Consider the following 72089-nt stretch of genomic DNA (forward strand, 5'->3'; position numbering starts at 1 on the left):
CAAACTGTGTTACAAATTACTCTATATACAAGAAATATACTATAGAAATCTTTAAAATATTTTAATAAGTTACTAGTCTTTTTAACAAGAATGTATAACAAAAAAAAACTAATAGAAATTAGTTTTGAAAGTTTTCTAACTAGTTTAAACTAAAGTTAGCTTAAAAAAAGCTAAAGAGAATTAAAGAAATCTAACTCATGAAATTAAAACTAACAAAGTTTTGTTGAATACACTGGTGAACAATCTTGAAACTCTAAAGTTGATAAGCCTCTTTCATTATCACAAAGTTCTAAAAAATATATTTTCAATAATTATTGGATACAGATAATTTGTTTCAAAAAGATATTCTCATAACATTTAATTAGTCTATGTTATACCATTTTAGAGTTTTGGAACTAAAATGAAATTTTAAAAGTTTCAAAATTTTTTTGCAATGTATAAAATTTTAAAAATTGTTGCAACAAAGTTGTTATAGTGTTAAACAGTATTACAAAGTTTATGGTTCAACTCACATTTTTAGGTACTACATTACATAGTTATTTAAAAAAATTATCAGCTTAAAAATTACTAGGTGTTTTTGTACTTAGTTTTAAGTTAAGGATAGAATCATTGATACAAAAAAAAATTGAATATTTTTAAAAGTTTTATATCGTTTAAACTCTGTTGCCAAAAAATATTAATATAAAAAAATGTAACAAATATGAAATGTAAATCAAACAGAAAGTAAGAAAAATAATATAAAGCCACATTTGTGCAAGCTTTGTTTGAAGGAAACAAAGTAAACTTGAAAGCTATTTACACAGTTATGTGAAACACCTCCTATTATTGTTTAAGCTATTAAATTAAATGCCGAACCCGGATCTGGATCCGAATCCGATTATTTTAATAATTTAAATCATAAAGATTAAGTTGCTTTTAATGTAAATACAATACAAGTTATTAGATAATAAATAATTACTATATTATAACTTATTCACTAAAATAAGTTTAAGCAACATTTATAAAATGTAAATAAATATATACATTTTTATTTTAAAAGCGAATAAAAAAAAACAAATGTCTTGCTGAAAAAAAAATCAAGCTACATACACAAAAAGTTAGTTTCAATATTTTGATATCCATGCTAGCAACACTCATAATTAATTTGTATTTTTCTATGCAAAATAAATAAAACATCGACTTCGATAAATACTTAAAGCAGAAAAGAAATCACAAACAAAGTAAAAACATTTTACTTTAAACTTAAGAGTTAGTTTTTATTGTGACCATAAACGAGTTAAAACATAAACTTTTGCAAGTGTTCATATTTATAAAACAAAGTGCAATCGAAAATTACATGGAGCCGTAATAAATTGAAATACATTACTTATTATAGTAAAGGCCTAAGAAAAAATAGGAATTACAATGTTAAAAAAAAATAATTCCACCTACGATTACACTTTTATTATTACAAAAAAAAAACATAAATTAACCTTAGCAACTGTTAAAAAATATAAAACGAACTAATATTGCAAAAGATGTCTTTTTTATACTACAAAAGACTATTCTTGTTTTTCAAGTTGCGGTGGAGAAATAAAGTTTTTTGCCAGTCTTTGGATGAAATCAATTACGCTTCACTTTGTACAAACTACCACCTTCAGAAAATAATCTTTCAGATTACACAGAAGACGATAATGCAGCAAAATATTTCCTTGCAAAACTGGCAAGATTTGGACATTTTGTCTTGTTCAAGTTTCACTGGTTTAAGACTTTATCCTCTTCAGTTTCTGCATTAAAATTCTCTGTAGAAACAAAGCCATTTACTTCTGCTTCAACTTTTTTATCAACAGAATCCTTTTGCTCGTCCTCTTGTTTAGCTGTGTTTGATTCTACTTTAAACAAAGAACAGTAAGTTGAAAACTTCTTCGGATCAAAACTTACGGAGGGTTGCGGTTTTAGTTTCTTTAGTGGCAATAAATGAGAATCATCACCTTGATTAGCCTCGAAACAGATATGCATTTTAATATTAATTTTTTGTACTCTTTAACATTTCTTTAAGGTAAGAAGGGAAAGCGAAAGCTCGGATTCGTGGATCTACAGCTGTTGTGACTAGTATTAATTTGTTTTCATTCATGTTTAAGTTGTTGTTGTTGGTATAGAATAGGATTTACCAATGTACGGCCCGCGGAGTTAAAATGACCGGCCCCCGATCGTTTTTGAATTACAATGCAATACGACCTGCAGATTAAAATGACCGGCCCGCAATATAAGTATTTGGCCCGCAAAGTTCAATACTACAAAATTTTATAAAATTTTGTATCGTATTTTTACAAAAGAAAACTGTAAAATTGATATAAAAATTTGTTTAAAAATAGCTTTTCAAAATGAGATCTACTGATAAAAAACTATTTTGTCTTAATATTTTGTGTTGTTCTAACTTAGTTGGAATATATTGTTGTCAAATTACCCAAAGTAAATTGTTTGTTTAAATCTGATGTTTTACATACCAACTTTTGTCAATTACCATGTCAATTCTATTTGTAGACATTACATAAACATCTGACATGTCTCAACCTACATCTTAATTTCTCACATTTAAAAACTTTTTGTGAATTAGAAGGATTCAGAAAAGTGATCAACCGTATCTATAAAATTAGATTCAGGCAAACCCAAAACTTTTATTAAGTTAGAATCCGACCGGATCCTGATATCGATTTAAAACTAGTATCCAACCAGATTGGATAATATTTTCAAACTACGATCCTGCCGGATCCGAATTAAAAAAGATATTATTCAGATACTGGATCTGGTAAATCACTAATTCGAAATGCTTCTGCCTGTCAAAGACAAAAATTTTCCAGATCCGGCCCTAATAAAAACGTTGCCTACCCCTAGTATAGAAACTTCTTTCGCAAGCCTCTAATATATTTTAGCTAACGTTTTACAAACATTTGAAAGTTCTTCTGAATTATTATTAGTTTTAACAAACTTCGTCATTAATTATGCATGCGGCATCACGCTTGAGAGCAATATGTTGTTTTTACACACTCCTTTCTTAAAAAAAGGTTCGAGCAGTAGAATAATGTGATTAACTAGATGCATTTCTTTAGCTGCATGATCGAATCTTGATTGTTTTTATACTTAGCCACATAGTACCGGACACTTAATTTAAGCTATTTCAGTCTCTCTAGCATAAGATATGTTGAGCTCCACCTTGTATCCACATCTTGAACAAGAATGAAGGCTCTTTGTTTTCTTTGTGCCTTTTAATGTTTCTCGCATTGTATCAAAAAAAAAACGTGAATAAGATCCAAGGTAATATTCCAACTACTAAGCATTTTCTAAATTTAATTCCAAATGTTTTGGCTAGTGTGCTAACCATCCATTTCCCGGCAGTGCAAAATACGATGTTTGCACTGAAATTAAAACAATGTACAGTTAAAGAAATAAATGATTTAAAGAAAAATAATAATTAAAGGTCTCCACTTATTGCTTAAGAGAATAATATAATTTAAATTGTTTTTAATATTTTATTTTCATAACAATTTCTAACTCCAAAACATATATCAACAAATAAAAAATAATTATTTAAAACTAATTAAGATTACATTATTAACAGATTATTCATATTAAGAACATTGTTTTAAAAACAAAATATCAAAATGTTCGAAGTTATAACATATATGTCATGAGTGAAAATTATCAATTAATATATAAAATGTTAACATAAAAGTACATAGCTAAAAGTATGCAAGCATCTGCTTAAATGTTACATATGAAGTTAGATTTTTTTTTGTATAAATAATTGACCTTTATATGTAAATTTCACAAAAAACAATCTTGTTTTAACTGAGACTTTTATTTTAATTAAAAAGCTCTTCAAAAAAGACAAATTAACATGATTTTTTTAAATACTAGGAATAAAGTAAAATAAAATATATAAGTCTAACAATCCTTGTCACAAGTCATTTATGTCACACTTATATAGATAATTAATATTCTAAATGGAGACTGAAAACCATATTAACCAATCAAAAGACACTTTAAATAATTACATGGTCTTTGTAAATTAGACCTTCCTACTAAAAACTCCATAAATTTATCCATAAAGTATATGTCAAAAGTTTTTAAGAAAATCTTAATAGAAATATCAGGCCTTACCAGATAAAAATCTCTGGTAAGGCCTGATCTATGCAGATAAGATTTCACTGAGCTGAGGTGATCTGAGGAAAACCTTACTAAACCGAAATACATTTATTTAATTACTTACAAGTATATTTATTTTTCATACTTGTGTAAGAGAAAAGTAAAATTTTATTTGAACCGAAATAGGTTCACGAGCAAACATTAAAAATTAAAGACATGATAAAAAAGTAAGAGCGGTTATTAAACGCTTTAACTATGTACTTATTTAATTTGACAGTCTAACAGAAATAACTTTTACTTATAGAAATAACTCATAGTTTTATACTGAGTGCAAAACTCTAAATAAAATTTCAGAAGGTTTTTTTTATAAGCGTGAAAAAGCACTGTTTTATCAACTCAAGCATGAAATTATTACTAGTTTTACTACTAATTTAACTTTTGACAAACAGTTTAGGAAATTCAAAAAGTTTAAAGTGGTCTAACAAATCAGAAATTTCGAATAGGCCGGATCCAAGTCCAAATCTTATTTTGAAGTATAGGATTCGGGAAATCTAGTCTAAATCTTGGATTTGGTAGATCACTAGTTTAAACCAATAAATTTTAAGAATTAAAAAAAAAGACCACTATAAATTAAATAAGCAATTTTATCATAGTAATATACATTTAAAAGAACATCAATTGTTAAACAACGATGTATCAAATTAAAAAGGTTAGATAAATTGACATATAACAAAAATAAGTCTTTATTTGCTAATTATAAGTATTTATTAATATTGCTTAAAATACAAATACTACATTGCAAACGATTTCAAGTCAGGAAAATGTAACCACAAGGTTTGTTTATTATTATTTTTTTTAAATGTTGATGATTGAAAAACAGTCAAAATAATTAGGAATTCTTATACTGAAAAAGCTTAAAGTTTTTATTATATACTTTAAAAGTGTAAAAAATTATCAGAAATAAGTTAAATGTACTAGATAAACAAAGAATTAAGTTAATTTATATATATTTTTTTAATTTCTAAATTTTCTATCGAAAATAAAAACAAGTATATACAAACCCTTCATTATTTAAAAAATTACTTAGTAATAGTTTTGATGTTAATTGTATAACTAATAACATCTATCAATTCTAGGAAGTTCATCAAAAAAAATTTGATAGTCATTTGTCTTAACTAAAAAATCTTACTCAATTTACTTGCATGCAAAGAGCTTATTTAAGTAATAATCTAAGTAAAAATTAGGTAATTTTTTCATTACCAGATGTCGGTAGCAAAAAAATATTACGAAGTTTTCAAGTATAATAAAACAGTAAACTGTTTTATAACAATGAGAAAACTTGTTTTCAAACAATTTTTATAAATTATGTTACTGAGAGAACTTACTGAAAACAATTATGACAATACCTAAAATTAAAAATCGGCTTTAGTGGAAGAATATATTATTAAAGGAAATTTCTACACTTATGATATTAACATACCATCTTAAGAAGTACAAATAACTTTGTGCCCTTAGAAATTATAGTAAAAGTTGAAAAGGATATTTAAAGGTCAGTCTGAGCTAAAAAAAAACTAAGTCAGTAAATTTTTTAAAGGTTTTACTTTTTTATTATTTTTTAACCTTATCCCTAGCCCACTTTACCCAGACATATTAAAAATTTATTATTAATTAAAAAGAGAAGCCTTGATGGTTCAATTTAAAAATCCTGAAAAAAGACTTTTTTTTCAGCTCAGACTGACATTCACGTATAGAAGCCAAAAGTATTAAAGTTTTATAAAAGCTATGTATATTCTTTTTTGAGAGAACATTTACTAACTAAATTGGCAAGTTTCCCCAGCAAACCCGATTCCACAAACACATCTTCCTTGAGAACTGTTGCTTGGTATTTTACAAGCTCCTTCAACTTTGGAACACTGATCATCAGTTGTACAACTTACTTCTGTAAAAATTATCATTCAAAAATGGATCTTTAAAACGATATTTAATGAAGAAAATAATGTATAAATGCTATTTTAGTTTTCTGATAGTTTTTGAATTACATCAAAAGAAATAATTGTTAAGCAAACAAAATAGTAGTTACCCCGATAGGATTATTATTCGATGACCTAAAATATATTGTTGTGATAGTTAGTAAATTACCATGACTTTATTATACTTATAAAAACTTGAATTAGCTTTTAGTTTTTTTTGAAAATATAGCACACAGTTTCTGAGAGTTATGTAAAAAGGTTTTTATTAATCAATTTATTGTTAAGAATTAAATGGTTACTATATGTAACAGTCATATTATGCAGATATTTTTTTTTATTAAGTTTACACACTCACTCAAACTGTACAACTAAAAGTCAATATATATGTACTTACCTCCATAAAGTGCTTCAAGTGTTTTAGTAGTAAGGAATGCTGAGAAGACTAGAAATAAAATGTGTTTCATTGCTCCTTTTAATAAAAAAAAATATAAAAGACTCTGTTAAATTAAAACTTTGCATTATAGAATTTAAAACTATCATTTATACTTTTAAAAAGCTATTTTAGTTTATAACTAATAACAGTTGTATAAAAGAATACATATGGCACACTACTTTTGAATTTTTTTTAATGAAACTTAAAAGTAGATAAAAGTGTTGATATTCAGTACTTAATTAACTAAACGTACAACTAAAAAAGTTGCATAATCTGTTTTAATAACAACTCCTATAGTGTTGTAATATATTAAAACAAAATGTTAACTAGTTTTAAATAAAGCTAAGGTTAAAAGAAGTATAAAGAGGAAAAGAAAACAGTACTGTGACATGATTAAAATGCAAACAAATTAAAATGAAAAATTATAAACATTTTACCTTGAAAGAAAGTTTAAACACATAAAAAAGGTCAAAAAAAACAAGACATTTTTGTATCTAGCTGACAACTAATTTAAAACAAATATTAGATATAAAACAAATAAATTTACTTATAAGTGTTACTTGTTCATAAGTTGTGTTTAATTGTCTTTAGAACTAAAAGCAAAGTGTGTTGATTTCAATATATTTTTTATAAACTAAACGCCCTACAGAGTACGTAGCTAATATTAAATTTAAGAAAAGTTGCTATATTATATTGTATATATTTGTTGATAAACAAATCTTGATTATATCAAACTTAACTAAAATGAAAATATATGACTTTAAAGCAAAAAAAAAACAAAAATAGAAAATAATATAATGAACATAATGCATGTTCAAATTATAAAAAATTAGTTGGTAATTTATTTTTCAAAAATATTGCTTAAATCAATTTTAGTAGCTTTTTTATTTCTTAGAATACTTATACTTTCAAATGATGTTTTAAAAATAGATATTATTACAGTAATATAGTTTTCAAAAAAATGTTTGTTAATAAAACTATAAAACAAGTATTTTTAATACCACATTAAACAACTTGAAACAAAACATTTTATTATCATTCAAGCTTTCATTCCTTTATGTTTTTTGAATATTTTATTAGTTTTTCTGTAAATAAGTAAGTGCTTTAAGAAATAATACATTAAATTAATATATAGTAAATTAGTAGTTTATATAAATGAGTAAATAATATTTTATATGCTTTATCAAGTCTCATTAGAAGAAAGGTGAGTATATATGTTTTGTTACTAACAACTTTTTTTCAATTGAAAAATGTGAATCTTATCAAGTTAAATAAAAGTAGTCATATTACCACCTAATGTCATATTACATGAAGCACAAAACTCATTCAAGCATTAAAAAAGTAAAACCATTATTAAATGAATTCTCACTTATTAAATTTAAGTTTAATGATTAATGATTTACTTGATCTTTTATTTATTTATACTAAATGTCATTACAAAACAAAATTAAACTAAAACAACTTAGGTATACTTTTAAAGATGATTAAATACAAGTAAAAAATGAATACTAGACCAAAAATATTTTAATTGATAAATAAAATACCTAGGCATAAAAAAATTAAAATATTTTAAATAACCTCTAAAAACTTAGTTTATACAAAATTTACTAAATAAAATGCCTGTTTGATTTTCTTAGCTTATTTTTATTTCCAATTCAAATCTTATACATATTTATTTAAAGCTAGTTGATAGAATAGTTATAAAAGATAATTAAGACTTCAAATTCAATTTAAAAATTGAAAAATACAGAGCTTTAAATAACCTAAAATTTAAATAACTTTAAACTATCTTTTCAAGTTTTAAAATTTGTTTAATGTGGTTTTGTAACAACAGTGTACTCATTTTGCTTATTATTTTAAAATTTAACTATAAAGTTTCTTCAGCTTAAATATTTCGATAAAAAGTTCACAACAAATAATTTACAACAAACTAAATTCTTTTTAAGCTGAATTTTTTAAGCATTACAAAAAATCTGCGATTTTAAAATAAATACAGACTTTATAAACCTAAATCATTTCCAAACAAAGAGTCCTAGTTGGCTTTACTAATTTTATTGTTTACTAATAAAGTTATTCAACTAGTCATTAGTTAATTAGAGTAGTACTAGATAATTAATATGTTAATCATTTATATAATAATAAGTTAAACACTTAATTTTATAGTAAATGTTAAGACTTAAGATACATGTGTTGTGCATTACCAAAATTAATTAGAGTGGTACTTAGATAATTAATAAATAATTATATATCATTTTTATAACATTAAAATACTTGTTGTTGTAGAAAGTATGGTGGTGAATGCTTATGCAAGTAGTTTTGAGAGCTCCATTTAGCACATAAAAGTTTGTTTGAGAACAATAGTTTTATGTTCAACTAATGCTCAACCTTCGTCATGAACAATTGACAATCGTTTTTAAAAGATAGTCTCTGAATCGGAAGTTATTTTAGGATCGTAATTTAAGAAAAAATAGTTAGTTAACAAAATTGTAAGTCTTATGTGTAAATTGTTATGTTTTATTTTGAGTTGGTATATGCTTGTATATATTGTATAAAGACCTGGTGTACGACTTGATAACCGAAAGGTTTCTTTGTACACCAGGTCCTTAGACCAAACTTTTTGAGTGCTTTTAAATCGTTAAATAAACAATAATAATATGCATTATTATCGCTTGCGTACATACATCAATTTTAGTATTAATTTTTGAAAAAATAACATTTTCTATTAAAGTTCAATCATGCACTTCCTGTTTTAATTTATAGAAAACCTTAACAAGAGAGTAGCATCAAGTAGCTTTTTATTTCTTTTATTAATTAAAGTCATATATTATAAACAATGAACTTTACCGAAAGATGAACAACAACAACAGCATCCGAGACAATCCTACGACTGGTTTTGTCCTAATTAGGACTCATCATGCAGGAAAAGTTGCGAAAAACCGCTATTATGAATATGATCTTAAACAAGCGGGCTTAAGTACAAAGTACTGAAGCTACCGTTTGTGGGTAAAGTTGAAAAAAATGGCCGAAATAAATACTGGCTAAAACTGATCAAACGAGCGCATACTATAATCTTACAATAAGCTGACAATGTCTGAGACGTTGGGCTATGAGTGATTTAGCTGTGTCATTTTTTCAACTTTACCCACAAACGGTCGCTTCAGTACTATACTATGTACTTAAGCCCGCTTGTTTAAGATCACAATAGTGGTTTCTCGCGACTATTCCTGCCTGATGAGACCTAATTAGGACGAAACCGGTCGTAGGATTGTCTCGGATGCTAATGTTGTTCATCTTGCGGCAAAGTTCATTGTTTATTATCGATGCCATAAAACATCTCAACTTTGTGGATGACGGCCGAAATAAACACTGATTAAATAAAGTCGAAAGAACTAAGATCGTTAAACCAATACAGAGAGTAGCGTATAGGAGTATTAGCAGACATATTTAAAAACTTTTTTAAAATTTTTTATACTTATATATAAATTGTAGGACAGACAGGTAGTAAGAAGAAAAAATTACAAAATATATTTCTACGTTTATTTTATTAAACAAAGTTTAGTTTCATTAAACTGACAAATATTTATCACTTTTATAAAAGTATATATTTAAAGTTTAAGAGATAAATTTACAATAAAAACGTCTTTTACTAAAAAAATAAATATGTAAGTTAAGTTGTAAGAGCATTCAAACATACATAAACGGAAAAAATATGTAAGTTGTCCAGAGTTATCCCTGCATGCATATGCCTAGCAGCCGCTTAAAACGCCAAAGAGCTTATTTACACAATTGTGTAACAATGCACGCTGTTAGCTTGCACAAAAGATGAAATATTTCAAGTTTCTTACTTGTTAGATGATAAGTGAAACATTTCTTTTTGTTTGAAATAGTTTATACTTTCAAGGTTTTTATTTTTTTTTGTTGCTTGAAGTTCAGTTTTTTCGTCGTTATGTTTTTGTTTTTTCATTTATTATCTTCAACTAATTAACTACTGAGTAATTTACTCAAAAATACAATTACATTAATTAAAGATAAAATAGTTACACTTTATAAACAAAAAATATTTAATGAATATTAAAAATATACTTTATTCGATTTAACTTTAATGTTTTAAAATGTATAAAAATATCAAAGATTACTGAAATCACTGTAGTTTTGTTTCTTAAGTGTTTATTTTGAAATATTACATTTAACTTATTAGAATATGGTAATAAATGTTTTAATAAAACTATTTTAAGGAATTTAAGAGTCTGACTATTAATATTTTAATAACTATCATGTATAACAAATACAGAATAGTTGTTTAAAAAATAGGACATAGTTTAAATATAAATAAAATAACAATATAAACAACATTTTAACTGATAAATGAACTTATTGAAAAAAAACAAGTTTTATTTAAAATGTTTATTTAACTAACCATAAGGCTTTATATTTCATTTGAAACTTGGAAAGATTAAGAACTGATAAATACAATTGAAATTAAAAATATATGTTTAAAAAAATAAAATAGCCAGTTAAAATAATAAATTAAACTTTATTATTTAAAAATTCTAGTTTTAAAACAAAGATTATTTCTAGATAAAATTAAAATATGACAAACCCTTTTAGCTTTTTAAGTTTAAACTTAATTACAAAACTTTTTGAATTGTAGCAAAAAAAAATATTAGGTAGTTTGTAGAATTGTATAAATACTTAGCTTTGTACTTTTGAAACTACTTATTAGATAACAACTACACTTGATTTATGGAAAAGTGAAAAAAAATCATACTAAATAAAACTTCAGGCCATTAAGGGTAAAAAGAAAATTATTGACCCTTTTCATAAGCTCGAATTTCATACTTAAAAATTTTTAAGATTAAGCAAGTTAAGTAAAAAATTTTTGGTACAAACGGTAAACTTCATTGCCAATATTTTCAGAATTTTTAAAATACATTTATAATCTATTTATAAAAAAGAAAATAAACAATTTTATTGCTTAAATTTATTCTATCATATAACATACAAACTAAAAAAGTCATAAGATGAAAAGTACGAGTGAAAACTGAAGCGGATGAAGCCAGCAGCATAAAAAATGTTGAATAAGACTTGAAGCCTAAAAAGGTCTAACGTTAAAAATAACTAAAAATGGCCTTTTTTATAAGCTCAAATTGTGTATTTTAAACAAGTGTTTTGTAGAAAAAAAAATTAGAGAGTATAAGTAAATAATAAAAAAAAACAACTTTACAGCTCAAACAAAAGTTATAAAAGGTATAGACCAAAAATGTAAAAATATGGAAGACACGAGCGAAGTACTGAAGCGAGCGGACGAGGCCAGCTTGAGGTCGGATCACGAGGACGCGGTCAGCTTGTACTCAGTGGTGATCCACAACGACCCGACCAACTACAAGCTGTACCTGAAGCGGTCCATGGCGAACATATACCTGGGCAGGTACGAGCAGGCCCTGTTCGACTGCCAGACGTCGGTGAAAATATTCGATAAAAACCACGAGGTGGCTAATTATTTTTAATTAAAAGTACCGTTTTTGTAATTTTTTTCTCATTGACTTTATAGTTACTTTGAAATATTTAGTTATAACGGACCTTATTTTTAAATTTTGTAGCAACTTTGTATTTTCTGTAAAAATAGTTTTTTAAAATGTTTTTTCGTAAATTTTTTTGACCTAAGAAAAGAAATATATAATCTGATTATTATTTTTTTACACAAGGGCCATTATCAGAGCGGAATTGCGTTGAGGCAGCTTGGAAGGTTTTACTCAGCAACTGTTTGTTTCAGCAAGGCTCTGTCAATCGTTCCCGATGATAGCTTGTACCTGACCGGATTGATTGACGCTGCCATAAAGTCACCACTTAAAAGTTTGTTGTTTGTTTGAAGGTAATGTTAAAGCATTTATGCTTCTAAGATATCTCAAAATATTTAACACTATAACTAACAAGTAATTGTTATAATAACACATTCGTGAAAACAATGCTTTACAAAAACAAAAAATAAAAATCTAAAATTTTTAAAGTTTGTAATACAGTTCAAAATGTTTAACATAAGATTAAACAATTTAGTATATATTTTTTTCTTTCGAAGTATCTTAAAATTATGTTACCAGTAAAAATAATTCTAAACAATAATATATTCATTAAGTATAGAAGACAGAAGATGTTAAGAAATATTATTAAAAGTCAAACAACCCAACACTGGCTTTATATTTCCAATTTTTTTTAAGATGAACAAATTTAAAAAGAAAACAACTTATAGCTACCATACAAAAACTACATGTTTTAGTTGTTGTAATTATATAAACAATAATGAACTTACCATTGTTTAAAACTTTTAATTAGACTAGCCAGTGGTTTTGAAAATTTTTTAAAACATGAAATGTAAAGTAAAAGTATGAATAAAATTCTAAGCCCACCTAAAACATATGGTATACTTTTTTTTTTTTGAATATTCTTATTAGACTTAAAATTTATTTTTTTTATTATCGTACTAATATAACATTTCGAATAACTCCTAGAAACTACACTTTTATTAAAAAAACTAAAATATATGTTACAAATGATTGCTTAATATCATGTAAAATGGATTATGTGTTTTTCAGGTAACTGATATTAAGACCTGTTTCCGAAAATTTTATTTACAGACACGTTAGTGCCGGTGATTGACCAACTGGAGCAGATGAACCTGGAAAAAGATGCTTTTGTCGTTCTGTCAATAATCGGGCAAGATCTGCTCGCGCATGACCAGTGCTCCATGGCTGTTGAGGTTTGCAAAACTAGTTAGCCCTTTCAGTACGATATTAACTTAAAATTTTCATTTATGTAGAACAATAGTCGTTAAGTTAGTTATATTCTAATTCAATCATTTTACCATTTGAGTTTAGGTTATCAAAATTAGCTTGCAACACTTTTAATTCAATAAACGCTTAATTTAAAAAAATATGTATATAAACTTAAACTGTTAAATACTTACTTTATTTTATCATAAGTAATGTCCTGGGGATGACGTTAAACTGAACTGGTGTATGACTCGATAACCGAAAGGTTGTTTTTACACCAGGTCGTTGGACCAAACCTTTTGAGCGTATTTTTAGTCGTTCAATAAACAATATATATATTATCCAAGGTTCTTGAGGGTGCATTAGAGGTTGACACTAGCAGTGCCAAACTGAAAGGTTCCGTTTTTTCTGCGTTGGGAAAAGCTTTGTGGTCACTTGAGAACCATGAAAAGTTGGTTAAGTATAAATTAATACATATATATAAATTGAAAATAATAGAAAAGAATTAGATTGAGGTTCACTTTAGAAATAAATGTGTCGTTAATTTTTTTTTAAAGTACTGATTCATTTGAGTTAAATAATTTTTTGTTGTAAAATTTTTAGAAATGGTATTATTTTTTTTAAAGCACAATTAAAGTAGTTGAAAATTTTGGCTGTAAAGTTTCACCTCAGTAATACACTAGCATAAAAGTTGATAAAAAACTAGTGCATTTTCTTAAAACGCAGCAAATTTTGCAGGGCAATATTCTACATAAAAGAAGACTTGAAAGTATCTGAGATGTACAACGACATTGAAAGTCAATGTAGAGCCCACGGTAACTTGGGAGTGGCATTCAACATTCAACAAAATTTCCAACAGGCTTTCAATGCGTACAAGAAACAACTTGAGTTGGCGAAGCAAACAAATGTAGTTTTTTATAATGTTACTCAATATTTAAAAATTAATTGTAAGACACAAACAAAAGACAAACATTTTCTACTAGAACTTTAAATTATATAAAAACTACTAAAAGTATTGCTTCAGTATAGATACATAGAAGCTAAGCTTTTCAAAAAAAAAAAATAAACATATAAATTTGCTTACAGTTATTTTTAGATCTAAAGATAGTTAAAACTATAGTTATAAAAAAGTTGTTAATTAAAGTTTAAACATAAACAATCTTACATAAAGCTAATTTTCCGAGACAATTTTTCTTCCGGTACGAAGTTTCCAGACTCAAATAAAATTCAACCAACCAAATCGCAGAACAGCAAATCGACAATCTCCGCACTGAGCGGATTGGGCGCGAGTTCCGGCGGCTTGCAGAACTTTCAGCAGTCCGCCAACTTCCACCTGCAGGCCGCCAACCATATGACGGGAAATCCCCTGTTTCGATCGAGGGAGCTGGGAAGAGCGGGGATGGCGGCGATGAGGGTCCCGGATCACGAGCAGGCGTTGAGCTTTCACCTGAAGAGGAGCAGGCTGTGTGAGGAGTGCGAGGGTTCCGATGAGGCGAAGTCGGAAAAAGTTGACGTTTTTCAGAGTCTCGCGGCGGTCTACAAGGAGATCAGACAGTTTGTTTGAACTTGCTTAGCGTTTTGACTTTGTATTAAGTTGTTTGCTATGAAGGTTTGTGTTTTTCCATCTGGTGTTGTCTTTGTAATTTAAGGCGACTTTTATTTTTAATTTTCCCCTAACATAAGAGAGTACCACTAACTGATATGTTTGTAACAATCTGTTTCATTTGGTTGTTTTATTAAAACTTTATAGTTCTGCCAACATCATTCAACTTCAACTAAACCAGTCTAAAAAAATACTGCTAATCAGAACTTTTAGTACAAATTAGACTAGCTTGGTTTCAAAATAAAATTAATTAATTGATGTAATATTTTCTATATAAAACTTTTACTTTTCAAATATATTTAAAACGATCAAAAATCGACGCTCAAAATTAAGTTCGAAATACTTTATACTACTTTTTTATTAAAACTAAACCTACTTATTGCATACATAAGTTTATTGGTCTTTGTTTATTAATTAGAAGAAAATAAAAACTTTTTATTAATATTTTTTTCTTTTAATGTTAACATCATTTTAGAGAATGTAATGCAGAAAAAAACATTTACTCGTTAGCAATATCTTGTTCGACTTTTATCAAAGAAAAATTTGTAAATTATTTTAAAATTATTTTTGTTTTTATGCATTGATCAGTTGTCGTAAAAGTAAAAATATTAAATTTATTTTAAGAAATATATTTAATCTAAAAAATAATAATTTTTGCATGTAGAATATATTCCGGTAGCACTTTCGTTATACATACTCAAGCACAAAAAAAAAATTAGGTATCACTACATACTTATGTAGGTTGTTATGTCTTTTTTGCTTTTTTGAGTTTTCTGCATGAAAAAATTTATGTTGTGCTTTAAATCATTTATAACTTTGTCATATACAACAAAACATTTAGTAAAAACAAATTATATACTCATTTGGACAAAAAAGTTTAACTTAATTATATTCTCAATATATAAAAATATGTCACTTACAAAATTAATAACAAAGGATTACAAAACTTGACAATTTTAAATTGTTTATTCGCTTTACTTGTCAGCATACTTACATTGTGTACTTGAGCTTAAGTACATTGTCATATTTTGAAAGCTGTTCAAACTTTCCCTTTGTTATATAAGCATTTAAATCTTTTATTAAATACTTGTCCTTCTACGTAATACGATGTGAGTTTTGAACTAAATGAAAAATGCTTCTGTTTTTAGTGATGTCAGTAAAACAGCTTCTGTTTAAAAGTCATAAATCTAATTCGGCTTTTAGAATATTTTATTATTTTACTTATATAAAGTGTATTACGAAAAGTTTCAGACCTTAGCTGTTGGCTTTAAAAATGAACACATTGCTTTTACTCTTAGGTTTTCGGAAGAACTTGATTGTTTAAAGAAAGCATCAAAACTTGCAAAAGAAGTGGGAGACGTAGAAAATGAAACGAAAGTTTTGTCGTCTATCGCGTTTGCAACTAAACAAGCAGGTTAGTGTGTAAAAAGTATTAAATATTATTAGAGTTTTGGAATCCTTAATTCATGTCATTATATCTTACACGTATTTTTTAGAAATTTTACAATGCTGCATAATCTTAAATTTTATACAACCAGTATTTTTGACTACTATTGTAGTTAAATAGCAGCATCTTCGTCTGTAGTTCCTTAAAACTATGGTATTTTTCAATTAGTAACTTTTCTTGGAAGATTGTTTTTTAGATATTGACCACTTCTTTAATAAAAAAAAGATGTGTATTATTTTGACTAGACCTACGTCTTAATTCCCTAATTGTTATCGAAGACTAGATATAATACTTTTAGTTTGGTATCAAGTCGTCTGTTTAATTAGCTCCAAAGAAAATTAATAAAAAGAATGTTTAAAAAACATATATAACAAAAAAGTTTTCTTAAAAGTATCATACACACACAAAAACATCGCAGAGTTTATGAGGTGTTGATTATAAAGCAAGCTGTTACCAAATAATTATGTCTTAGAAAATAAGGATAAACACAGAAATGTTTAATTTTGAACTAGGAGCTTAAAACATTTTTGACAAACTATTTGTTTTTATCAAATAACTCTACACTAGCTAAATTTAAAATACTAGCTAATCGTTTATCCAAACACTTGTATAAAAATAAGGATTAAACATTTATTTTTTAAAGTTTTGTAAAAGACTAAAAAGTGTAAATTTTTCATAATAAAAGCTAAAAAAAGTTATTCGATAAAACAAGATATAAGTACTTTGTTATACATAAGTAAATAGCTATATAACTTCAAAATTAACTAATAATAAAGTTTCCAAATATCCTCTATGCTTAAACAAACTTACGATGAGGTGTGTAAAAATGTTTTTTTAAGTTATTTCTTAATTTTTTCTTTTCTTTTTTACAACTATTCATAGTATAAGTTAAAAAGCGTAATCACTCACACGCTTAACACTTGCAGGAAATTTATCAGAAACAATTTTCTGCTACCGACGGCTCGTATCAATATCCGTTGAAACAAAGAACAAGTTGGCAGAAAAGCAACATTCATCTTTCCTCAGCGCTGCTTACCAACAGGTAAGTTGGTGAAAATAAAATAACATTTTAATTGATATCGGAAACTTATTTTTAAAACTTTGTTTAAAGGCGGAAGACATTGAGAACTCCTTGTCGTTTCAAAAGAGAGCTCTTGAACTGTCAGTGGAGTGCAAAGATGTTCCTTCCCAGCTCAAATGTCATGGAACGATGGCTGCTTTGTATTTTTCAATCAATTTGTTTGATAATGTAAGCGAAGTTGTTTGCATATAAATATTTTATTTTCAGCTATTTTATAACTAGTACAGATTAAAAACTGATTTAGCGGTTTAAATTTTACATGTTACGCATTGGTTTCACTGTGGTATAAATACTTTAGCAAAGTTTAAGAAATGTATAGTTCATTCCAGGTAGTTTAGTTGCTAGTAAGTTTAACTGATAATCACTAACCCAATACAACATTAGTAAGCATTTCAAGTTGAAGACTATGTGTTCAAGTTTGTGAAAAAAAAGAAATATTGTTACTACAGGCAATTTACCACTACAATATGGAGCAACAATTGTGTCAGACTGTGGGTGACGCTGAATCTGAGTGTGCTTCTTACGGAAACCTTGCAAGTGTTTACCAGGCTCAGAAAAAATATGATTTAGCCGAAAAGTATTTCAGGTAACTTTCACATCAAATTATTATGTTCTAAATGAAAAACAATAGCTTCAGTAGAACATTTTTTATTTTGACAAGAAGTAACAAACTTTAACGCTCTAAAACAAAGTTAAATAATATTATGTTTAAAAAAAAAGTATTATGCACTTTGGGGTATCGGACCAAACGTAATGCATAACTAACGTTCAATAAAACATAAATGTACTAAATAACAACTTTTAGCTAAATCGGTTTAAAGCAGTTTAGTATTTGAAAAAAAAACTTATTAACGTGACATGCTTTTCAATTTTAATTCCCAACAGCAAGCAACTTGGACTGGCGGTGCAAGTATCTAGTTTTGAGAAGCAGTGCAAGTCTTTGATGGGAATTGCCAACGTTCACAACAACCGCGGAAGTTTCAAGCAGGCTGTTGCCACATACATGAAGTACTTGGACAAAGTAAACCAATCACAACAGTCCAAAGTAGAAAGCAGCGACTCACATCCTAGTATCGGCAGGGCCTTCTACAACCTCGCCTTCGCCCACTACCAGTTAGGGGAGTACCCGAAAGCAGTCCATTTTTACAAAAAGAGCGCGAAATTGGCCGAGCGGAACGGGGACAAAGTGGCTCTTGCCAGGAGCAGCTGCAACCTGGGACTTTCCCACAAGCAAATGGGGAACACCCTCGAAGCGCTCGAGTGCCAGCAAAATTTTCTGCGGATCAGCAGGGAAGTGGGAAGTAGGAGGGGAGAGCTGAAGGCGCAGGGTAACATCGGGGACCTGTACAAAGAGGGAGGGAGGAACGAGGAAGCTTGTGAAGTTTACAAGGAGCAGCTGAGGTTGGCCAGGAAGATGGAAGAACCTTCGATGGTGGCTCAGAGCCTTTCGAGCGTCGGCAACACTTTGAGGTGCTTGAAGAGGAACAAAGAGGCTTTGGAGTACCACGTTGAAGAAGTTGATATTTACAGGGGCGTTCTGAAAGATAACAAGAACGAGTTCAAGGCACAGGGAAGGCTGGGCGCCAACTTGACGGTGCTTGAGAGGTACGAAGAAGCTAAGTGTTGTTACGAGAGGCAGGTTGAAATTTCCAACCGGGACAGCGTTTCCGAAGCTCGCAAGATGCAGGCTCTGAGCAACTTGGCGATCGCGAACACCAACCTGAACGAATTTGAATCAGCAGTTGGGTGTTTGCAAGAACAATTAGCACTGTTGACACAGAAGAACTTGAAAGACGCTGAAACGCTTTTGAAAATTTACAACGTTCACTACAGAATAGCTGATTGTTGGTTCGCCGCTGAAAACTACTCCGAGTCAAACAAACACTTTTTGAAAGCTTTCGAAATCGCAACGAGCATTCAGCGTCACGATCTGACCGAAATGTGCCTTGAATCGATTGTGACGTCATACAACGTCTTGAACGAGCTGGACCGGGCAGTCCACTTCGCCAGACTGCGTCTCACAAACGCAAGAACCCATTTAGGGGATTACCCGGTCGCCGCCGCACTTGGGGACCTTGGTGTGTTGCTGACGCAAGCGGGAAAATTCGACGAGGCCGTGGAGCATCTGAAGGAGCAAATGAGAATTGGTGTCGAAATGGGGGAAGTCCAGATCAAGTCGGACGCCGCCAGCGCGTTGGGCAGCGCTTACGAGTTGAAAGGGGATTTCCACAGGGCTTTGGACTTTCACAAGCTGGATTTAGAAATCTCTGAAGGAAGTAATGCGGAACGGGCGGTTTCGAATTTGGCGGGAGCTTTCGAGAAAATGGGAGATTACGAAAACGCGCTGGTTAATTATAATCGGTTGTTATGCTTAAGTAAAGATGAAGCTGCAAGCTACGTTGAATGTTTGTTATCGGTGATAAGGTTAGTTATTAGATACACTTAATATCGTTCGTAAAGACCGTAAATCTAAGTTTAATGGTGTTTATTTCTTATGTGAAATAAAATTCTACTGAAACTAAATTACCAAAAATACATTGTTCTTAAACTACTTTGTTTTTATAAAACTTATGACTCGACAAAGAGATAAGTTGTTTGAACAAAAGTTATAAATCTCGTTTTCCTTGTTATCTCAATTTTTGCAAAAATAATTTTAATTGACATATTTGTACAATGTACATGTTATTGCAGTTGGCGATGGCTGGTTTTCTAAAACTTAAACAAACATTACGAACATTTTGAAAAAAGCTGAACATCCGAAACGATTTGCTAACAAAATAGGGAGTAAATATTAAAACACTTGAAAAATTACAAGCACTCATAAAAACAACTTTCTTTTGTTTTGCGCGTATCAAAACATAAATGAAAAAAATTTCTCATGTTACTTGTTGAAAAATAAAGTTGAGCAAAACTTAAAGCTATATATACATATATTTTTATTTTGAGCTAAGGCTAAACAATACTCATACCTAATATTTTTCAACAAACAAGTTTTAAGTTAGATGTTGCAAATGCTGCAATATTTATACACATTTTGAACATTTTTTAAGCTTAATATTCGTGTACAGTATCAAACTTTTTAACGCTTTTAACTTTTTACAGGTGCAAAATAATGATTTGTGACGAAAACATTTCAGATCTCATAGATAATTTGCAAGAAGCCAACGACTTTGCGTTAAAATCGAACTGCGCCAAGCTCATAATTCACTCGCTCGTTTTGACCGCTAGACTTCGTTGGATCGACGGAAACATCACGGAAGCTCTGAAACTTCTCAGCGGCGCCGTCGAGCGGATGAAAAATTGCGACACGGAGTTGTTGTCGTTGGAAGATAAAAAGTCAATCAACGACTTTTACACTTCTTGCTTGTTCGAGTCGGGCGATGCGATCGAAGCTTTATCGGTCAGCGAAAGCTTTCATTCGAACGAAAGTATGACTTACGAAAACATTTTGAACTGTGCTACTAATGAAAACAAGTTTATGATGTTTGTAAGAATAATTTCCGAACGGTTTATTTACGTTTGGTTTGTGACTCCTCACACCGGCTTGCTTTTTCACACGTGCTGCTTTCATTATTCGTGTTTAAAGAAATTTTTCAGCGAGCAAGTTGAAAAAATCAAGTCAATTATTGGTGTTGAGCTTGTTGATAGTGCAAAAATTGACTTAAATAAATATTCTTCGAAAGAAAGTTCCGAAATGAATAATGTTTCTTTGCAGTACAAAAATCTCCTTTCGTATAACAAAGGCTCTTTATTAAAAACCTGTATAAACACTAACAGTTTGTTTACAAATTCCCAACCCATTCAGGATTTAAATGAGCTTTTTTTCGGCGAAAAGGTCTGTAAAATTATCAATGAAGCGAGAATTATAAACAAAAGTATCAAAAAGTTAGTAATTATAACAGACGAGGAGCTGCAGACAATTCCCTTTTCTTTGTTCAAGTGTAAGCCGAGTGAGTTCATAAGTTCAAACCTTGATATCCAATGCACATTAACTTTAAAAGGTTCTGGAAAACAATCAAGCCAAAAGTCACCGGACCACTCCGCGATTGTTTTCGGAAGCTCGTGCGTTCCGCTCCGCCTCTCTTCGCAGTTTCCGTTTTCAAAGGGCAGTTTGGACGAAACGGTTTCCACGGCGTCTCTGCTGAACGTTCCCGCCAAAACCGGTTCGTCAGCAAACAAAAAGCACGTTACAGAAGCGATGCAGTCGAGCAAAATCGTTCACTTTGCTTTCAACCTGTTTTCTTCGGGGGGCCAGGCCGGCGTCGTTCTTTGCGACGGGGACCACCCGCCCTTGGAAGTGCCCCCGACCCCTTTCCTGGAAAGTCCCGACGTCGAAACCAAAGACGACCGGGGACCGTCGGCTCGAAATGCTGAAACGGAAGGTGAGGACTTGTTTTTGTCTTGTGACGAAATCAGGAGTTTGGATCTGAGCGGGTGCGATCTCGTGGTGCTGGGATCTCCTTACCTAATTCCGACCTGCAAGGAAGACTTGCTGTCGAAACTGTATTCTTCTTTTGTCGGTTCCGGGGCGAGTTCGGTGCTGATGTGCCTTTGGCCCGTTCCAGAGTCGGTTCACAGGCTCTTTCTGGAAACCTTTTACGGGGGCCTGCTGAAGGGGAAAAGCAACGTTGAGGCTTTCGGGGAGGCGAAAAGGCGGGTTTTTCAAACAGCCAACTTCGCTCATCCCTCGTACTGGGCCAGCTACGTTTTGATCGGAGAAGAAGTTCACACGGACGTGAGTTTGGAAAGTTGCGCCGTCCATCTATTGATGAAAATTTTCGACGAACGGAACTCCCACCAAGTAGTTAAGTGTCTGTCGAGTTTTGTAGACGAAGCGTTGAATTTGCTGTTGAACGGAAACGAAGACCTAACTAGTTTTCTTCTAAATTTACAAGTAAGGTGTTGTTTAGATAAGCCAAGGTACAATACTCTGACATGCTTGACTTGTAATATTTTCAGGAGAGCTTAAGAAAGCTTTTGGGCGAAAATGAAAACTTGTTGAGGGAAATTGTTTGCTGCTGCGGTTTCAATTTCAAGCCAATAAGCCCTCAGAATCGCAAAGAAATGTTTTGCCATGACGAAACGACTGTAGAGAATTTGAAGGTTTTTTAAGTTATGTAGTTTTTGAAATATTAGTAGATTTCAATCTAACGTTAAATTTTATTCATAAATAAGTGTTTATTTGTTAGAAAAAAATTAAAGAATAATCAGGTATAATAACTTTATATAACTCGCTTAAAAGTTTACTCTTTTTCTTACTTGTTTTAGTACACCGAAATAATACCGTATGAAATAAAAATGTTGCACAAAATTGTAGTAAGTAAACAATTTAAACATGCTTATACACTTATTGTTCAGATTGCAAAACAAATTATCGACAAGTTTGTGGATTTTACGAACGAAGACCTGAGCTTGATTATACAACTGATTAAAGATAGAAACACTGCGCGAAGATTTCACACGTGGTTGCAATCTAACATAGAGAGGTGTAAAGATGCTTCTATTGATGAAATTAACAAATGTCTCCACGTGTCACAAGTTGAAGAATTTAGAAACGAACCGATTGTTATCAGAATATTAGAAACTTTTGGTTTGCATTTTATCACTTTATAATAAGTGTTTTGGTTTAAATTTTTTGATAAGTCTATCAAGTTTTATTAAGTATTTATTTTGTAACACTTTAAAACTATTTAAGCAATGACTGCTTTTTAAGAAAAAACAGTAAATGACATAAGACTTTTAAATCAGGTATTTTCGTCGTTTTGAAAACAAAATCAGATATTGATAGGACACTAAAACTACTAATAAGGTTTTCAGAAGCAATCAGAGTATTAACAAAAGGTATGTTTACTAAAGGATACTAGTGTATTTTTTGTTTTCCTTTTAGTAAGATATTTCTGTTATAAAAAAACGTTTTTAATATTTTTAACACAAGTTACTTCTTCTAGGTAATCTTAAAATATTTTTACACAATAATTTATGCAAATATTTAGAAAAATCAACAGTAGAAAAACCGATTTAGTTCAAAACAGTAAAGAATAAAGCTAATAAGTAACTATTTTTAAACTTGTGTAATTAAACTTAAAGATTTTTCGTTATTGTTTATAAAATGGAATGTTTCTATTTTAAAGCACCGTTCATATCTGTTAAACTTTTGCATTTAATATAATTTTTTATTTAGACTCAAGATTACCAATTGTAGACGAAAAACGTTCGAAAACAGAGTATTTTCAAGAGCATAAAGAAAAGAAGTTGTTGAAACATACCAAGTCTAACAACTCAGTTAAAAGAAACTCAATCAGCCAGAAATCTGCGTTTCAAATGGTTTGCTTATAATATATTTTTTGTTTAACCTTATACTAGACATTGTTTTGTAAAAAAACAAAACATTATTTTAATATTGAGCTAAAAATTCTTCCTTGAAAAGTGAGAAAACAAAAATTTTTCTTACTAAAACTTACTTACTATATTTATTATTCAATTATTTAATAAAGTTTTCTAATTTTTAGAAAGCAAGGAAGGACTCGGAGAACGAGATGAAAGTTGAATCCTTCTTGAACCTCAACAACGAAGCCGACTTCAGTCTTTCTTCTCAGTGCGGAGACGAGTCACTCTTGTCTGATGAAGTCGAAACTCACTTACCCAAGTTCTTCGCAACGACGCCTTCTAGCGGAAAAATTTTCGCTCCGAAACCTCTCTTTCCGTCGGTATGTTTGAAAATTTCTAAATTGTTTTGTTAAAGTTTTTTTTTTAATGTTAGTTTACAGCTTAACATGATCGTAAGTAGTTTCTACATACGACTAAATTTAATAAACATGTTAAGCTTTGGCTAATTTTTTTTTACTTTTATAAAGACTGATATCTAAAAAGTTTATTTCTGTGACTAAATGATTCACAGGCACAAGCTTCAGCTTTTAACTAATAGTTTTAAGCTCCTTAAAAAAATTAATAAAAAATCAGAAGTCAACGGCGTTCACTCAAGTCAAGCTGACCAACGACTCCAGACGAACTTCCATCGAGCTTGCAACTTCGATGGGAACTTTACTCAAGTCGATTTCGCCCAGCAACTTCGTTTCCAGCTCAACGCTGCCACCGAGCGTCGAAAAAACCATGAAGAGCTTGTACGTCTCCTCCAAGCCGTTCGAGCCCAACTTCAATTCTGGCGCCAAAACCCAAAAGATCCAGAACCCGCCGAAAATATGCGTCGTCACACCGCAGGGGAAACTCCCGGATGCGGGATGTGCTTCCCCGAACCTGAACACGAGCGTAACGGGGACGAGGACGGTGTACGGGGTTGTCAGGAGGAGTGTGGACAGCAGCCCGCAGAAGTTGGAAGTCCACCGGCTGCAGGTGACAACTTTTTGTGTATTAAAAAAATAAAATAAGTAATAATGTTTTTTCAAGCTCATATAAGGTATCAGCTTCAAGTAATTTTGTAACGCAGGTTCGAACCACGACGCCCGAAAGCTCGACGAGGACGAACTCGCCGGCGAGCACGACCAGCTCGAGTTCCAACTTGCGCGAGGGACAGAAGGAGAAGACGTCGGGTCAGCAGGAGAAAGGAGAAAAGAAGAAGAAGATCGTCCGGAGGTTGACTTCGAAAAGTTACAAGATAAAATTGAACAAGGAGACGTTTGTGTGAAAAGCTTGTTGGAATTACAGATTGACAGTAACCGTGAAGTGGCGGTAAATACAAGTTTTTTTTTATAAATTTTCTGCTAGTTTTTAAAAAAATTACACTTTTTTAGTTTTTTTTTAATAAGTTTGTTCTACTTAAAAAAAATAGTAAAAAACAGTATAATATATAATTAATTTTTTAACATTTGTTATGATTTTTGTTAAGGGTGGTTGTTCAAAAGTTTTTAAAGTATTTTGTTTTGTATCGCTCTTTATTTTTAGCACTGTAATTTCTTATAGATCATTATGCCAATGTTTTTGGTGTTCACTGTACTTATAATTTTAACGAGATTTTAAAAAGACAATAAAAATATTGAAATCCAAAATACTAACGTTATCGATAAGGTAGCTTATGCTTTAAAAACATTTTTTTCGTTTAAAGTAGGAAATTTTGTTTATAGCCTATAATCGGTTTACAAACTTTTATTTATGCTTCTTTTACAAGAAAATGAAATAGTTTTTAGATGTTTATTTAGAATAGATAAAAGAAAGATATTAGGCTTAAGTTGGTATTTATTTATAATATTAACGTGTTCTTATTGTTATCTACATAAAAACTTATTTTAAAAACAGAAGTCTACTTTTCGAGTAAAAAAGTTTTTTTAAAGTTTATTAGAAAAAAAAAATATACAAACAGTTTTTATTTCTGATTTTCCTTCAAATGATTTTATATTTAAACTTTATAATAAAATTTTAAAAAAGAATTTCTGATTGAAAATATATAGAGCAAAACACTATGGATTCAAATAATAAACTATCTCTTAAGCAGCAAAGTTTTTGTTTGATGTTTAATACATATAATTATCTAAAAGCAATTTCTATAATAAAATTATTATAAAGAAAAATTAAAATAAGTTTGTCAAAGACAATTGACTATTAGCTTTAAAAGAATGACTTTGGTTTGAAAATAAGTTATGAACAGTTTAAGAAGTTTCCATAATAGAAACTATAACTAATTATTTGTAAAATTTAGATGTTTTGTTGACTTACAAAGTGTTAGTCTTATTAGTTTAAAGTAGTACTTAGAGGTAATAAAATTGTAAAAAGAGTTTAATTTGTAGTTTTATATGAACTATATTTAAACCTGTCTTTTTAAATATACTATTAAGTGTTTAGGTATAAAAGTTATATTGAAAATTTTAACAGTTTAATCAATATTAGTCGTTTTTTTAATTTTGTGAGATTTTTAGATTTAAACAAAAAAAAAAAGTGATAGTTTTTTTTAAATTGTAAATATTTTTAAACAAAATAATTACCTTCTTCAGCGTAATTATCAAGTTTTGCGAAAAAGGTAGTTATATATTTAGATATAAGCTTTGCTTATTAAAAAAATTCAAAAAAGTTTTTGGGTTCAAAATATTAGGTTAAACTAATGCATTGATTATATAAAGCAGAAGTATTTGCGTATAAAACGACCTAATGTTTTTAGAAAGGTAAGAATAACAAAGTACGGTTCTAAAAATTAAACTTTAATTTGTAGATATAAAATTTTTCGGTCTTAACAATTATCTGAACATTTTTTAAGTTATAACTTTAAACGATTCAGTGATTCTCAGTTTATTTCAAAAATAGAGTTTCGCAGTGGTATTACTATCAATGGCGTTGCGTCGTATTTTTCTTATGTGGTGCAGAAAAATAATCCGAAATGCCTGTGATCGATTGCCTTTTACTTGAGTTGTCCCTGCTTGAGTTGCCTCTGCACGAGTTGAATCTGCTTGGGTTGCCTCTGCTCAAGTTGTCCCTGCTCGAGTTGCTTCTGTTTGAGTTGCCTTTGCTAGAGTTACTTATGCTCGAATCGTCTCTGCTTGTGTAGTTTCCGCTCGAGTTGTCTCTGCTCTGAATAGCTTTGATTTTATTTTTTGTTTCCAATAGCTTATGGACTGATACCTAAGCCTGTTCTGTTTTAAGGAATTTTCTAACTTAGCTTACTTACCGCAAGATATTGGTTTTGCGGTAATTCTTGAAAAAAGATTGCTTTTTTGAGTTTATTTGCGGCAATCAGCTAAGAGTTTGCGGCAGTGTAGTGAGCAAAATGGTCGTTGTTTAAATTGGAGGTTTATAAAAAAAAATTGTTCAAAAAATAACGAAAGCGTTAAAGATACTTAATTTTTTCTTACAAAATGTTAAGGTGTTGCCATCGTGGCAGTGCAACACCCGACGCGACGCCCCTGATTTCTACCAATGCTCTCCGAGCTACTGGCGTCTCTAGATTCCTTTGATACCGCCTCTGTAACAGGTTCGGCAGATTCGACAGGAGTTAGATTCACGTTTGCCTTTGGGAATTCTTCTGTGGTGCTCAAGGTTTCGGTTCGCGACCGAGTGCGGGGTTGCTTTAAGAAATTTTTAAGAGGTTTAACCGTCTTTTCTATCAAAGACATTTCCAAAACTAACTATGATTAAACATAATATTCTTTTTTTGAGTTTTAGTTTATTAAATACAAGGAAACAACTAACACAAAATAATTGCACTAGGCTCAAATATTTTCCAAGATTCTGGTTCCATTTCATCGGTGTGATACGAGTTGCAGGTCGCTCAGTCTTCCAGCTTTGTTGTGGTGGTTGACCTCGAAGGTTTGAAGCTGAGCACGTTTCGTTGTCTCGGTCGTTAAATCGTGATCGTGCGCTGGAAAGCGGATAAAATTAATTGACACACAAAAATATTTACAAAATAAGAAATACACTATTTTAAGCGTTGGGTCGCTCAACAAAGACTCAGTTGGAATGTTACCACTAGTATTCGGTTTTTAGGAATTATTATATCAAATAACTTATTTCTATAAGTTATAACTTTTAAGGCACGTTAAGAACTCAAGGCGAGTTCTGCGCACCGTCGACGTTGTTAGAATAAAATCACCTTAAAATGGCTTGTGAATAATATGCTGGAGAGCTTGAACTGTATATAACCACTATTGTGATGTAATAACGCCTTAGATTAATATTGTGGACACTGGATCGGCGTTGTAAGTTGAAGATGGCGGATGTCGCTTCGGACTGAAAACTAGCGTAGTGGTGCTTATTGTCAACCGACGAGTGCTCCTCATCTAGATAACAACTCCGCTTGATCAAGACATGATCCATGATCATTACACGCTGATTGGAGCATGATACCCGGCGTGATTGGCAGTTAATCCTACATAGCACAGCGCGTCAACTAGCGGTAGTTTAACATTTTCAATCAACCAGTTTGATTAGCATTAAGCAGGTCGTTGTTATTTGCTTTAAGCAATACTTGTAGGAATGGTTTTTATGACCTAAGTGAAAAAGTAAAGGTTTTTTATTTACCTTAATGCATATGAGCTTAGGATAACCGTCGTGAAAGTAATAAATCTTTCACGTCGATGTCCAACACTACCAGTGATCTTGAGCCAAAATATTCTTGTTTATTTTAACTAAAAAAATGTTTTTTGACAGACGATAACTAGTAGTAATTACCACTTCGAAACTCCAGTTTTAAAATAAACTTAGAACCACTGAATTGTTCATCTGAAGTTCTTTGAAGTTTTCAAATTAAGCAGAGTCATATTAGCTTATTTTAAAGTGATTGGACATAAGTTATAACTATAAAAATAAATAAGAGTGATTCTTTCGCTTTTTTACTTATATTATTTTTTAAAGTTTTATTTTGTGAGACGTAAAGTATTAACTTTAGGGTTAATAAAAATTACAGTCTAGGGAAATCAACTTTTTTAGTTACATTTTTTACTCGTTTACAAGAGTTTTAATTTTAAATTTCTACGTCATAATAGCTTATCATTACAAATAAACCTTTTAGTTTTTAAATTACTTGAAGCTTACTGAAGAAGAGCTATTTTAAATGTATTTTCAAATTTTAATCTGATAAAGCAGCTTTGTAGGTTTTTTATCATAAGTATCTTTTGATTTATTATTTATTTGTTATATGATGCTTTAAATGTTTACATATTTCTTAGACCATCTCAATATGAAACTAATGTCTGATGTTCGACTAGTTATAGGGATCTAAATATATTCAATTTTTTTTTAATTCATAATAAATAAATTTTTGACTTAGTTAAGTAAAATCATGTACATGTAATAAAAACCATATAAAAAAACTGTCTCATATCTTTTAGAAAAAAAAAAACAGATCAAAGATTATTCATTTATTTTATAACTATTTCCAATGCTGTTTAGAATTAAATTACTTTTAAAGATAGTTTATATATAAATTTTTACTTTGGATATGTTTAAAATGGGAATTAGAATTCAAGTTTATAAAAAAAAAGTACTTAAATATTCAAATAAAAGTTTATTTATTTATTTAAAGTTCAGATTTAGCGGATTTTTTAAGTTGTATTTACAATTATTGTTTATAGTAACCTTAGTTACAGTAAGTACAAATTCCAAGTGATGGTTTGTTTACTAAGATTCAATGATATATATTATCATTATTTGTTATTCATTTTTCAAAAATTTTCTATAAGGTAAAAGTTACAGGAATTTCTTAAACAATTTTACATGCTTAAGTGCTACTTTTAATATATTTGAATTTTAATTACCAATTTAGACATATCTAAAGTAAAAATGTATTTATTAAGTATCTTTAAAAAGCAATTTATTTCTCAACAGCATTGAAAATGTTTATATAATAAACGAACGATCTTTGTACATGCTGCTTAATTTTAATTCCCAGTTTAATCATATCAAAATGATATGATTTAATTGGAAATTAAAGTTAAAGTTTTATGAAATGAGTGAAAGTTAATTTATGAAAAATAGTACTACTTAAATATGTAAAATTGTTTAAGAAATTCCTGTGACTTATAGCTTCAAAAATATATTTAAAAAAATATTTACAATAACAAATCTTTGAATCTAAGTAAACAAACCGTCACTTGGAATTTGCACTTTACTGTAACTAAGGTAACTATAAACAATAAATGTAAATACAAAAAATCCGCTAAAACTGAACTTAAACAAAAAACTTTTATTTGAATATTTAACTACTTTGTATACTTGAATTTTAATTTCTAATTTAAATATATCTAAAGTAAAAATGTATTTATTACCTATCTCTAATGAAAATAATTTAATTCTAAACAATATTAGAAATATATGAAAAAACCATATAAAAAGCTGTCTCAATTCTTAAAAAAAAAACAAAAAACAACAGATTCAAAGATCTTTTGTTTAATTATAACCAGTTTTCTTACATGTAGATCACAATATTCAAAGCTGTCCGATATCTACTATATAAAAAAGGCGAATACCACCTTCAAACAATTCATGTAAAGTAATATAGCAATTAACCTTGACTAGAGGTATAATATTTTGCTAACTTTTTAAATGTTTTAATTAAAAAGACGTTTTCTTTTAACTCACGCTCTTTCAGAAATTAAAATTAACCAGTTTTATGTTGCTAAATGTTAAAAATAAATAAATTTAAAGTTAATGTTTTAAATTTGAATAAAAAGACTAAGAACTAAATTTTCTTTACCTAAGTGCTTAAACTTTCTTTTACAATCACTTAAGTAAATTGTAACCATTATAATATGTAGTAAACAGCAATAAAACATACAGCATAATAAAAATGCATAGCAAGGCAGACGTAGGCATACTTTTTTTTTATTGAAATAACTATGACATAAATAAAAACAATTAATAACGTTCAGGTAAAGATAATTAAAGTACAACAGACGCAATTTGACTAGATAAAAAAAAAAGTTGAAAAATTTTAAAAAAAGTGCATGTTGTGAAATTTAATCAGTATTCATTAAACATTTAATACTCTTTCAAATCATTATTTCTAATTTTTCTGACATGTATGAGAAAAGTGTATAAAGTTTTGTTTTGTCTAAACAAAATGAGAAAGTTTGTCTAAAATGACGATAAAATTTAAAGCTACGGCTTTTTTTTTGGTGTAAAAACTCTTTGTATTTTAAGTAAGGTTTGTTTATAATAACAGAATTGTTCATTGAACAACAAACTTCACAAAAACTTTGTTTTTAGGCCTACTAAGTTGCAAAGAGGTAAAAACTCAATTAGTTCGTATTGTGTTTAAGTACTTGTTTATGCTTTTTGAAACCAATGAAGAAAGAGTATGATTCATTCCATAGCAATTAATTAGCGATAAAAGCTTTTCTGTATGAAAGTACAGGAAACTAACTGTCTCAATTTCAAGTTAGTATCTTTAGAGTAAAATAAAAATTGGTGTGAAATACTTCTTGAATTTTTTTTTAAAAGAACTTTTTTTAAATAATGTGTAAAAGCTTATGAAACAATAAACTTATATATATATATATATATTTCTTCATTTACCTTCTTAATATCACAAATCTTAGTCTCGGTTCTTTCTATTATAGGCAGTATTTAGCTAGATGACGTTTAAATTTTGTTATAGAAAAAAAAACTATAATCTTAGCATAAAAAGTGTCTTAGTATAACTAAATTTATACAGTCTATTTTTAATACTCTTTACGTTTTGTGTATAAAAAGACTGTACATTCCTTGTGTTCCCTTTTATCATGTAATGCATTTAGTGTGCATTCATCACACATTCAGTGCTTGTTCACACATTCAGTGTGCATTCACACTGATCCTCACCCAGACCATTCGATATTCTCACCATGTAGATTCCCCTGTCATTACTCGTGCACCTTCTAATGACCAGCTTGTGTTCGTTACCTTCCGCGTTCCACGTAGATCTGTAAAAGTTTTGGTTAGTAGAAAACAACATAACGGGTTTAAGTAACAGGTACATTAAAAAGTTTCAATGTTTCTAATGCTCAAATTGTCATAAGTTAACATCAACAAAAAAATTTACCTTAAGTTTTGGGAATCAGACGAACAAGTGTGGTTTGACTTAACAAAACAAAAAACATTTTTCGAAAGTAGTTTTTTGAAAGTTAAACTATTTTTATTTAAGGAGTGTTTTTAACATAGACAATATTTAGTTAAGAAAAAATACTGTTTAAAACATGTAGACACAATTGAATTTAGTTAAACCCACTTAAATATTAAAACTAGCTAAACAAACTGTTTTGAAAAAATAAAAATAAAATATTGAAAAATATAAACAACTAATTAATAAATAAAGTAGTCATATATTAAAAAAAAAAATTATATTAATAAAAACTTATTTTTAAATAAAAATAAACTAGAAGTCATGAAACCGAACCTGTATTTGGCTCCAATTTCGATTTTCTTGCCGTCCTTCCACCACGTGACGGTTTTGGGGAGGGGTTTTCCCCCGACGACCACCCTCAGCTCCGCCTCGCCGCCCCTCTCCCTCACCACGTGACTCCTGGGCAGCTTCTCCACGAAGTGCGCGCCTCCCGACGGGTTCTGCTGCCTCTTGTGGCTGCGCAGCTTGCGGAGGAAGGTCGAGAGGTGGTTGGCCGACATTTGGGGGGATTTTTTTTCCAGGGGGTTCGACGTGAAGTTGGCAAGTTTTTCCAGGTTGAGTATGGACTTTGCGAGCTCCGATACTCGCTGTAGAAATAATTTGCTACGTAAGTAACATTTATAAAAACAGCATGTATTTCTGAAATTAAAAGTTGATCCTAAAATAGTTAAATAAAATAAGTTAAAACTTAAAAGCAGTTCAGGGGCAGTTTAAGACACTTGATTTGAATAAGCGCATAACAGTTTCCGAAGAAAAATGACCAAAATAAAAACAATTGAACTTTGCTATAAAATTTTTGTTTTTACAAAACACTATAAGTGACAAAATTTTAATGACTAGAATTTTGAGACTTTCTATTTTTAGTTATGTATTAGGAGCGAACTGTTCCTAGTATTTGTAACAGAAAACGTTGTTTATAATATATTATTTGTTATAGTGACTTGTTTAATCATTAAAAACTTTAGAAAAACACTCTTTTAACTATTTCTACATTTTTAAGCAAAAAAATGTAAGTTAATTAAGTATTAAAATTATTATCATTTTAAAACTAGCTTTGACACAGGTTATACTTAAAACAAATTTACAGTGTAAGACACCACAAAATATAACAGCTTTAAAAATAGTACTAAATGATTTTAAGCAACAACAAACCTTCCATTTCTTTTCTCTGTAGTACTCCTTCAAGTTCTTGGTAGTATCCAACGGTTTATTGTTTTCCACTCCCCTTCTACCAGAAGCCAGCCATTTGTGCTGCAGTGCCTTCTTTGCTGTCAACCGCTCACTGTGAATATTGTGAGAAAGTTTGTTAGAGATTAGCATGAGGTTTTATGCTCAAGAACAAAAATCTTCCTATAATACTTTTGTGCTCTATGTAATGTTCTGTTGTTTTTTTTTTTGCTTCAAGAATAGAAGTCTTAAAGTGTACATTCTTTGACCGAAAACAAAAAATTTTATGTATTTTCTTAAAAAAGACCAAAAAATTGACAACATAATTTACTAATGTATTTTAAGATTTATAAAAGTTTCTTTAATTCAAACAAAATAGTTCCGCTATAATACAAAATTCACTTTTACTGTTCAATGAACCATACTATAAAAGCTGCTTATTATTGTTTTACTATTCTTCAAAACTTACTTTGACTTAACTTTTACTTTTTTTAAATTTGTTTGTTCAGTAATTTTGGATTTATTCAATAACTTTTAATCAAGTCATAAAAATATAACATACTATACAAATTAAAGTAATACAGTTATGACTTTTGTTAGATTTTTTCCACTTTTTATACGAAAAAAAAAATGCTAGTAAGAAAGATTTTATGAACTTCCAATACCAAGAGTTCTACTGACTGCATGGAAGATGTCAATGAACTATAAAACAAACCCCATGTTTTTGTGGAATATGTCAAGGATGAACTTCTTGGCATCCTCACTGACTTGCTCGAACCCGTCATCGAAATCCCAGTCAACTCTGGTTATGTTGCTTGCTGTTTCCGCATCTGTATCTCCCTCGAACGGTGATAAACCAGATAACCTTGAAAGTATGATAAGTAGAACATAATACGAGGTTGTTAAGCATTTTGTAGCTCCTATATTCAGCAAGCTTTGTTTAGAAAAAAAAATTGTGCAGTACAAGATTTAAATTAGTTTTTTCATTGATTAATAAATTTTGGCAAAAACTGTAAATGAAGCATATGTTTCTATAGTTTAGGTATTTTATGATTACAATATTTACGAACATGATTAATATTATACGTAATAATTAAGTTATTATTTAGCTTATAGTGTTTTAAAATACTTCATTTGAAGAAGAATAACAGCTTATAAAAAAAAACTTTATAAAAATTTCTAGGTTATTATTATGACGTCACACTAACAGCATGTAGCAGATGCACCCGCAACTCCACACATCAGAGGGGAATCCCACGGGGTCGAAATTTAGAACTTCAGGGGCACAATACTCCCTCGTTCCCTGCATCACCTGGCAACAAGAGTTGCTTGGTAACAATAGTTTGTTTCTTAATAAAGCAGAAATTGTTAAGACATCAAAAAATAAATTAAACTTAAAAAAAAAATGCTTTTTTTTAGGACAAAGTATAAAGTTTAATTACTTTTGTTTGAATTTAAATATACTAAAACATTTATACAACAAAGTATGTATTGTGATATCTAAACTTAGAAACATACTAATAACATTTCTTATAAAAGTTACGTCTTTTTGTCAAAGGGCATTGCAAAGTTAAGTATTGTTCAGAAAAAAAAAACTTAAATTTGTTAAAGCAATAAACAAAAAAGCAACGAAGCAAAGTCTTAAGACACGACAAATAATATAATTAAGTGATTGTAAAATTAAGAACTGTTGACAGAGAAAACATTTTTGTTTATTTTCGGAGATAAGATAACATATTTCGAAGTATTTGTAAAACTGATTTTTATTCACGGTCCAATAACCTTATTTACTTAGTGATTTGCAGAGAGCGTGTTTTGTTGAGGTGATAAAAAGTTCAACAACTTGATAAATTAAACTGTTATTGTTCCGAACGTAATTGAACCAAGTATTTTCATAAGTGAAATTACCTCACATTATTAAAGGTTTGAGTTTTCTTGTTTTTAAAGTTTGAAAACTGCATAGACAAGCGGATGATTTAATAAATTAAAGGATAACAGCCTAACGCTCGTTTCTTTAAACCTTAAAGATTCGATTTAGAAGAGATTTTAAACAAAATGTTGAAACTTAGATTCTAACAACACAACAAAAAAAATTAAGTTTACTATGTAGCTTAAATTTGTTTTTATAACAAGTACTTCAATAAACATGTATCACAATAATTAATGATTAGCATTTGCACTTCAGATTATTTAATTACACAACTTATGTTATTCTTTTAAAATAAAACAGCATTATGCTTTTTATATATTGCTATTATTTAACATTTATTTTGTTTTGTTTGGAATGTAGACCGATGATTAATTATGTTATGAGAAACTTACCCAGTTTTAGACAATGTTTGCTAAAAATGACTAAAATAAACAAACATTTTTAATTATATGTTGTAATCATCATGACTAAATCCATTAATCAACACTTTGTTAAAATAAAAACACATCCAGTGTTGTAAACTTGGTTGTATTCGTAAATTTTGTGAAACATTTTGTAGTGTTTTTGATTAAGTTGATTTCAACAATATTTTTTATTTTTTTATTATAACATTATGTAAATAGGGTAAAACAATAATAAACCAGTACATACATTGATAACAACTAAACCCCTATCCCTAACCCATTTCACAAAATGTTTTAAATATTAACCCTTACCCCTAACCCATCTTACCCAAACACATAAAAACAAATCGAAATAATAAAAGTCTTATCAATTTAAGATAAACAAAATAATAATAAATATTAGCCAATCAGAAGCGCCTAGACTTTACAGATGACACGTCATGACTATAGTTTTTAATATTATTTAGTGACGTCACATACCTTATGCTCCTTGCCGGGAACGATCTCAGTAGCTAATCCGAAGTCGATTATTTTTATGTTTGTTCCGCTTGAATCAACACACATTATGTTCTCCGGTTTCAAATCCAAATGGATTATCTGTAAATAAGTATATTAAGTCTATCAAATTTTGTTTACAAAAGTTTTTTTTGATAGTATACAACTGTTTTTAACCAAAGCAGGTAAAATTGTAGTTTTAACTCAATAATTTCATTAAATTTCAAAATAGTCAACTATTTCAAAAAACGTTACATAATAACTCAAAATGTAAAGTAAAAAAACAGTCTGATATGATTCTTTAATGACGTAAAACAATGCTTTAGGTATTTAAAGTAAACATCAAAATCTAAACTATGAAGCAGTATACAAATTAAAACATACAGAGTTGTCGTGCATGTATTTGACACCCCTTAGTATTTGCTTCATATATCCGGCACACTTCTGTTCATCCAACACAAAATTATCCTCGATTATTCGTTCGAACAACTCCCCACCTCGTACGCTAAACAGTAAGTTATTTTTTGTTGTTGGATTTTTATTACTAAAAAAGCAATACTTACTTTTTTCATTCACTGCTTTACAGAAGTTAACAAAAGCTTCGTTTCACATATTCAACAAAATATATGAAGTGCACACATAGTAGTTTGCACACATAGTAGATTTAGAGAGTTCTCACAAATAAAAATAAGTGTTTAAAGTATTTAAAAATAATGTTAAACAATTCGCTTATTCTATAGACAAAAATATTAGTTATTTACTATCAAAAATAGTGCTTAGGTTTTTTAATTTTAAAAATACAGCAGGTGTTCATGGAAGCTACATAATATGTTGGTTTTTTTAAAGTTATATAGTTAAATAAATAGTCTTAAATTATTAAAAAAGTAAGTTTCGATAGTTATTGAGCATATTAACTTCTTAATTTTCAAGTTAGCAGTTAAAATACTAAAAGTTATTGTAAATTAAAGTTTGACAGGTTTATTAGTTTGCTTTTACCGAGCTTTATCAATAATAAAACAATGCTTATAACTGTTTTGAAAACAAACAAATATTTTAAATGTTGAATTGTCACGATTTCCGTATGTGTTGAACAGGATAATATATTATTTATCTTATTTAAGTACAAAGGTTCATAAGAAACGATTGGATAACAAACTCATTAAATTATTCATTGCCGTGAATAATTTATTGCCGTAGACGAAGTAAGCGCGTTCAATATGTTTGTTTTATTATCTGGCGATGTGTTTACTTAAGTAATTATTTGTTTGGCTAACAAAATAATACATACATTGCAAGGTTTATTGCTTATTCTTGCTATGTAACACTAACTCTTAAACTTTGAGCTAAAATTACGTATTTAGCCATGTGAGAGCTGAAACAAAACAAATTATTCAAGATATTATTGTCGTTGCGAGTGTAACAAAAGTACTGCACACACAAATGGTACTCAGCTCAAAAGAAAACTTCGGTAGGTTTTGAGCATATTAACCTTTTAATTAGTTTTCAATATCTAAACAGTTCTCTTCATCAGTTCATTTTAACTCAACAGTAAAAAAAAACTTAAGTTTTAAAGCAGCATGTTTAAACTTAATATGTATAGAAAACATTTAGTGATATAATAGATTTTGAATATTTTTTACAAATGATTGATGCTTGTTGTGTTTTCAGTTTTTAGCTTTGAAATTTATCAAGTTAATATAAATAGAATTTTATATTGTATAAATAACAGAAATACCATAATATAAAACTATACTTTTTATCAGTTAGGTTTGTTATTTTGAATATTTTTAGTTCTAAAAGGTTTTAATTTGCTAGAAAAACTTTTAAAGAGCATTCAATTTACAAGAACTGCCACTATACTATATTGGCTGGCTTAATTTTCATAAAGTACATAAAATGAAACTGACTAGAAAAAGTAGTAAAAAATAGAATTTTATGAAATAGAATGGTAAAATAAACAAATTTTGGAGAAAAAATAGTTTAAAACAGCACTTGACTATACTAGATTTTAAAAAATCAAACTACTGTTTACTTCATAACTTTATATGCACTATTTACAACTTATGCTTTGATAGTTTTTTTACTGTAGTTATTAATTAAATTTTAAACTTTTTGAACCACTGCTGCATTATAAATAGCATTAAGTTTGAAAAAATTTATATTAAGTTATTTTATTCAACAAAGCTGCGAAATTTACAAAGTACTTTGTGTACTACTTAAGGCTGATAAAACATCTATCTTCTATAAACTGGACCTTACAAAATTGCACTGTTGTTTTCGCACAATTTTAATTACTTAAAATAGTACAGTTTTAAACAAATATTTTAAATATAAAACGTTGGTTACTTTTAAAAGTAAAAAAAAAAAACGAAACACCTATTATTCTATTATAACTGAAACTACTATGTTAGTAAATGTAAGTGGTTATTATTCTCTAATTAGTTTTGGAATAAAATTAAGAACAAAAACCCACTATTCTTGCACCAACGTGATTTCCTTGAACCGGTTCCTTTCCTCACTGTAGGCCGCCACCAGCTTGACCAGGTTCTCGTGGCGCAGCTTGTTCATCACGCCGATCTCGTTCATCACCATCTTCAAACGGTGATCTCGGATCTTCATCATCTTCGCCGCAAACTCCTGGCCGTCCGACAGCCTCGTCACCCTGTACACGCTGCCGAACGCACCACTGTTGTAAGTTTTTTTAATTTTTTTAAATGTTTTACGTTTTATGATATTTAAATTAAGTTGAGTGTCTAGTGTTTTGAAAATAAAATATCCTATAGTATGGTATACCAAACGCCCCACTGGAAATTGTTTTTGCTTATGTATAGTTGTTAAATGTATAAATCTAGTGTCGAATGTTGTACAAACACTGTCATTAAGTTTTTTTTTTACGAATTAAATGGCATTGGCACGAATTCAAAGGTGGTAAATGATGTTAAAACAAAAAAGGTCGACTGCGATATATAATAGGTTTTTGAACACCTTATCAAGAGTTTTGCTTATAAGGCTAGCATGAAGTAGGTTAGTTGAAATCCATATGAAGTGATTTATTTTTCATTTAAATATAGTTTGAGTCTTAAGTTGAAAATAATTTAGATAATGTTTGTTTGAACTATTGTAGGATATTACTTGAAAATTTTTCAGAATAAGGTTAAAAAATCACCTTTTGACCAAACTCAAAGGTTTGAAAGCTAATGAAACGAATGAAATTATAGTATTTGATTAAAAAAAAGTTTTTGTTTTTTATTCCGAGTGAGCAACAAAGCTAATTTTGCAACCATTGTATTACATACCAATGTTAATAAAGAGTAATGAACCAGAAACTACAATTGCTATTTTTGTAAGCACAATCACTATAAGGCCTGTCAGAGGCATTTTAATGACACCCAAGCGGGTCGGCTGCAGTTGTAAGGTTTTTGAAATATTTTCGTCCATAAATTTATGCAAATGAGGTAAATTGGTAATACAGAAGAACATTAAGAACATCTGCACCCACTATTCCACTTATTCCCTAACCCACCTTACCCGAATATATAAAATATATATCGAAAAAAAAGTTAACATGAAACTTAACTAAAAATTAGTAAAATATTAGAAAATCAGAAGCGACCTTACAACTGCAGCCGACGCAACCCGAGCTGTTACTTATAAATATTGTTAAATCTATAAATAATTTACAAACAAAAATTTTATGATAATGACGTATGTACTAAAACAAACTTTATAAATTTGTGAATATGCGGAATTATAATTTTATTTTCATCAAGAAAAAGCTAGTCAAAACGACTTCAAATTAAAACAACTGTAAACGTTGTTATTATCATTAAGTTATAATTTTGTATTTAATAAGATAAAAATAAACAAATATAATAAATAAATAAGAATTATTTATAAGCATTAGGTAGTTTATAGCTTTCAAAATAACACCTAAGTTTGCTACAAATAAAAAACATGAACACTAATTTTAAACGGTTTACATTATCATTCTTTGTTTGATACATATAATACGTAAACAAACTAAAACTTATGAACTAAAGCGTTGAACATATACCAAGCTTTAACTAGATGCGAAATTTTGTATTCAACAAAAAGTGTAACACACTTGATATTGTTTAAGTTGTAAATGCCAATTTAAAGCGCTCACTAAGAGAAGTACTTATAACAAAACTCGGTGTTTACACTTAAGCCTAATTTTTCCTTCAAACCGCTTTTGAAAACCGCAAGTGATATCAAATATCGACATGATGATGTTGAGTTGCTTTCAATTTCGTGTGTGTGTGAATTGAATGCTTATGAGAAAGTAATGACTTCACGTTTAAAGTATATAAAGTACATGAATTAAAACGGAACTTTATAAACTGCAAATGTTTGTTTTTCTATCAATACTCATACTTTTTTTTATTATTAAAGTTTTTATATTTAAAACTACTACAAATTTTCAAAAATTTTGCACTTTACATTTTTATTCAAAATTAATTTGTTAGTTTCAAAATGTTAAAATCTTAACTTTTTTTCGACGAAATAACGAAAAGCTATCAAAAAAGTTCTTTAAATGCAGACATATATTTCAATTAAATTGGCAATTTAAACTGTATTCCTGATGCAAAACAGAAATTAGTCTGCTGAAAGTTATAGCTTTGGTGGCATTTACTTTAAGTAGTTTGGATGTTTTCTAAAATTAGTTTATTTAATAAAAATAAGTTTTTCAAAAATTACTTTATGTCATTTGATATAGTACTTTGTAATTGAAAGTACACAAAGTGTTGAACAACTGAAATTCATCGTTATGATATTCTTAATAATCTCTTAATAGATTTTTTTTAATGAACTAAATCTTACTATCTAGAATAAAAAACATATTTCTCTTACACCAAACAAAAACAGCTACATTAAAATAAATTTTACAACGGAACTAACTCTCCCAACTTCTTGTCCTTGTCGAATGAGAAATGCTCGTTAAATCTGACGTCATAATTCAGTTCCACCACTTGAGACTTTCGCTCCTCGGTAAACTTCTTATCTGCCGGTAAGTAGAACTGTTAATAGGCGTAAATAGCAGCTATCAAAGTGCAGAGTTACCCAAAGTTTGCATTGAGTTAACACGATTCCGTTTGGTAACAACGTTTTCAATGAGTTAAAATAGTTTTACTTAAAATAAATTTAAGTTTTTTTACAACTTAATGTTGTGAATTTTAATGATTTAATGTTTGTTTCTGTGCCAATTTAGTGTAATTTTTTATGATTGAATATATTTGTTTGTTACAAACTAAGTATTTTCTTACAACTAGGATACCACAGTTTTTAAATGTTTTATTTGTATTTATGTTTGTTTTTGTGCCAATGCTGTGACATTAAATAATAATTTAATGTATAAGATATAATTAGAAACGGTAAAAGAAATACTAGAGAAAATAAATAAAAATCAAAGTTAGAGTCATATGATGGTTTAAAAACAACTTAGTTAAACTTTGTAATGTTGATAGTTCTGATAAGTAACCATTTTATTTATTTTACAGCAATTAAATTTACTGTTTGAAATATATTTCTTTAGTTAAAAAATAAAAGAATTGTTATCCTAACTTTAATAAAAAGTTTAAAAATAATTTTTCTATTTTAGTCTGGAAAAATTCAACAAAACTTAAATGTTTAAATAGTTGAAGTCATAAAATAAAAAGAAAAAAGTTTACACCATGAAAAAATAATTTACAATAACCTACAAGGTTAAGTTGTAATCTACAAGATTAGTTGTAAAACTTCTATTTACTAACAATGTAAGCTAAGTCATTTCTTTAAATAAAATTTGTATGAAGGCTCTAGGTAATTTTCATTTTCAAACAACAATTATTGAAAAACCTTTAACAAAAGACTGCTTTTTTGTTTACACACAAACATTGTTGGTAACATTGTAAAATCAATTAGAAGTAATTTAGTTGCATGTCGTCATGTTCTGAAAATGCAAGTATAAACACAAACTTTGTAAAGCGTGGAAACCATGTAGCCACAAAGTTGACTTAGATTTGATGAATTGAATAAGCATTAATCACAGTGTATGTGAGTGCAAACTTATTTTTTTTTGAATTATTTGTTTGACTTTTTATGTCTAGCCAAGCTAAAAATTTTGTGTTTAAAGTTTTTCAATGAATCAAATGTAATAAAGGATAATTTGAAATTTAAAATAAGATTTAAATTGAAACGTTTAATAAAGTAAACTTTTTGTAAGTTATACACAATACAGTAAAAGTATTCTTTTTAGTATTTTTAGTGAAAAACTTCGAATTACTACTTTTTTTTGACATGGATAATTACATCATAAGCACATGATATAAAACATTGTTTAAGCATATAAACTGATGTTTCTGCAAAAGAACAATAACCACAGTTCACAAAATGTTTGTTACAAAAGACTTAGAATATATTTAGTTTTAAAATAATTACAAAATACTATTGTGTAAAAGTTATTTAAATTCAGTACATTATAATTATATTGGTTACAAACTAAAAAAATTAAACGCTTGTCACGAATTATAGAAATTGCAACTTCTTTAGATTTCCGGTCGTTAAACACATTTAAATTTTGCCTGTCAATTTGTAAGATTTTTTTTTTGCTGTACTATTCATACATCTGTATAAGCTAAATGAAAATATAATAAGTATTTTGAAAATCTTAACTCTAGTTTAACAGTATATTTCGCAACATAAAAAGTTGTTGTTTTATCAGGATATAAATCATAGTTGTTTTATCAAGTGGGTATAAAAGTCAAAAACTAATGAATGTCTTAAATAAAAAAATCAAAAAAAAAAAACATTTATATGTTTATTGTTGGTAATTAATTCCATGTATATATATACTTTCTAGAAATATTATTATAACTTTTAACAATAAAGGCATTCACTACACTCATTTTAGATTACAATGTTAATTGTGTATAAATAAAATTAACTACTTAAATTTTAATATAGCTACTTTACTTTGTTTAACCGGGTACGTATTTGACTTGTGAACTACAATTTATACTTATAACAGCTTAATTCATTCATAAATTCATGTTAAATGCATTGCAATTATTGTTTTTTGTAATAGTTTAACCTTCAGTAATGTTATTTACATTTGTACTTATAATTATTTATGTATTTTTTTACCAGTTATAGTTTTATCACTAAACATTTTTATTTCATTTAAGTTGTTTACCCTATTTATCTTATAACTACTGTAAAATAATATTATAATAAAACTTTAGGTGTTTCGTATAATTGGTTCTCATAATGTGCTTACTATGTTAAAAAGTTTCTGATAACATTTTAGTTATTGTAATCTAAGTGTAACGTTTAAAAAGGCTAAACCATACCTACCAATTGTTTTTAATTATACTATAGATTGTAGTTTAAAATTAGTAGTAGTTTAACTACTAATTTTGAAGTTTAAAACTTGATACACACACTTTTAGTCTTCGCGTTAATACAGTAACACATTAATTCAAATTTTTATGTTTGCACATTTTTGTTTTGAAAGATCTCTAGAAACTAAAAGAAGAAACTCATTTTTGTATTAGAAAAAAAAAAAGAAAGCTCAGCAAATCAATAATCTTGTGGAAAATATTTTTTATAATAACCCATTCCATGGTGAGTCACTTTCTCCTCCCTTTGTACATCCCGCTCCTGCTTGGGTGACGCGAGCAGCGTCTCGTCTGATTTCGGAAGGTTTCTCCTAATCAGGTCCCTCCTCAGGCCCCCTCCCCTCGTCCTCCTACCCGGACCCTCCATCTCCCTTATCCTGCTGTCCACCGAGCACCTCTTCGCGTCCCTGCTTGAATTGACGCCGTCCAAAATGGACTCGTTCGAGTGCGCCCTCGGAAGCGGGACGTTGTGTGGCAGTGATTCGCGCGTTTTTCGCGGGGAAGTTTCGTCGGATCCGATCGAGTCCAGGCTCGGGTTACTCCTGCCTAATGTCCTCTTGCTCCTGCCCAAAACCATCTTCTGCGTTGAAGTGGTCAGGATCGGGTAGCCGTCGCCCCTGTCCGGTTTGCTTCTCGTCGCTCTGATCTTATTGGTCCGGTGGTTGTCGGTTTCCGCCATTCTAGTCGCTGATTCGTTGATCCGGACTTTAGTGGCGACAGTTTGGAGTTTCCCCACTTTTTCCATGGACTTTCTGGGCGAAATTGGTACCCGGCTTCTTCTAGGGGATTTACGGCCTTCTGCGAGTTGCGGCTTGGGGATTTTTTCGAAATTTGTCTGCTTCATGATGCCCACCACCGGTTTGCTTTCAGGTACTGTGATTGGCTCGTCCAGTTCGATGGGATCCGACCTCTGGTTGGCCCTTCTTGTAACGACCCTTAAAATTTAAAGGAAATAAGTTTTCAATGGTCTAAATTTATTATTTAGTTTTTGTTGTTTATTGTAAAGTGAAACAAAATCGATATAGTAAAAATTTAAGTTTTATAAAACTACTTTAATAATGAACAATAATTTACTAACCTGAAATAGTTTGTACTTCCAGGCTTCAAGTTTCTCAAGTTAAGGTTGTCAGAAAAAGTCTCACTAAAATATTTCCACCGTTCATTCTATAAATACATTTTTATTGAACTTTAATACGGAGTACTCAAGTTTTATCAAGGAATTAGTTTCAATTGACTTTTTACAAATTAAAATAGATTTTAGCATCAAATGCTGTGTGATAATCTGTATTATATTTAAAACTTTTAATAGAAAAATCTAAAGCACAGCTAATCGTTATGTAACTAATTGCCAGGAAATAAATATCTGAGTCTGGCTTAAAATGCTCTTCTTTTTAAACATTTATTTCCAAAATTGGAAACTATATAAGAAAAGATAAGTTATGAAACAAACAAGTTGTAAGATCATAAATTCGTTTTTACTACTGACGTGCACTACTTAAAATGTTTACAGGCAAAGTCACTAAAGTGCTAAAAAAATTCTTTAAACATCATTAAAGTATGATAAGTTCTCCTTCCATTTTAGCACTGAACAGTAAAAGTTATTGTTTTTTATAAAAATTGTTTAATAAAAGTACAAAGCAAACAAAGTATTTAATTTGAATCGCAGTATTTTAATGGGCAAATAACTACAAAATAAAATCTTCTGCAAACAAATTTGCATGCATTGACTTAAAATTAAAACAAATAAACAAAATGCAATAGCTTAAGTGTGATGTTAAACACATAAAACTTGCTTTACTGAGTACACTGCAGTAAACAATATATTAAAGTAATTAGTTTTTAGAGGTAAATTAAATTTAGATACTTTTTTGGCGCCTACTTGTTTTAAACTGAAATAACCTTGAGATTTTGTTTATGCTACAATGAAACTCAAGACACAAGTGTGTGAATAAAATGCAAAATATTAAATTCCGTTCAAAGATGCACAAACAAAAGCTTTCAGCTACAAAAATTAGTATTGCTAGCAATACAACATACCCTCAACGAAACAGGTGGTTCTGTTGTAATGGAACTCTTAAATTCGACCACGAATCTGGATGAACTGTCGTTTGTTGATTTGTCCCACACAAGTTTGAATTCCTTCTTTTGTAAGTCACTTGTGCATCTGAGATTCTTTACCGGTGCAACAACTGCAAAGTGTATTCTATTATGCAAAAAGTCATATTGTTTTAATTTGGAAACATTAAACTTGAACTACTAAAACAAGATTTTGGTAAACACTTAACTTGTCTTAAATTGCAAAAAAAAAAACAGTTTATGATACAAGTAAAACTTAGCTCTTCAAGACAATATCATAACAAAACATAATGCAATCAAGTTTAATAATCACAATGGACACAAATGAAAAAAAAAGTTATTACATTTGATTTTGCAATACCTACCTTGTTTTGGTGGTGTTTCAACAGTTAAATTGTCACGAGAGTTGTCTCTCAGGTTACGGTATTGTAAAGTTCTGCTTTGCTGATTAGGTGTTTGGTTTGCTTTGGTGATTGTTCCTAAAATTTTTCAAAAAACTATTATTTTCAACTAATCCTACTAAATGTTTATTTAAAGAATACCTAATAATTACAACTAATAAGTGTTTTTGCCGATATATATCCTTCTTATTTATTATATAGCCATGTTTCTAACTATAGCATAAGTTAAAACTGAAACGTTTTCTAATTAAAAGTTTTATTTTTGCTTTATTTTAATATTTCTAAAGGAAAAATTGATGCAACATACCTTCACTGTTAATTTCAAAATTTCTTGTATGGAACATTCTATGTGGAGAGGTGTGGGTAGTACGAGTCAGTCTTTCTTTTTGCACCCTGTAAATATAAGAAGTTAACTATTAAAAAACTTCAAATAATGTATAATCTATTTTTTAGATACTTTTTATGGTTATAATTAAAAATGTAAAATCACATAACTTTTCAGATTAGAATAATTACGTTAAGCTAAACAACTAGTATAATTAATAAAAACACAGCTTCAAAGAACAATTTCAATTTAAACTTTGTGTTTTTTGAACAAGAAATATTTAAATACTTTAAGATTTTTAAGATAAACAAATTAAAAAACTCATTTCCCACAACCACTCAAACTAACTCTGGCTTGCTGCTTCTGCTCACTCTCATCTCCAGCTCCTTGTTGTCTCTCTCCAGCTTCACCTTCTCCCTCTCCAGCACCTTCTTCTCCTCCTCAAGCCTCCCCACCTTCCCCTCCAGCTCCTCGTTCCTGCCCTCCAGCACGTCCACGCTCTTCCTCAGCTTCTCCCTGGCCTCCTCCAGCTCCCTGTTGCCCTCCTCCAGCCTCGTCACCTGCTCCGACGTCTTCTCCACCACGCTCTGAAGGATCTTCATCGCCTCCGTGGCCTGCTGACGGAGCATTTCCGCTGTATTGCAAGTAACAGTTTATTTTCTGTGTACTTTTTGGTTGCAGTATTTCATTGGGAAAACTAAAGAAGAATTTCGGCTGCAAATTAACTTAAAGTTGATTTTATCATACCTCGTCTTTTTCATTTGTAATATTTTGCAGCAGTGCATTATGTATCGTATAAATATCAGTTTCTAAACCACCCAAATGCATAACAAACAAATTATTAAAAAAAGTTTTCTTGTTAAATAAATAGAAACAAAAATTACCAATCATGAGCGCATAAGTTTTAATTTTACATTATTAAATTTGTAACTATAAAGGTACAATTAAATTTAAAAGTAAGTAAATATTTTATAAAAAATTTTTAATTTATTTTGTAATAAGGACTTTAGTTTTAGTAAAAGTGTTAATAACAGTGATAAAAGTTTTAGCCAATGAAGTTAAAGTTTTTTATATTACTTAAATTGTAAAATACTTTAGGTTATATCAAAATAAAAATAAATGGCTTTGTTTTATCATTTAAAGCTTATTGGTAATTACTTAGTAGGTCTAAATAAGTATAAAACAAGCTTAACTTCTTAAGTTATAAATTAAGCTTTAAGTTAAAAAAAACTGTTGGAAAAATAACATTCAAAATATCAGCTAATATGTTTTTGTAATTGATTTGTTTTTGAAAGTTTAAGGTAAAAACATTTGATGTTCTTTAAAAAAAAAATCAAGTTGACATTTTAAGTATACATTGTTATAGGGAAATAAGTTTAAAGATAAATTATCAGTCAATGAAGTTAAGTATCTAAAAAATATGTTTACAGATTTTGCTTAATTGTTTATTTAATAACTTATTAAAATGATAGGTTTTCAAAAGTAATTAATAGTTACAAGTTTGTGAATGTTTATAAAAAGTTTCTTTTAATATTTTAAGTAAACATATTTTAATACATAATGCAATAGTCTGTTTAAGATTATTATTAGTTAAAAAAGTAGTAATGACTAGTAAATGATGCAACTGCAAAATAATTATTTATTATTGAAACAATTTTAATCAATTTAAACCGTTTTACTTTAATAAAAATATTAAAAATAGTATGAAATTACTAAAAAAAATCAGTAATAAGCAATAAGTCAAATTAACAACTTTAATTAGAGGTAACTGAAAATAATTAAGTCTCTAATTTTATGATAATTAAGCTAGCTGTATTGCTACACACTAATTATTAATTTTTAAATCTTGTTTTTTATCACATAACATGTACTAATATAAATTAATTTTAAGATTTAGTTTTCAAGTGATATAAAAAATAATGTACTAAATAAAATTTATGAACATAACTAAAAACTTGATTATTTAAAAGTAAAATTTTTTAAGTTATAAGTTTTATATTTAAGCTTAAAACTTACAAAAATATAGTTTTCTATGATTATGTTTCGTATAACAAAGAAATTTAATACGTCCATAATTATCATAAAAACTGTTCAAAATATTAACAATAAAAATAAAACATTCAATATACAGCAATTAATGGTTTACAATAAAAACCGCCAATTACCTATGAATTGTCCTCTTCAAAAACAAAAGCTTTTGTACAAAAATATTTTACAAGTAGGTAGAGTTTTAGAATACACATTTCATAAGTAAACACTCAGCTAAAAAATGTTATGAGTTTTTGAAAAAGTTAATCTGATTTATTTTAAAGTTATACTCTGAAAAGTAATAGTAAATATTTATGACAGACAAAATTCACTCACTTGATGCTGAAAAATCGAAGTGTACCATGTTTCTTGTTTGTTTTTCTCATATAAAGCAATTTTATGTTTTATAATTAAATCTGAAAATTTTTGTTTTTATACTCAGTCTGATTACTTTTTGAGTAATGCTAATATTATATATAACGACTTCCTGTAAGCACTGTTTAGATAAGCTATATGATTATTTAAACTAATATATGGTTATTTAAACTAATTAAAAGTCATTTAATTGTGTGAAGAGCGAAGTATCTAGCGCAAAACTAATCTGTGGCTTAAAAAGATTAGTTTTATAAGAAAGCCTAAGCAAGTAGAAACAACTTAGTTGGTCTCTGTAAATTTTATTGAGTTTTTTAATAGTTTTGAAACACTGCCTAATTAGATACTAAGAAACTATCATTAACGTGTAAATTTAAACTATATCAAATTAACTCTTACAACTTAATTTAAAACTTTTACTTTTTAAAAGAATGGTTAAAACTTAAATCTAAAACAAATTAAAGATTAAACTAATTAAACAAAAATTAAAAATTATCTTTCCTTATAGCTTTTAAAGTTTACTGTTTAGTTTAAAAAATATTTTAAAATTTTTTATGAAAATATCTTTCACGTCTTAATTTTTTGCAAAAAAGCCAAGACAAACATAAAGTTTAGGAATGTTTAATATTACCTCTACCTAAAATTAATTGTTCGTTTTTCTCCACTTTGGTTACTCAAAAAATACGTTGGCTGTAATGCGCTCAGCTATGTAAATCAATAAGTTGATCAGAAAGGAATGTCTTATGTAAACAAGCGAATTATTGATATGACATCACTGTCTTATGAAAAAACGCGCGGTCTATATTTAACACAAAACAAAAACTTTCTTGGTGATTTTGAATTTTTTGTAAAATCATTTTCAAGTCATATATCTTATTTAAATGCTTGAGTGTAACGAATAAACTTGACTTTGGGTAGCAGCCAGTGGCTTTTATCTTTTTAAGTAAACATTGGGCACTTGAGACTTAAAACAACAATTGAACAAAGAAAGTATTTCATTTGTTTTAATGTATACGTACGGAGGCTTGAAAGGTTAGACAAATACTTGTGATTTTTCATATCAAAATGCATGTGAAAGTATTTAAAAATATTTTCATATACAAGTACCTCAAATATTTTTTCTTAAACTTATTTAAAACTCAGCTAACATATACTTTTTTATAAATTTTTCATACAACTAGATTTCAAGTTACAAAATTTACACATACAAAAATAAACTGTAAATCAAAGCTGCTACAATAACTTAAACAAGGCTTTAAAGAATAAAAAAGTGCAGGAAAAAAGCAAACAAAAATCTGACAAACAAAGCCTAAACTAAATGAAATCTTGAAACTTAACCAAGCTTACTCTTAGCAGCTTAAAAATACCGACCAAATGTAAATACATTTTATAATCTGGCTCAGCCTCAACCAAGCACGCGAGCAATTCATAAACAAATTCCACTCAACACAAGCAAGCAGTAGAAAGCACCAGTAATTGATGAAGGCACTCGAAACGAGCACGAAAAAGGCAGCGCGAACCGTCACGTGACCGTCACGGGTGACTGCGCATCAGCTTACATGTATGTTGAGAGTGTTGAGAATTTCAAGTTATTTTCAGCCCGAATTCTCCCTCCCGTTGCATGCTGCACGGCGCAAAACCATATTTAGCTGATTTTGTTTACATTCCTTCACAATTGGCTTTTGTTGGTGTTTTTGTTTGTGGCTTATTTTGAAAGCAGCCTTTTGTGCTCAGCTGAGCGTTGATCCTTTTCAAAGCTGCAAATATGTTCGAGTATTTTTAATAACTATCAATCACTAGCGTTCTTTTTGCTTTTTGAAAATAAAAGCAGATCGAAGAGCTTTTGACAAATAAAAGCATGAACAAAGTATGCCTTTTTTACAAAGTAAAAACTTACACTATACTTACTAACAAAAAACCTAAAATGTTAAGTACAAAAATTAATTCTTACTTATATTGAGTATCTAAATAGAATATTAATAGTTTATCATTGTTAACCAAGTGAGTACACACTATTGTGTGATGACAGTAAGCTTCTTAACAAACAGTTATTTAAGCTCAAGGTAAACTTGCATAACCTAAAACACATCAAATGAATACAAAAAAAAGTTTAAGTGCAAAACGTTGTAGCTTAATTTATTAACTTCATTTACTTAAATTCCTTATTTGGCACAATCAAATTAATGACTGTATACAAGTAAAAACTAACTGAAACTAAAACATCTACTAAGCTTTTAAAGTTTTATTGAACGTATATTACTATTTCTGTTTTCCATCAAATTAACTTTAATTTGGCAGCAAAAATTACAAACAATTATAACCATTTTAAACTTCTTAACATATTTTTATCAAACAGCAAGCGGTTAATGGCAGGCGAAAAAAGGCAAAACAAATTCAATTTATCAGCGCGTGTGTGTGTGTGTATTGAACAGAAGCGCACGCCAGCGGGCACAAACTTTTTCTGAAAGCCAACTCAAACGCAGCTCGTTTGTGGTCACGTGATGTTGAAATTACACGGCTCGCAGGGACTTTCGTGAGTCACAAAACGATTTTTCTGCGGTTTATTTTTGTTGCGCGTCGTCATTCTGATAAAATTTTCGTGTGGCGACTTTTCAGAAAGTTTTCAATCGATGAAAGTCTGCATGCAAATTTTAAAATGAGTAAGTTTAAAAGCTTTTGTGCTTAAAACCACAAAAATAATCAGCGTGTTCTTTTGGAGGTTAAAAAGCAGCTGTTTAATTGTTGACCATGAAAATCTATGCAAAGTTTAAACTTAATGTATTTTTGAAACTAATGCATATAACTTATATAAAAGTAAAGAGCATATAGAAAAAAAAACGATGCGTTATGTTTATTACAATAGTTTTTTAGAGTTTGCTAGATTTTATGAATCTTGTAAAAAACTTTTTTTTGTTCAATTTTTTTCAATGTGTTTAATTATTGTAAACAACAAATATACATTTAAAGCTCACGTTTTTTCTTCTACAGAAGACTTGCGTGCAGCATTTAAAATGTAAACAAACGTTTACAAATGAAACCGAAGCATGAGCAAACAATACTTTGAAAACATTTATGCAATTAATTCAGCTACACTCATGACTAGAGAATTTAAAAACTCAGCGATTCTATAAATAGATGTCATCATCAATCAAAAATTTCACAGGGGGTTTATCCACACGAAGGTTAACAAGCAAGCATTTACATCTCTTACTCGTACTAAACTAAATTATAACATAGAGTTTTACGTGCTTCAACCGAAGTTTCTAGTACTTTTCAGTCGATTGTTTATAATATATGCTTTAAATCTAATTATTCTAACAATAATTTTTTAAGTTTGGCGTTTAAAGTAAGGTTTTTGCTTTGTTTTTTTTGTTTTAATAGTTTTATATGCTACTCAGAAAACTAATAGTGACTTTAAACTAAAAATAGTTGTGTTTTTTTTTATTTTATTTGATTGCTTACTTTCATATTGTTTCAATTAATTGTAATGTTGCCGTACTTTTAACGATTTATGAGTGCTTTCTTGAACAAGCAAAGTTATTGATACGGTTTGATAATCTAAATGCAATATATATATAAAAATGTCAAAATAAAACTACATTTAAGTAAACATAAAGTTTAACTTTATTTTCATTCTTCTTATTTTTATAGAAATAAAGTTTGACAAAATTTAGTTTATTTAACTCAAATACAGTTTAAGGTCACGAAAAAGTAACTCAACTATTATATGAACATTTTTTTTCAATAAATATTGTATTTAAACAATAACATCACATCATAAAACTTTATGTTCTTGGGCTATAATATTTTATTTTGCTCTACAACTAATAAAGTATTGTTTTTAGTTGATAATGCCTTATAACAGTAAGAAAACAGAACTCAATTGTTTCTTTACTACTTTAAAATTATATGCAATCAAATTCGTTAATTAACTAATAAATATTTTATTAAATAAATGATTAAAGATTTTGGTTGATTTTATTTACTAAATTAAAATAAACATTTACTTTGGTCGGGAGCTTTTTGAAATTTTTATTATACATTAAACTATTCTCATACTAAAAGAAATAAATTACACATTTAATTGCATATACTGATTTAAGCATATCTAATCTTTTGAAAAAAAGCAAATATATCAGTTTAGATATTGAAATATACTTATTTAAAGTAGTTTGTAGATCTACTTAATTTAAAATTCAAAATACTATCAATAAAATTAATTAAATCTGAAATGATTAGTTTTGCATATTCTTTTGTGTAAAACACTTAAAGCGCTAATACGGGTAAATATTGGATCTAAAAGCATTTAAAGTGAGCTTAGTTTTATTACTTCGTTCATTGCAGTTTCCGTACTATACACAAACATTAGTTTTACACTTTTTTAAGTTTCTAAAAGTATAAGTTTCATTTTATTATTAGAAAAAAGGCTCATTAAATGTCATGCTGTTCTACCTACACATTCGTGGAAATAAGTGTTAACTTCCCGCTGTGTTTAAGCTAAACTGTTTTATTTAATTAAACATTTTACAATTAATTAAAAAAATGAATGAATGTTCTAAATCAGGGGCAGGCAAAATTTTTATTCGGTTGGCAAGATTTAATAGAAAGAGCTTTTTGTGAACCTGTCTTGTAAAAAATCTTTGCAAGCTAAGAAACTTTGAAAAATTGTATTACAAACTTTTAACCTTTCTTTAACTGCCTTTTTTACTTTCAGAAATTAAGTAATTTTTAATGAAATTTTGATAATCGGTTAGTCTTTAATATTCACTTAAATAAATCTAAAGTTATTCTTAGATTTTAAAAAGTTAAAAAACGAAAACTTTCAATTGATGTTTTTGAGTATAAACAACGTTTTTCCTTTAAGCCGACTTAAATTATAACAAATGTAACATTTGAAAATAATCGTGCAGAAAATTTACGTCCAGTACGTAGAAGTTTAACTTGAAACTGAATGATTTTAAACATGATTTTTCTTGTGATTATGTCAAACCGTTTTTTTGTTAAAAATGTAAAATTATTCAAAATTTTTTAGTGCAATCAGTTCCCTAAAAATAATTTGAATTAAAATTTGTATTTTAGCTATAATAACAGTTTGATAAATTGGATAAAAAATTTTCTTCGAGTTGAAGAAAAAGTTTTGTTTATGAGAAGGATGCTTGAAAATAATTTAAGTTAAGACATCGATAAGGTTTGAACGAAAGAAAAAGTGCTGCCTTACCTAAAATTCGGAGCAAAAGTTTTGAGACTAGGTACCAACCAAATTATAAAGACCAGCAGTGGTCTTTACAGTCTACACCTGTGTACAGCAATGTGAGATATAACTACTTTGACTGTGCCCAGAAAATTTATTAAAGTGAAATTGTATTTATATGTTTAAAAAAGCTGATTATATAAATAAATTTAATCGATTTCAAGAAGTAGGCACTAAAACAAAAAGTGTAACATTTTTAACAGCAGTTTATTTGTGTTTTTAGTCTAGTGTGAAAAGAAGTTGTTTTATAGCATTTACCGTGCACAATTTAAAAAATGTTAACTAAGTCCCGATATAGACAACAGTTTATTTTCAGTTTTATTAATGATAATTTATTTATGAAGATAGAGGGTTTGTATGGGTTAGAAAAGTTCATAAAGAAAATTTCTTTTGAGGCCCATTATACCTTTGGTAAAATCAGCGCAGCATGAATTAGCGAAGTTTTTAAATTTGAGTCTTGAGCCAGTGTTTAAACACAAGGTGGTAAAGATCCAGTATCCAACTTATACAAAGTATGGTAATTTACTAATTCAGCTGCTGTTTTAAAACAATCTATATTGGATTGACAACAAGAAATCTAAGAAAAAGGTTAAAAGATCATGTCCCAAAGGGGAAGAGAATGTTTTTACTCAGAAAAGAAGGATGATATACCGGTTAAAGTTCTAAATGCTTCTAAACGTTTGCCCATTGCAGAAAACTTGGTAAATAACTCGACATGTGCAAACAGTTATAATCAAAACAGATTTAAAATAAACAAAATTTGTTGTAATGTTTTGTATTAATAAACTAAAAGCTATTTATCTTTTATTAAGGAAACCTGTTTTATGTGATTTGATTATACAGTTTCTTTACTTTCGTTATACTTTATAAGGCGTATTGTTGTCATTATACAATTATATGATTTTACTGTAGGTTAGTTATAATCTAGGTAAACTTAAATGATTTTATCTGTTACCAATTGCTTTTGTCTTTTTTTACTCTCTTGGTTTATTGATAGTTTGTAAAATCTCATTTCATGTTAGTTTTGTACTGTACTAATGAGAATTGCTCGAAAAATATTTAGTTTTACTGAGTTTGTGTGTCATATATATATCTTATTGTCTAATTACTGGTCAATAATTTTTTTTTATAAAAGTTTTATAGTTTTAATAAAGATAAAGGTTAATTTTAGGTAATTAATGTTCTATAATTATAATTTTGGCTTTTTATTAGTAAATAACTCATGTACGAAGACATTATGACAGTTTTTTTACCATAAAACTATTTTTAATGTTATTAAGAATGTCTAACTGTCTTAAATTAAAAGCTCAAAAGAATAGTTATTAGATTTTAATCCTTTAAAATCCACACATATTGAAACAAACAAAGGTTTAGCATAGAAATACTAGCATTCTGGTAATTCTCCTGATAAGTACCTTTGCTTATCTAACCATAAGATGCAATAAAATTTTATTCAAAATCAAATTACAATCGTTAATAAAACTTTAATATATATATATATATATATATATATATATATAAATATATTATTTTTTAGTAATGAGCGTAATTATAAAAATAAAAAATAAATGTAGGTATTGTTTTTGGATGGGCAACCTTACAAAATATCATTGCTCACTATGATTTATTTATCTTAATATCGTATTTTATAAATCAAATAAAATAAAGATATTGAATTATGAATGTTAAAACTAGTTTATTCGTTTTTTATTTGCTTTTAAGTACACAGTAACTTATATAATATGATTACTTTTCTTTTAGCTTATATACTTCAAAGTAAAAAAAAAGAAATTTATTACATGAAGTAGTTTAGAACGAAAAAAGCTAGTTTGTTACATTTATGAAAAGAGAAATAATTTTTGTTGTAAGTATTCCGCTGAATATAATAAATACCTAACCCAATTGTTAAGTATTGGTAAAACTTTTAAATTCCAGCATATTGAACAAAAAATGACAAGCATACTAAAAAAGACAATTTCTCATTTTTCGTTGTCAAGGCACTTGATATGCTCAAATGCACAAATTTTATTTACAACTGCAACTGTTTCAAAATGTAAAAACTTCAATATATTGTGAGGTTTTTTGAAATATATATTTATTTAGTGTGTATTTTTTAACCAAATGCTATTATATTAGAACAATTTTTTCGTAAAAATTAAATAAAAAAGTATTCAATAGCATAACTGAAACTTATTAAACAGAGTTTGTTTTCAAAAAAATTTAGATGTTATTTTATGCAATGAACAACAGTTAAACTTTACATTTTAAGTTTATTCATTATTTTTTTAAAAATGTTAGATGTATTTGTCTTTTACGAATATGAATAATTACGAATATAATAATTTCGAGTATGAATAATACTTAATAAGTTAAAAGTAATGTTTAAAATTGTAAAGTGTGATTTTTCTTAAAATTTACTCACCAATAATAATCAGCCATTATACTAAAAATCTTAAGTTTTTTATTCTAAAAATAGTGCATAGATTTTAATATTTCTAAAAAATTATTGATAAAAGGCTAAAAATGTTAAAGAAAATAGTCAAAAACATTATATTTAAAACTTTAAAAAATTATACAAAGGCACTCTCTTGCATTTTTTTGACTATTTTCACATTAAAAATGTTTCATGTAATGTTTTTCTAAATGTTGATAGTGGCTTGTTTATACTTCAAAATTATATCAGAGGTTGTTTTTTTTTTGTCTTGAAGAACTAGCAAACTGACTACTTTTTGTAAATATTGTTTATAATATACTTTTTATTTACAAACCAATTGATTTGTTTTTAGTAAATTTTAAAATTGTACTCTAAACACAAACTTTATTATTACATATTTATTTTGACTATCAATTTGAAAAATTATAATTACCAATAGTTTATATTGGACTAAAAGCAATTTATTTTGTTTGTTCTTATACTATTATAAATATTGTTAAGTACAATTTAATGTTTCTACAAATCTAGTTCGTATAATTATTCATTGTGCACTACTTATTTACTATAAATAAAAAAAACTAAAAAATAAATAAACATATATTCCTAAAAAACCAATTACATCTAAATTTTAAAATATAAAAGTTTTTTGAATCGTTAGAAAAATGTTGGTATAATTACGAATAGAGTATAATAAAGTGTCAAACAGTATTTATTTCATTATTTACTCAAAATACTTTAATGCTTTTTGTAAATGTTTCTAGATATAAATTTGATTTTGAGTTTTAAATTACATTTTGTTTACTTCGTATTTAATAAAATAAAATTATATTTTAATTTATGTAGAAATCCTGGAAAAGCTTAGAATTTGACAATCTAGCCAAAAAAACATGGAGTTTAAGAAATTTTGAAAACAATTATAAGTTTTTCTTTTACTCGGAAAGTAACAAAGTTTAGTTTAGAATACAAGCAAAATATCTATCAAAAAATGAAAAATGTTTGTAATTATTTTTTTTTTTTAACTTTTATTCAATTCTTTATATATTATCCTTTTATGTTTGTGTAATAGGCATTTTTTTAATTTTAAATTTATTTTTATACTAAAAATGAAAAAAAAAATTTTTATTTCAAAAACCTGGAAGAAATTTACACCTGAAAGAATTTTACTAAAAACCTTTGACAACTCTGATATAATGAAAACAGTTATGATAAAACAGTTTTCAAAACTAAAAAAAAACTAAGCTATCGAGTATTTCTTAGGACATAAGGAAATATAAGCAAAAAAAAATATTTTTAAGCATAATTAAGAAAAAAGGTTTGAGTTTTTAAAGTTTATAACAATATGTTTACTATAATAAAATGTTTAACTTGAATAAATTTTGCACTTTTTATGCAGTTGAAAATTGAACTAGAAATTTAGATATTTTTCCGATAAAAAAAAAAAAAAATCCCAGGTTTTCTTTTAACAAAAGTTTAAAGTTTACAATGGACCCGAAAGAAGCAGATACAATGAAGTATATTGAAGATCACAAAGTCATGCAGCTCATGGATAACTTGACTTCATCTCTTATTTTCACACAACCCAGTATGTTCAAAATTACTTATATTTCATTAAAAAAAGTTTTTATATTAAAAAACATTTTCTACTTAACATTTACAAACTCTTAAGTTTAGTTTTTGAATAAGTTTTATTTATTTTTATTATATCATGCCACAATAAGCTATCAAGATTTATGCTGAAATTTTAGTGAAAACAAATCACTAAAATTGAAGGCCACACGCCTTTTTTTACTAAATATCAGGTACCATTTTTTATTTTGCTAACCGGTGCATTTTTACTAATTCAAAAATTAAAAACAAATTTTTAGCTATAAATTATTAATTCATATTCAATAAAACATATTTTGTTATTGCTACATTTCAAGTTTTATAATCATTAAAAAAACAACGCCTCAGAGTTGAGGTTTTTAGTATCTGTAGTATAAGAGGAGATAGTATTTTTTTTAATTTGAAAAATCTATCTGTTAAAACCTTATTTGATTGGTTTGTAATAAAAAACCATTAGCAAAATTGACAATATCTTTAAAGTAAGTAAAAAAAATCTTTTATATCCCAATGATTTTAACCTAATTATATGTGCAAAACAACTTTTTATGTAGTTTCTAAAGCTTTAGATACATTATTGAAAACATTTTTTGGTATCAAAAATCCTTTTAAAACAGCCCTACTAGTATCTTATAATGAAAATATTGTTTAATTTCAGGAAATCCCAAGAAGTTTATGATAGATCATCTGAAAAAACTGAAAGAATCCAGGAAAACAGGAATAGATGAACCAAGTTTATTGTCTGAAGAAAACCTCAACTCGATATTTGACACACTTGATCCCGTTAAAAGGGGTCACATATCCCTGCAACAATACACATCAGGTTTGTGTAAAATGTTACAGTAATTTAAATACACAATTATTAATAAAGATTATATTAACACTATACATTAGCTTTGAACAGTGTTTCCTAAACTTCTTTTCAAAGGGCCCCCTTTAGAAAAATATATTATTAAAAAACTCATTTAGCTCTTCATCAGCAACTCAAGAATATCTAGTATAAGTTTCAAATTATGACCTCATGGCCCTCTAAGGCTCCTTTACTGCTCATGCCCCCCCCTTCTGCCACATTGCTACTCATGGCCCTTAAGGGGGCCACTTGGCCCACTATGGCAAACCCTGGGGTTGAATTACAAATATCAATAAAAATTCATATAACTCTATTACAAAATTGCTTACTTAAAAACAATTAAGGTAGTGTCTATTATTTATGCAGTATTGAAAATTAGACATTCGTGCTGAAAATTAGTATTTATAAAAACAGCATATACCAGAATAAAACATTACTTTTATAAAATTGTGTTGAAAAAATTACTTTAACTTTAAAACAATAATGATTTAGTTGATTATAATCATTTAATCAGTATACAATAACCAGTTTTCAAACATTTTTGTTAATAAAAGTATAAAACAATATTAAAATGTGAATAAATATACCCAACTAAGATTATAAAGTTTTTGTTGTATACCACAGATTTCAGACAACTAAGTAATTCAAAAAATCTATGTTTAATTTATCTTAAAAGCTCCTGTTGATGTTATATCCTTAAAAAAATAAGCATCACTTTACAAATGTTTTTCAAAAATGTAGGTTTTTTTTGGTACTTAAATTTAAATTAAATATTAAAGATATAATGAGTTAAAAAGCTAACAGTGAAGAAGCTAGTATTATAAATTACCAATCTTTTTCTTTCAACTTATTTAGCTACTAATTAATATTTACATACTTTATAAAAAGATTAGAACTTAATATAATTTAGTATCTTTAAGAATTGAATTCTGTTTCCTAGTTTTAAAATTTCTAGTTTTATCTGTAATGTGCACATATCGATTGTCATCATATCATTTGAAGTTCTTATTTCAAATTTAACAAGCTTAACTTGCCTTACTTCCAATGAAATTAAACATTGTATCTTTACTAAAAAAGTTAAAAAAATCGCTGTAACAAAATAAACTTTTTTTTATTCGCTTTGATTTAAAATATATTTAGAACTTTAGTAATAACAAGAGAACTTTTGAAATTTAGTTTTAAATTTTTTTCATTTTTTGCAGCTTTACAAACAATAGGAGTTGAGGAATTCAATAAAACTCCGCCTGGTCATGAAATGAATAAAATAAACAAACCAACTTTCATGCTTGAGGCGTGAGTAATTAAATAGTAGTATTTGTTTTGTTTGAATACTCCGTACTTAGTATAAACCTTGTTTATACAAAACTGTTTTTACAATATAAAGCGTTTTAATTAAAGATTTTATCTAGCTCAAATATTTTAAATCACCTAAAATTTGTAAATCAATATTATAACTTAGATTTTAGAACAATTGTTTTAAACAATCTAACGTTTTCGTTTCTTTTTTTTTTTTTTTTTTTAATAGTTATGAGAAAACTGGGTATTTTGAATAAGTATAAAGTATTATGTTATATTAGTATCATAAGTGTAAGTATAAACTACTTGAAGGATTTAAGTAATTATTTTTAAAACTTTCTTACACTCTTAATAATAAATCTACAATGGACAAAATGTTTAAGTATAGTTAACTTATATAATTTTCACAAATTGACAAATAACTACTTATAATATTTTTAATCGTTTTTTTTCTGTTTTCTAACAACTGCAATGTAGTTTATAAATGCTGTTTATAAATGTTGTTTGTTTTTACTTAAATGTGTAAAAGTTGTTAGTGACTGTTAATCTTTTTTGAACTATTCAATTTATATGATTAAAAAAACTATTTTGTACTTAATAAAATATATCTATTCAAAATGATCTATCAAAATAACTTTATTCAAATTCTAAAACTAGTTAATAAATTAATACACATTTATTAATAAGTTAGTACTGAACTTTTAAGATATAAATTTAACTATTATATTGCAAATCCAAATTATACAAGTTATTTTTTTTGTCATACATAAAAAAAGACTCAGTTATATAACTAAAACCCAATATAAAATTTTACTTTTTGAAAGATATTTTATTATTTATAAAAATATTAAAATAGATAATTTTTTTCAGAAAAAAAGGATTAAGTGTCACTCATGCAACGTACAAAAGTTAAAAAAATGGAAGAACAAAAACGTTAAAAAAAAAAATTGCATATAGTTTTTTCTTTGTAGTCTGTTATAATAGTAACTATACTGTCTAGTAGTATATATAGTAGTATATACTTGTCTATACTGAACACTAGTAACTATGCTAGTTCTTTACTGTCTATTATATGAAAAAATAAACAATAGCAATTCTTTTATGATAACTGTTTTTAAAAAGTGCACGCTGAAAAAGAATAAAAATATTAGTTTTTAAATTAAAAACTGATTATGCACATAATAAAGATGAAATTTATCTACATTATTATGAAAACTTTTAGAGTCCTTTTCGTTTTTCATTGTTTTTTATTGCGTTATATTGAATATTTAATACATAAATTGTTCATAACGTTAAAACTTAGTGTACTTATTACTTTTTACTGTACTTTATTTAACAAAGTTAAAAAAATGAAAACTTCAAATTTAATATAGTTTGTTTAATATTATTTTATTTGTTATCTGAGTTGTCTTTTTATACTTGTTATTTGTTATCATATGTTATTTTTACACTGTTATAATTACCCTGAAAAATTGACTATTTTTTATTCATTACCATTTATTTTAAACTTTATTTAACATATTTTTATATTTTTACTTGGTAATCAACATTACTGTGATAAAACAACAACTTTACTAATATTTGTAATTTTTTTACTTCAGTATTAACTTAAATTTATTTTTTCGGAGAGTATATAGTAAGATGTACTTCGATATAATAGCAACAAAACTAATTCTAAATAAAATAAAAAAGCTACTTTAATGATCTTTTTCTAAAAGCGATATTACTTTATTTTTAGTAATTCATTCCATTTCTTTACTAGCTTTTATAAAGCTTAGTTGTGTTAAAGTATTTAGCTTGAGTATAAGTTTTCTAAGGATTCTCATTTTTATTTCATAATTTAAGTTCTTTTTAACTACAGAAAAATATTATTAAAGATATTAAACATTTTGTTAATGATTCAAACAGTATTATTTATTTTGTTTTACAAATTATGTAAATAAATCAAATAAACTTTTAACATTGTTATTGATTACTTAGATTTAAAAGAATAATTATAGACATGATCAGATTTCTGTAATAATAAAACATGTACTTCACCAAACGACCAGTTTCATCGAAACTTGTCGTGTGTTGACTTGGGAGCTATTATTTGTTGTCATATGGTGAAGTTCTCTAACTTTTATTCTTGGCTCGAAACAACTTAACTTTGTTGATGATGGTCGAGACAATTGTGGGTTAATATTTTTTTACTTAATAACAAGTGAAATTGTTTGTGAAATTAAAGCTACTTAAACAATTTAAGTGTATTTGATTACATAGTGATTAAATATTTCTTTTGTATATATAGAATAAATATAAAAATTATACCTTTTTTATATATAATTATATTAAATGCTTATACAAGACAGTAATTTTCTTTCCACATAGTTTTTTTTAAGCTATATGATGCCATTTTACAAAATAAAAGAATATTGTGCATGTTCGCCTAGAAATAAACTAGAGTCGCGCTTTTTATCTATATTCCATACATACTTGCTGCACAAAGCTAAATATACTACTTGTTTGCGGCTTGTATTATAGAAGAAAATTGATACAGGTAAGTGATAACATTTTGAAGCGGTGCATTTCATTTCGTAGACAAAAATTATTTTAAAATTTATAAAATTTGAAGATTTTTTGAACTAAATAACAATTCTTACTATTTTGTCTCCATTTTACAGGTATATTTTACTAATCAAAAAAAACGTGTTTTAGTTATAATTTATAATTATAACTAAACAAAAGTAGTCATAAAATGCTACATTTCAAGTTTTATAATCATTAAAGAGACATTGCCTAAGAATTTGTGGCCTTTAGTATCTGAAACGTAAGAAGAGATAGTTTACAAATAAGTTTTAAATTTAAGAAATTTGTCTTTTAAAATGTTTGCCTTTATTTATTTCTATTAAAAACCTTTAACAAACTAACTATATCTTAAAAATGAATAAGGATACAGTTGAAAATTTAGTAAGTTTAAGTAACTCTTGGCTTTTGTTGACTCTTGGCTTAAAACCACAATTTTAGACAATTCTTAATTTTATTTAGATAAATTTCAAGGTATAAATACTTTATTTTTACCTTTTTTTTTAAAAAGGTGTAAATATTTTATTATTATTATTATTTATTTTTTTAAAGAAAAGCTCTGGATTCATTTTTTTTTTATTTGACTCATTATATTAATATTAATTCAATCCTTTTTTTAAAAACTAGTACCAATTTTACCTAAATATACTCTGATATGCTTGAATTTTCGAAAATACAACATTTTTGTTTTTGTTTATATCCTTCAAAATATGAATAAGTTTTTGAACAACAGTGTAATTAACTATTATTGTTATATGCAGTTTCATATTTTATTTTTGCTTGAAAAGGTCGCAATCTCTTGCCACCGAAACCGGTCGCGAATAAAATATAAAATTTGCATAAATCTATTTATTTATAAGTTTAAGTAACAAAATTTATAAAATAAGGTATTTTAAGACCCAAAGCTGTCACTCTTTAAAAAAAAAAACATTAAAAGCTCGCCTGAGTAACACAAACTATCTTGGGTAAACGAAACAATTCAAAATTGCACGAAAACAACTTTCCACCAAGGGTCAGCTTTGCACGAGAGTAAAAAAAAAAAAGATAAATTACTAGAAAAACTAAAAAATTAAATAACTAATAAAAATTATTATAAAAAAAAGAATAGTTAAAAATAAACTAATTAATGAGAAAAAAAAGTTATTGACCGAGGGTAAGGGTTAGGGGTAACAGTGATAATAAAGCAAAATAGATAAATAAACTCAACAAATGAATAAAAAAAAAATTAAATAGAAAAATTAAAAATCTCAACCCTTTAAAAAATATCTCTGTGCAAAATTGTATACTCGTAAAAAGTGACCTTTGTGCAAATGTATCTTCGTGCCATTAAGTCCCCTCGTGCAATTTAGTCCGCTTGTGGAAATTTGACACCTACCTCTCAAGTTAGTAACCATACTTTTTAATCTATTATTGTTGTTTATTGAACGATAAAAAAAAACGCTCAAAAAGTTTGGTCTAAGGACCTGGTGTACAAAGGAACCTTTCAATTATCGAGTCGTACACCACATGCTTATAAAGATCCTTACGAGGTATTACACATAGTATTTTTAACATTTAAATACTTAAATCTTTTGTAATAAACAACCACTTAAACGAAAAGATAAATTAAAGAAAATAAAACGAAACGGAAATTAAATGAATTTTGTGTTTTATAATTTATTATGAAAGTTGTTTAGTAACATATGTAAATATATATAACTTGAAATTAACTTTTAAAAATAGATAAACAACACTAATAACAAACGTGTGAATAATTGAATTATAGCAGGGGTCAGCAAACTGCGGCCCGCGGGCCAATTGCGGCCCTCGAAATGTAAATCTGCGGCCCACGAGCATGTTTTTTATTTAAATTGAATGCGGCCCGCTAAAGAAAAAACCTGCGGCCCGCTAGCAATTTAATGTGGCCCTTAAACAAATAAATTTGGGCCGCTAAACATAAGTATATTTTAAATTGACTTTTTCAAAAAACAAAACTATTTTTGTTAGTTTTGTTTTTAAGTACCTGAATATAAAAAAAAAACCGTTTTTTATCTTCACTGCTTAAGCTTAAATATGTGAATTAAGACAGATAGCAGTTCACGCAGTTTTTTTTTAAATTTTAGACTTTGATTTTCCTTTCAAATAACAACATCTTGGAGTGTATACAAAAGCTTACGTACTCGGATTGGATTTTTTTTTGTCTTTAGTAAGTTTACAATGCAATAAGTAATTTTATTTAGTATAAAGGTTTTTATGTGCACAAATATTACAGCGTTTTACTAACATGTTAATTCTTTATAATTTAGGTTATTTGCTTTGAAATGTGATTATAAAAATGTTTCTTTCGTAATTATTTTATCACTATATTGAAATTTGCAAAGAAAGATTTAAAGAAATCAAAACCTATTTAGTAAAACTTTTTTTTTTAATTTGTAAACTACTATTTTTAAATGGCAAAGTTTTTGAATCTCGGCTTTTTTTAATTTTTTATCCTTTAAAAACACTAACTGATTTGATGTAACTTTTTTTTTTTTTCAAAAAGTTGCAACCAGGAAAAATTAAAATAGATTATTAAAGTATTTAAGGGTTTTAAAAGAATAACTTGGGCTGTTCAAAACTAAATTAATAATGTAAGTTTTGTTTGTATTTTACTTAACTTAACAAAATAATTATAACTTCAAACATGTGATGTGCAATGTATTGAATATAAAAAGATTATTTTAAACAACTTAAAATAAAATAATAACTAAATAAATAGAAGTTGATTATATAAAAAGTGTACAAAGTGATCCACATCTGTTTTTTGACCTTATATTTTTAAAGATGTCAGTGAGAGTACTGCGTGAAATGGCTGTCTACAAAATGCAAAAGACTAAAAGAAAGATAAAAAACAACACTATATGAAAACGACACCAGATGAAACTGAACTAGAGTAGAAAATGTATATCAAATTTTATTAATTATTTTACTGAATTACTGTGTTTGCAGTTGAGATTTTTGCAGATATTTAATGATTATTGTTGTGTAACGTGTAAATTTTTATCAAACACAAGACGTCTGATAGATTGCTTATTTGATTGTTAAAGAGTTAGGTAGTAATGAAAAGAACAAAATTGTTATATTATTTAAATAAATATATAAGAAATGATAGAAACAGTGTTAAGACAAATATTAGAATTAGAAAATATTATATTAAATATTGATTTTATACTCTAAAACAAAAAAACATTTTAAATGTGCCAGGCCAGACCCTTATAAGTAGCTAAATATAACTAAAACTATGAAACTTGAAATTTGGCCCGCGAGAACTAATTGCCTGCCGACCCCTGGTGTAAATTAACAGAGAATTTGCTAATAAGACTGTTTTTTTTTATTTGTATTCAGTTCTTGATATTATAAACAGGCTGCTTAAAGTTGTAGCATTAGTTTTTATTCATATTTATCTTCTACGAATGATGTAATTAACGATTCTAAAATACTTGCCTTACTAGCAGCAAAACAATGATAGAAATAGTATTAGGACATAAGTATTGTATTAAATATTAACTTTATTTGAAAAAGTTCACACGACTTTTGTTTCTCAACTTTTTTATTAAAAAACAAAAGTAGAAACAAAACTAAAGCATAAAAGTTTGAGTAGTTTCACGATGGTTGTCTACTTAAATTTTTTTTTGAACTTTAAATTACTATTTATTATTAAATTTTAAACTACAAAAGGTTTGAACACTGTTTTTTGTTTTATATTTACAGTTAACTTATCTTAAATGTAAAAATTAAAAACAAATATTTACAGCTAACTTAAGCAAAAAAGTACTTAACAAGATATTGGTTCAATTAAACAATGTCATTAAATACAACTTCAGAAACTTTTAGATGAATTAAAAATAACATATAAAACATACAACTATTTACAGTGTTAGTTATTACTACATATGAATACTTTTAGCTAAAGTTTATTATTTTTTTACTTACCTACAATTAAATGTTATAGTATAAAGGAAAAACAAAAAAGTCTTCGACGGAATCATTAAAAATTAAAAAAAAGGCAAAAAAGTTTATTTTTGTTAGTTTTGTTCGTCAAGGTTTTGTTATTTTCCTTTGTAATGTTAATTGAATGTAGCTTTTAAATAGCTTTTGCAATAGTTTTAAGCTTGTTAAAATAAGTTCTGTTGCGAATATAACTTGCTGTATAGAATATTCGGTATATTTATTAAGAAAATTTGTTTGTTATACTTTTAATCATATCTTATGATTTTAAATTCTAAAAAAAAAACTCTTAATTTGAATATGATTTCCCAAAAGTAGATAGTTTGAAATAATATCTTAATAAATGCCGCAAAAAAAAAAAATTTGATATTTTATGTGTTTTTCAACAAATCACGAATTTATATTTAAATTTTCTTGCATGCTTCCCGTACTCACACATTTTCAATGTAGTTTCATATAGTTTAAAACTGGAATAAATACTTACTTTGATTTTAATTTACATTACTTACCTTTAATCTGAATTAGTCTCACGACCTTCTGAAGCGCTTGATTTATGAAAAAATAAATAAAAAAAATTCTACAAACTTTTCTGTAGACAATGTTTTGAACATCTACACATTTAGATTTATACAGTTTTTATTTGCAATTTTAACTCAATGTTTTTAAAATAACAGGTAAGGCCCCAAAATAGTCCTTTTCATTTGACCTTTGTCATATTTAAAAATAGCAAATATTAATTCACCTGAATAGCAAAGTTACCGGAAAAAAAGAAGTACTAATTTTGAAATGTTTACTCATGCAGATTCATATATCAAAGTTTTTAACGTTGGAAACTCTGATTTACTGTATGCGTTTGCATAGTTTTTATGATATATAACAGATGCCAGGCTCAGATGAGGAGTGCCCAACACATTTATTGGAGCTCTAATTTTGAGAAAAATAAACAAACCTTAATTAGTACTTAGAACTTTTTATTTTGAAGTGCTGAAGTGTACTGAATATTTATGAGCAAAATTAACACTTACAACTAAAGATTAACTTTATATAACAAACCAATAAGTTTTTACTTAGTCAACCAACTTCACTCTTACTCTAATTATTACTAAGATAAAGAAATAACTTAAAGTATTTTTGTTTTCCATTTTATAAAATTTTTACACTGTTTATTTTTAGTTTAAAAACTTTATATGATATATGATTTAAACAGAGTTCTTGCATTTTGCCTATAAAACATTTTTCAATAACTTATAAACATTATCTTTAGCTAAAAAAAAAATTTTTATTTCTTTATAAAAAAAATTCTACTCAAGGCACTAAAACTAGCTTCATTCTAAAAAATACGGCAAATCTGAAGTTTAAACAGGAACTGTTTTGAATTATAAATAAAAAACCAAGTGCTTTCTAGTGACCAACAGAAACTATAGTAAGAATAGATTGTGTGGAAGTGAAAAAAACAAAAAAAAACCATTTATACTGTAAATATGAAAGTGAATGGTAAATAAACGATAGCAAAATACAACTTATTCTTGGCTTTTAAAGTTTGAAAAGACAAATTCTAATCAATAATCGAATAAAGATCATTTAGTTAGATCACTATTACGAGAATATTTTTTTATAATTACTAAATATTCTTGTAATTTTCAAATTAAAATAAATAGTCGTTAATGATTAGTTTAAATACATAAAAGATTGTTGTTACAGGGTTGCCAAATAATTTTAAATGAAAAAAAACAAAGTTTTGTACTTTGTTTTTAAAAGTACAAGTATTTATCAGCTATGTTTTTAATATAAGATAAATATTTGTTTAAAACTTTCTGGTTAGAAAAAGTTAGAAACTGGAACGCAGTTTCAAAAGTGTTTTTTAATAAAAAAATTCTAAGTGGTACAAAAAATGATCGTATACAATGGTTTTTACGTATTTAATCTAACTTTATCTCTAAATTTGAAATGTCATGCTTGAGCATTTTTTCAAACCAAATTGACTGATAATGGCAATTTTGTTGTATTTTTGGCTTTATAGTTGCCATATTCTTATGAGCCAGTCGCCATAAAGTTACTGAAAAATTAAATTTTGCGTTAAATAAACAAACGTTTTTAAAAGTATTTGTTACTTTTAGTTTTTTAAATTGTGAAATCTTTGCTTTATACTAGTCAATAGAGTTTTAAATAAATACCTGCATCAACTAAATAAGTTAAAACTAATGATCAACTTTTTATTATGAAACATTAAGTTTTTAACCAATCAACCTTAGTGTTACTCTTTTATTGTAACGAAATGTGCTTTGTTATTTTCGATTTCTTACCACACTATTTGTAAATTTATCGCCATAAATCATTTATGTTTTCGTATGATTGTTTTTTGTTAGAAGTTGTGACAATGTTAATTAGTTTATATTGAATATATGTTGAAGAAACATTATTGAACACAAATTTTCTTAGAGTATCATGTATATTTTTCATTAAATACTAACGTGCGCTAAAAAAAGTAAAAGTAATCATTTAATCAAGCCCGGATTATATTTGAGTCAGCTTTTGACATTTGCAGTCCAATAATGTTAAAAACACTAACCTTCTATAAGTACAAATAGCTGTGTTTATATGTTTTGGTGTTAAAGAGAAAATATAATAAAAATTAAAATTCATAATACCTTAGTGTTTATGTAAAAATAGAACTTTAAAAATTTTTAAGATAAAATAAATAAATTATTCTTAATGTATTAAAAGCACTAACGTAATAAACTTTTATCCTTATCATACTTGCAACTTATTAGATACTTTCTAGTTTGAAAACTTATTGTTTCTACTAAAAGCTAAAACATTTTAATTATAAAAGGCAATTAAAAAAATTAACATAGTAAAAAGTTAAAACTTATTTAACATATGTTAATTTAAAGAAGAACTTTTTGAATTTTACACTACATCTAAACATATAAATTTTCAGAAGTAAAAAATGAATGACAAAGAAGTAGTTAACCTCAACAATATTACAATCAACATGGATGACAGTTATAGCACAGATTCAATCTATTTCCTGAGTGAAATGCTTAAACCTCAAGATAAAGATTATCAGTTAATTAGAAAATGCTTTGTAGACAAAATGTTAAAACCTCGTTTGTCACTTGAAGTAATTCAACTTAAAATATACAGAGTAAAAGCACGTAAGGGTATTGAGAAAAGTAATACGGAAAATGATAACTTATTACTTTTTCATGGCACGAATCATGACAATACAGTTGGAATACTTGAAGAAGGTTTTAAGCCTTCAACCAAGGGAAAGTATGGACCAGGTGTTTATTTAACAGAAAGATCTCACATTGCAACAGCTTTTTCAATTAATAAAAACGGGGAGGAGGATAAGTTTAAAAATTTTGACGATTACGAAAGATCCGATAACAGAATGGAACTCTTACTGGAGAAAGAAAACTTTGTTTTTGTAAATGAAATTCTCGAATCGAAAAATCTAAGGTACAAAACTGTTTCTAATGAAAAAAGCTTAACGAAAACTGACATTAAACGTCAGCATGAATTTGAAAAGTATACCATAAAGAAAAATGACAAAAATGCTTCTGTTGAAATTTATGAAAAAGACACCTGCGGTAGGAAAATTAAAGTCTGCAATGGAAATGAGGAAGATGGAAATGATTATTATGTTTGTGATGAAAAATTAGTGATACCTAGATATTTGATTCAATGCTCTACTAAGTTTTTTTATATACCATCAAAATGATAAACTAGTGATTTTTGTATTGTCACCATTAGCAATTTGATTTTAATAAATACATTATTGTTCAAATTAATTTATTTTATACATTAACGTAGTATAAATTAATAACATCTTGATTAATTTTTTAAAATTAGTTTTTTGTCATTGTACGAAACCCAAAACAGACAAACGATTTATGAATTATAAAAAATGGTTTAAAATGTGATAGTTATTTAAGTAACTATTACATTTAAAAAATATATTGTAAAAAAAATAAAAATTGTAGGTTTCTTGTAATTAATATATCTTGTAAATGTCAAAAATACTTAATAATATTAATTAATAAATTAATATTATTAATTAAATTACTTATTTAAAAAGCAGACTTCATTTTTAGTTTTTATAAGTTTTTTAGGTTTTATTGTATTTGCTTTGTTGAATAAACACTTAATCTCAAATATCGCTAGAATTTTATATACATTGATGGCTATCTAATAACAATTTTTAATGATAGCTTTAAAATGAGTGACTCAGATAGTAAATTTATAGTTAAACGCTCAAAACATGTGGCCAAAGCTATTACCCTTAAAAGTAACAACCCTAACCAGGTTTGGTCTGTTACAAATGGTGACTCGGATTTTAAAAGGGGCACGAGACTTCCTAATACTACAAAAATAATAAACTTTTAGACTTTAAGAAATGACGTCAGTGCCATTATGTCAGAATAAGTGAGAGAGTTAAAATTTGTGAATCAGGGACTGGAAAAACAAAAAGGAGCTAGAGCATTACAAGAGGAGTTAAAAGATTCATGAAGATTGTTATTTTATCCACATTTAAAAAAATTAAATTTTAAACATGAATTTTTCTAACGGTTTCACATGAGTAGTAATAAAGCTTAATTAAAGAGTTTCAAAAGTTTATAAAATATTGCTGCTATTTTTTTTTAGTATTTTTGTTTTGAAGTTATAATTATTTAAAAACTAAAAAAAATCTCATTTGAAATTAAAGGTGACAGCAAATAAGGCCACGATGTAATTACATTAACTTAAAACAACTGATAAAACAACTAATGTGCTTTCAAAACATGTTTTTGTTTTTTTCAAGCAGTATAAAAAATATAAAAAATAAAAAAGCTTTATTAGAAAAAGAAAAGAGGTAGAAACAAAAACAACAAATTAAAATAATTTAACAATTTTTTTAATTTTTTGATGCGTGAACAAAGTTTTAAGTTTTAGTTAATATTTGAAAGCACTTGAATGTTTAAGGCGTTGCAAAAAAGATTCTGACTAGGTTAATCTTTAAATAATTTCTGTATAAGACTTTTAAATTATAAAAACTTGAAAATACAATAATTCAAAAAACATAACAATTAGTATTGTAAATTCTAGTGATGTTTTAAAGCTAAGATACTCCACACAAAGTTTAAAATAATGCTTGTCGTTCTTACATGTAATTATAAAAGTCAGATAATATTAAAGAAATTATTTAAATAGCTTGTTTAAATTAGTCCTTTAACTTTCAAATAACATTGTATTGTGTTAAATTTCAATGTATTTTTGTTGTGTTTAGCAAAAAATGAAGTGTAAAGGAAAACTGTACATTTAATTACCTTTAGATTTTTAAAAATAATTTGTTATGCAATTGGTAAATTATTTCATTCTAAAATTATAGTTTTTTAGTTTATTTGATTAGTTTTTTCTTAATGTTAGATATATAATTTACTATTAGAAGTATGAGAAAAAAATTACAATCAATAATCTAATAAAGATCATTCAGTTACATCACTCTGACTAGAATATTTTTTTTATTGATAACCAAATATTATTGTAATTTTCAAACTAAAATAAATAAACGTTAAAAAT

The 72089-nt window shown here is 27.6% G+C and overlaps 3 protein-coding genes across 4 annotated transcripts; 2 read left to right on the top strand and 1 right to left on the bottom strand.

The window, feature by feature from the left end:
* Positions 1 to 11758: 11758 nt before the first annotated feature.
* On the top strand, positions 11759 to 25715 carry LOC145838683 (uncharacterized). The gene is made up of 19 exons (XM_082946311.1): positions 11759 to 12017; positions 12234 to 12381; positions 13161 to 13282; positions 13643 to 13746; positions 14034 to 14202; positions 14542 to 14849; positions 16197 to 16312; positions 17272 to 17387; positions 17457 to 17594; positions 17876 to 18012; positions 18312 to 19850; positions 20529 to 22320; positions 22386 to 22529; positions 22785 to 23016; positions 23175 to 23267; positions 23608 to 23750; positions 23936 to 24133; positions 24387 to 24776; positions 24871 to 25715. Exons 1-19 carry the CDS (start codon positions 11799 to 11801, stop codon positions 25066 to 25068), a joined length of 6306 nt encoding a protein of 2101 aa, XP_082802437.1. The 5' UTR covers positions 11759 to 11798; the 3' UTR covers positions 25069 to 25715.
* A 5022-nt stretch (positions 25716 to 30737) lies between these two features.
* Positions 30738 to 48604, bottom strand: LOC145837874 (uncharacterized). The gene is made up of 16 exons (XM_082945354.1): positions 48525 to 48604; positions 46509 to 46794; positions 46143 to 46228; positions 45800 to 45913; positions 45396 to 45547; positions 44437 to 44522; positions 43575 to 44293; positions 40882 to 40984; positions 38435 to 38647; positions 36346 to 36466; positions 35947 to 36063; positions 34341 to 34444; positions 33848 to 33997; positions 33118 to 33247; positions 32239 to 32552; positions 30738 to 31765 (listed from the first exon to the last, which is right to left on the bottom strand). The coding sequence occupies exons 1-16, from the start codon at positions 48550 to 48552 to the stop codon at positions 31630 to 31632; spliced, it is 2859 nt and encodes a 952-aa protein (XP_082801480.1). The 5' UTR covers positions 48553 to 48604; the 3' UTR covers positions 30738 to 31629.
* A 9096-nt stretch (positions 48605 to 57700) lies between these two features.
* On the top strand, positions 57701 to 61214 carry LOC145838431 (EF-hand calcium-binding domain-containing protein 10-like). 2 transcript variants are annotated; one of them, XM_082946020.1, is made up of 4 exons: positions 57701 to 57827; positions 58506 to 58670; positions 59900 to 59990; positions 60864 to 61214. In XM_082946020.1, the coding sequence occupies exons 1-4, from the start codon at positions 57728 to 57730 to the stop codon at positions 60904 to 60906; spliced, it is 399 nt and encodes a 132-aa protein (XP_082802146.1). In that variant the 5' UTR covers positions 57701 to 57727; the 3' UTR covers positions 60907 to 61214. The 2 variants fall into 2 exon arrangements, with proteins under 2 accessions (XP_082802146.1, XP_082802147.1); XM_082946021.1 differs by lacking the exon at positions 60864 to 61214 and having other exon boundaries at positions 59900 to 59994.
* The last annotated feature ends 10875 nt before the right edge of the window (positions 61215 to 72089 follow it).

The sequence above is a fragment of the Thalia democratica genome, chromosome 6, assembly GCF_965202585.1.
Source record: "Thalia democratica chromosome 6, ktThaDemo2.hap1.1, whole genome shotgun sequence".
NCBI lineage: Eukaryota > Metazoa > Chordata > Thaliacea > Salpida > Salpidae > Thalia > Thalia democratica.

What these genes read in the sequence shown, in the direction of transcription:
- LOC145838683 (XM_082946311.1), top strand. Translation starts at nt 11,799, where the DNA reads ATGGAAGACACGAGCGAAGTACTGAAGCGAGCGGACGAGGCCAGCTTG. An exon ending in GTTTGCAACTAAACAAGCAG is followed by an intron (nt 16,313 to 17,271) that starts GTTAGTGTGTAA and finishes TAACACTTGCAG; the next exon opens with GAAATTTATCAGAAACAATT. An exon ending in TGTTTGTTATCGGTGATAAG is followed by an intron (nt 19,851 to 20,528) that starts GTTAGTTATTAG and finishes AACTTTTTACAG; the next exon opens with GTGCAAAATAATGATTTGTG.
- LOC145837874 (XM_082945354.1), bottom strand. Translation starts at nt 48,552, where the DNA reads ATGGTACACTTCGATTTTTCAGCATCAA. An exon ending in AGTGACTCACCATGGAATGG is followed by an intron (nt 40,985 to 43,574) that starts GTTATTATAAAA and finishes ACTTACCGGCAG; the next exon opens with ATAAGAAGTTTACCGAGGAG. An exon ending in TTCCCGGCAAGGAGCATAAG is followed by an intron (nt 34,445 to 35,946) that starts GTATGTGACGTC and finishes TCTTGTTGCCAG; the next exon opens with GTGATGCAGGGAACGAGGGA.
- LOC145838431 (XM_082946020.1), top strand. Translation starts at nt 57,728, where the DNA reads ATGGACCCGAAAGAAGCAGATACAATGAAGTATATTGAAGATCACAAA. An exon ending in TCTTATTTTCACACAACCCA is followed by an intron (nt 57,828 to 58,505) that starts GTATGTTCAAAA and finishes GTTTAATTTCAG; the next exon opens with GAAATCCCAAGAAGTTTATG. An exon ending in CCTGCAACAATACACATCAG is followed by an intron (nt 58,671 to 59,899) that starts GTTTGTGTAAAA and finishes CATTTTTTGCAG; the next exon opens with CTTTACAAACAATAGGAGTT.